Source organism: Lissotriton vulgaris, chromosome 5 (genome assembly GCF_964263255.1).
Source record: "Lissotriton vulgaris chromosome 5, aLisVul1.2, whole genome shotgun sequence".
Lineage (NCBI taxonomy): Eukaryota > Metazoa > Chordata > Amphibia > Caudata > Salamandridae > Lissotriton > Lissotriton vulgaris.
The window spans coordinates 556,100,307-556,172,395 of NC_141693.1; the positions used below are offsets into that span (position 1 = coordinate 556,100,307).

At 49.1% G+C, this 72,089-nt stretch overlaps 1 long non-coding RNA gene across 1 annotated transcript; it reads right to left on the bottom strand.

Moving 5' to 3' along the window:
* Positions 1 to 22,245: 22,245 nt before the first annotated feature.
* On the bottom strand, positions 22,246 to 39,202 carry LOC147711243 (uncharacterized). Its single transcript, XR_015295673.1, has 3 exons — positions 39,059 to 39,202; positions 34,401 to 34,457; positions 22,246 to 22,566 (listed from the first exon to the last, which is right to left on the bottom strand). It is a non-coding gene; the product is annotated as an uncharacterized LOC147711243 (long non-coding RNA).
* Between the last annotated feature and the right edge of the window lie 32,887 nt (positions 39,203 to 72,089).

A 72,089-nucleotide genomic window follows, 5' to 3' on the forward strand; every position in this document is an offset into this window, starting at 1 on the left:
CCACGTGCTGTCTCGGTGCAATGGGGCCGGTTCTAGGATGTTTGGGGCCCTGGAATGTGTGAGGCCCCTCTAAATTGCAGAGACATGCCGCATTCAGGGCTGTTTGCATTTGAATAGATACCCCTGCTCCTGAAGCGGCAGCCCCTCCCTCTCAGTCATCTCCAAGCACCTTTTAACAGCTCATCAAGGGCTGGAGGTGTGAGGGTTGCCATCCCACTGTGCCTCTCCAATGCTGCTGGGTATCCCAGCTTGCATCGGAGTCTGTTAAAAACCCGACCCCAACAGCATCAGAGTCAAGAAGGGAGGTGGGTGGTTAAAATTACGGACAAATGGCGTCCGTTAAAGAATCCTTCACGGACAACGGACAGACGGCTTAAATTACGGACTGTCCATGAAATTTACGGACGGTTGGTCACCCTATTTGGAATTGTGGGACCAGGTTCCTAATTTGGCGCCGGCGCAGAATCCTGTGATTTTAGTCAAATCATTTTTTCTCTCCTATTGTCTCAACAAATGATGTAACCATGTGTAACATAACTGGTGCCCCTGTAAACCATCTATTGTCCAGGTCACTACATTTGGACCGCTTTCTGACAGAAGAGAAAAACAGAAGTGGACGGCTAATTCCACCACCCAGATAAACCAACATCACTAATGTTGCACCGGTACGTCGTGCACTGGACTGTGCTTTCCCAAACCCGTGTGCTTTACTTTCGATAAGTTCATCTGACTGTCGGATGGACGCCGCGGCCAACGCCTGCCCAGCCGGGCACCGGGCACAGCCCTCCTCTCATCTCCGCTGCCTGTATTCTCTCTGCCCGCCTCTTTCTGGGTTCCCCTGGTGACGGGCATTCGGCGGGTCCTGTCGCGACGTTGGCGATGCCTCTGTGCTTTCTCTGAAAGGCCGCGGATGAGCCAGGTTGGAGCTCTCTCCTCCTGACCATCCTGATTCTACGGCCTTTGGGAGGGAGGAGGGGGGGGGGGTGGTGGGGGGCAAGCCAGACTGACAACTGTATTGTGTGTGTAAAAGGCCGCTTTATTGAAACAGGTGCAAATCACAAGCTTTAATTACCTGCTCCTCACCTTACAAAACTAAAACCTCTCTAAACATCGAGTTACCTGACCCCTGGGGTTTCTTCCCCCCGCCCCTACGATCCCAAACTCCCCAACTTTACGCTAACTACCAAAAAACTCCAGCCAAAATTGGCCAACTTCCGAAACCAACACCGCCAGCACCTGTTCCAAGCGACAACTACAATTCATAAGACCCCTGCGCACCTGTTCCAAAAAAGACCTTAAAAACCTAATCAAGCTCAATCAAAACCCCCAAAATAAAATCTCTGAAACCCAGGGAGGGTGGGTGGGGACAAAAACCTCTCCTCGAGCGCTCCTAGCCACCAGGTTACCAAACCTAAAATGGTGGCTGGGCAGGCACTTTTACCCCTACATCCCCTTGGGCTACTTTCTGAATTTGGGCTGCTTTTGGGCTATCCCCAAGCAGCCCAATCACCTAAAATGGCTGTCGCCATCTTCTAACCCCCCCACCCCCTCCCATCCGCCCGGGGGGGCAGACCTCAAGGCTCGGCTGCCCCCCAAAACCCCCTTGGGAGGGAGGAGGGGGGGCAAGCCAGACTGACAACTGCATTGTGTGTGTAAAAGGCCGCTTTATTGAAAGAAGTGCACATCACAAACTTTATTTACTGGCTCCTCGCCTCACAGAACTAAAACCTCTCTAAACATCGAGTTACCTGACCCCTGGGGTTTCTTCCCCCCGCCCCTACGATCCCCACATGATAAAACATCCCCCACCCTGTAAAAACACAATACATTAAATGCAAATACATTACATAAATACCATAATACCCAATCCTATGCCATAACCTTTGACCTTCTTGACCCCCAAACCTAACCTCCTATCCTTCTTCCTGCAACTGTAACTAATGACCCCCAATGTAAAACCTCCAACCTGTTTAAACATTTCCCCGATCCTGAAACCAACTCCCCAACTTTACGCTAACTACCAAAAAACTCCAGCCAAACTTGGCCAACTTCCAAAACCAACACCGCCACTCAGGAAAAGTTGGGAGGATAGGTGTCTACACCGCCTCCCTACTTATCCTGTGCCCCCACCCTCACCCCACCCCGCTCCCCCCAACACCTGACAGAAACCATCACGAACCTAACAAGCTACCAACACCCGAGCCAATACCTCGCGAAGCTCCAGCAGGTACAGATCCATGCCCATATGGGACAAATGTACCCCATACCCCCTAAACAGTCCTGGGGCGTCGTACCTTATGTCCTTATGCCATATCCTAGAGAAACCCAGGTGCCTACAGAACCTCACAATCTCAACATTGACCTTCCTCCGTGCCTTATCAATCGCCTGAGGATGCACCGCGCCCCTCCACACCCGACGTGGCACGAACTCTGTCTACACCACCATACATCCTGACCACCTCCTTTCAATCTCCCCAGGTCCCTCCTCATGGCCCTCATCAGCACCAGTCCAGTATCCCTCACCATGTCATTTTCCCCCAAGTGCAACACAAGGGCATCTGGACACCTACCCGCCACTACCATGGAATTGAGAGTGAATACCAGTTCCCGCCACAACATGCCCCCCTTTCCTTTCCAAACAATAGAAAACACATTCGGATTGAATCCCAAATTGTCTCTGAAATAACTGGATTGCGCCTGCACCTGGGCCCTCCTAACAAAAGAATGCCCCACGATCCAGCCCGCCATGTTTCTGGCGAGGGGACCCGCAACAGAACCTAAGAAAGAAACAAACAGTAAATACCATGTCCCCCATATTCACAGCGCGCTTCAAAAACTGTGCACTTCCCGAATGTACCGCCGATAGCAGTCCGACGACCAACTGCCCAGCAGTATGATGTCCCCTCGCCACAGCCCCTGCTTATGAACCTCAGACGCCGCCCCGATTCTGAAAGAATGGGTGCCAAAGCGCTTCCCATCCAGCCCCAGCTTCCTCAACGCCTTACGCAGAACCACCAAGAGCTGTGCGGCCGACACCCCACGACCGTCCGCGTGTCGAAAAATCACCCTGTCGGCCCCTCCTGCCGCTCTCAGGCGCAAGCTCCACCTCACCGGGCACCCCCCTTCCGATACGTTTGCCGACAGGGAAACCCAACGGCCTACACCCCTCTGATCTGTCTTCGCACCCCTCAACCACACACTGACCTCTCTCGTCCCGAACTACACCTCCGTCTATTGCAACCCCGCATCCTTCCTCACCCCCAGCAACTCAGAAACCCTAAAGGCTCCCTCAAACATCCATGACATCAGGGTCGCCGTAAACAAGCCTCCCCGTGGAGAAACACACAGCTGGCAAAGCCTCGATGACCTGGACCAGCAACCCCGGCGACAACGGCAGGTGGAACCCGCACCCCCTTCCGCATTCTCTGGCCCACCCTTCCAGCATGCGAGAACCGAGTTACCCCGTCGACGGCGCATACCCCCACAGCAATTTGTCCATGAAGGCTATCCCCGTCAGTTTGCCCGCAATGGTAAACCTGCGAGAGACCCTTGTCAATCAAATCCAAAATGAATTGTACCACATCCTTCTGCCTTTCCTTCATCACGTCCCGCCTCCGCGGCCCGGACGCCAAGAAATCCCCCCCCAGCAGTCAAGTACGCCACCTTCGTCGACACCGCCAAGGACCCTAGAACCAGCTGCAACATCCGGTGTTGCCTATGTACCACATCTGAGGGGGAATGCTGGTCAGCTCCCGGTCTGCATCCTTGGCTAAGCCACGGAATTTCACCTACTGCGAGCGAGACAAAGCATCCGCAATGTAATTGTCGACATCGGGCACATGCACCGCGTGGAAAGCCATGTCAAAGCGCAAGCACCCCAGCACAAACACACGCTGCAGCTTCAACACCTGTACATCTCTCGCCGACTGCCGATTGACCACCTCCACCACCGCCATGTTGTCCACGTGAAAAGTGATCCTCCTGTGCGCCAGCAATCCCCCCCACAACGCCACCGCCACCACTAAGGGAAAAAGCTTGAGGAAAGCGATACTCCTGCCCCCCCGCCCACTCCGGGGGCCACTTCTCCGCGCACCACCGCCCCTGCTAGTACAGTCTGAACCCGTTGCTACCCGCCGCGTCCGAGAAGATCTGCACGTCCCACACCAGTGACTCCTCCAACTGCATGGGAATTCCATTGAAATACTGCAAGAAAAAACGCCTCATCCGTAAATCCTCTTTGACTCCTGCCGGGAGCCGGACGTGGTGATGTGGCAGGTGCCGGCCGCCAAGGCCCTGGCCAGCCTCCTACAAAAAGTCCTCCCCACGTGCACCACTCGGCACGCGAAATTGAGGTGGCCCAGCAACACTTTAAGTTCCAAAATCGTCACCTTGCGTCGTGCCAACATCCCGTCCAGCAGCTCCAGCATGTGCTGCTTTTTATCCACTGGTAACCGGGCCTCCATTGCCACCGAGTGCAGTTCTATCCCTAAAAAGGACAGCGCCGCGATTGGCCCCACTGTTTTCTCCGGTGCCAGTGGCACCCCCAGTTCCCACATGAGCTCTTTGAACCTGTCCAGCACCTCCTGGCAGTCCACAGAACCGGGGGAGCCTACCAGAAAGAAGTCATTCAAGTAGTGTGTAACACCTTGGTGACCCGTCCGTTCCATAAACAGCCACTGCAGAAACATACTAAAGCATTCGAAAAGTGCGCATGACATCGAGCAGCCTATCGGCAATGCTTTGTCTACGTACCAGCGGCCATCAAACTGAATTCCCAGTAAGGCCCAATCGTCTGGATGGACCGGGAGCAGCCGGAAAGACGACTTGATGTCGCACTTTGCCATCCTTGCCGTTGCGCCCGCCGCATGGCCGCATCAACAGAGGAATGAAACCGTAGTCTCCCGCTCGACCGGTTTTTGGCATTTCAGTCGTCATCAGCCAGGCTAGCTTGAATCCAGTGGCAGAGTGAGCAAGGACTCACGTCTGAGCATCCCCTGCCAACTTAGGCCGAACAAAGCGATACAAAAGGGGATAGACAATATTTTGGTCGTCTGGCGAGGAGAAATAGCAGCAATTGACAGCTTCCTTGTTTGGCTTAATGGCAGAAACAATTTTCTGAGATTTACAGTTGAAATCAATAAGCAGAAGCTGGCATTTCTCGATTAGCTGATGTTAGCCTCCCCCCACTGGGTTAGAAACCTAGCTATACACTAGACCCATGGCAAGGAACTCATTATTGAGTTATGAGAGTCATCATTCAAGGGCATTGAAGGACAATCTCCCTTATGGCCCGTTTCTGCGGATTCACAGAAATTGTTCCACTAAGGATAGTTTTCAGAAATATGCGAAATATTTAACATCTCAGTTGGTAGAAAGGAAATACCCTCCCAAACTATTAAGACATTCAGCTAAGCGGACAACTAACAACAATAGAGTAGCCCTGCTTGAACAATCAGAATAAAAGAAGAAACATTGAGGTTAACGTTTGTCAACACTTACAGTACAGTGTCTAATGAAGTAAAAAAAGCTGTGCGAAAACACTGGAATACACTGAATATTTGGGGAGAGCTTATACCAGAACCACTTTTCGCTTTCAAAAGGAGTACCAATCTACGGGATAAACTTGTACATACTAGACCATAAATTTCCAAGACCCAGACAACAGATACCCTGTGGAGTTTACCGGCTGCACAAGGTAATTATCCTTGTGGCTCGTGTAAAGCATGTCCACAAACAATGAAATCTAAATCAGTGGACATTGGCACAAGTAAACCCCGGATGCAGAGGAAATTTACAAATTGTAACAGCGAGAGGGTTGTATACTTAATCACATGCTCATGTAAACTAAACTATGTGGGGATGACCACCCGCAAAGTAAAGCTTAGAATCATGGAGCACAGGAGCCCCGTGAGGTGTAAAAAGCAAGCCACAAAGTTGACAAGTCATTTTCTGGAGGTAAACCACCGTCCAGACAATTTTGTCTGGACAATTCTGGAGTAGCCATACATCCCAGAGCATGTGACTGATATATCTAAATTTCTTCTGCTCAAAGAACAGAAATGGGTATTTAGACATAAGAGTGACAGAGTGGGCCTGAACGACTCCATTCCCTGGGTTATGTTGTACAAAACAGTTGTACTATAATTCAAGACAACATGCTAGTTCTGATAATGACTACACAAGGAACTAGACCCAGAGATATTATTGTTTTGTCATATGCAGTGACCTCTATTGCTCTATCTTTGAGACATACCATAATGATATGCCAGACACATTACATAGTAACACTCATCAGCTAATGATTGGGAATATTGGAATTTATAGGTCAGATGTATTTGGTTATCCCTATTGAGAAACATATTATTTAAATCGCTCAGTTTGTTTTTTTCTGTACCTGGGACTATAAAGACCTATGAGTATATGACCGAGTCATGCTGTGTTTCACCCAACAGGGGCATTATTACTGCCCTCTAGTGCATTGCTAGTGAGTTTATTAGTGCCTTAATAAACCAAAAAGCATGTGGGATTGTTAGTTATAGACCCCTTATCAGTAGTGAAAGATGTAATTTATTGTAGATTGTGATGCTTACAAAATATCGGCGATTATTATCGACAAACTTGCAAGATTTGTATTTACACACATTTCCCAGAAGCATGGGGCGCGGTATGATTATGTCATCACGTCATTGCGCGCCATACATTTCTGAAACTAACAATCAACCCGAGAGATATAAGAGAATGCACCCCCCGTAGTTGGTACCTCCTCAACGGCTTGGATGACCGTCTTGAGGTACCGACGGACAGGTGAGGAGTTGCTGTTAGTAAACTCGCTTTTGGCAGTGTGCGAGTGCACACTCTAACCATTTCTGCCTGCCTTAGCTGTAAACTTCCAGTCTTTATCTCAATGAGAGAGAAATGGAGACAGGGGTCTATCGGCATAAAGGGGCACCCTGTGAAGGTTGTTTGTTTTAATATTAAGAACGCGCTGCACAAGGGTTATCCAATTACCACGAAAGGCAGTGATGGGAGAGTAAACGGAAGGTTGAGATTGATTGTGAGACAGTAAATAGCTCCAATTTTAGCACAAATGGAGAACGATGGTAAATATACCAACTAGTTAACTGCGCAGAATTTGTACCATATATACCGTTCAGCACAGGCCGAGTGAAGTACACATTATATATATTCTATGTAGAGCTGTTGGCGCATTCACTTATAGGTCTAACGGCTGTAAGAACATGTGATAATTATTAACCCCTTCGCTGCTAGGCCTTTTCCCCTCCTCAGCTAAGCCTTTTTTTGGCGACTTCGAGTAGTGCGCGCTTAGGCCCCTGCAACTTTTTGACCACATAAGGTATCCAGGCCAAATTTGCGTCCTTTTCTTCCAACATCATGTGGATTCTAAAGGTGCCCAGGGTTTGTGGATTGCCTTGGAGGGGTCCCAGAAATTAAGCAAAATACAGTGAAATATTTGTTTTTTTCAGAAAAATTGGAAAACGGGCTGCAAATGAAAGCCTCTGGGTTTTTCCCTGCAAATGTTATCAAAAAAGGGTTTGTGGGGCTGAAATCTCCATTTTCTAAGCTTTTAGGGAATGACAGTCTTTTGTCATAGAACCAACATTTTTCACACAGTTTTGGCATTTTTCTGGGACATAGCCTATTTTTGCTATTTTTAGAGCTTTCAACCTCCTTCCAGTTAATGGTAGAAATGAGTTTGAAAGCAATAATGGATCCTGGACAGCTATACATTTTCGAAAAGTAGACAAAATTCTAAAAGGGGTCGTTTGTCTAAATCCATGAAGGTTTCTTTATAGAAACTAACAGTTAAATATTGGAATAAGTGAACATTTGTTGAAAAAAACAGCCTTTTGTCTCAACTTTTTCACCTATAACTTCTTGTAATTTTGACAACTCTTGGAAAGCAATATACCGTTACATCTGTTTGACCTTCCTGGTTATGGGGATATATAGGACTTGTAGTTTCATCAAGAACCCGACGAACCGAGAGCCAAAAACTGAGCAGCAACTTGCAATGGTATTTTATTATTTACTGGGTATAGAGCACTTATTCTTGGAAAATGTATACATGGAAAAATCGGTATGAAAGACACCTATGTATTTCTGAATTGGGTACAAATTATAGAGGTTAGAAACAGTATATATTTGCACATTTTCAAAATTGGGAATACTCATACTAGCATGAGAATTATTGGTCATTTTTCAAAAATATTTTTTTTTACACACTGTCTTTCATTGGGAAGGGAGTAATGCATGAAAACTCAATAGATAATAACAGTTGATTTACAAATCTGAATTACCCTAAGTCTCCCGATAAAAACGGTACCTCACTTGTGTGGGTCGGCCTTGTGCCTGCAACAGGAAACGGCGCAAAATGCAACATGGTCACACCTCAATTTTGCAGTTAAAAATTGACCCTTTTATGGCAAATTGCCTAGCTGTAATTTTTGCACCCTAGCTCTGCCGGCACCTAAGGAAACCTAGCAAACCTATACATTTTAGAAAACTACACACCCAGGATGGGGTGACTCGACTGCCTCCCACCAGGTTCTGTTACCCAGAATCCCTTGCAAATCTAAAAAATTGACAAACAAAATGCATTTTCCTCACATTTCTGTGGTGGAAAGTTCTGGAATCTGCGTGGATCAACAAATTTCCACCCACCCAGCGTTCCCCCAGGTCACCCAAAAAAAATGGTACCTTACTTGTCTGGGTCTGCCTAGTGCCTGCGACAGGAAACAGCGCAAAACGCAACGTGGTTGCACCTCAATTTCGCAGTGAAAACGTGTCCTTTTTTGGCAAAGAGCCTACCTTTCATTTTTGAACCCTAGCTCTGCCGGCACCTAGGGAAACCTAGCAAACCTAAACATTTTTGAAAACTAGACACCCAGGGGAATTCAGGATGGGGTGACTCAACTGCCTCCCACCAGGTTCTGTTACCCAGAATCCCTAGCAAATCTAAAAAATTGACAAACAAAATGCATTTTCCTCACATTTCTGTGGTGGAAAGTTCTGGAATCTGCATGGATCAACAATTTTCCACCCACCCAGCGTTTCCCCAGGTCTCCTGAAAAAAATGTTACCTCACTTGCCTGGGTCTGCCTAGTTCCTGCGACAGGAAATAGCGCAAAACGCAACGTGGTCGCACCTCAATTTCGCAGTGAAAATGTGCCCTTTTTTGGCAAAGAGCCTACCTTTGGTTTTTGAACCCTAGCTCTGCCGCCGCCTAGGGAAACCTAGCAAACCTATACATTTTTGAAAACTACACACCCAGGGGAATACAGGATTGGGTGAATCGACTGCCTCCCACCAGGTTCTGTTACCCAGAATCCCTTGCAAAGCTAAATAATTGGCAAACAAAAAACGCATTTTCCTCACATTTCTGTGGTGGAAAGTTCTGGAATCTGCGTGGATCAACAAATTTCCACCCACCCAGCGTTCCTTCAGGTCTCCCGAAAAAAATGGTACCTCACTTGCCTGGGTCTGCCTAGTGCCTGGGACAGGAAACAGCGCAAAACGCAACGTGGTCGCACCTCAATTTTGCAGTGAAAATGTGCCCTTTTTTGGCAAAGAGCCTACCTATATTTTTTGAACCCTAGCTCTGCGGGCACCTAGGTAAACCTAGCAAACCTATACATTTTGACAACTACACACCCAGGAAAATTCAGAATGGGGTGACTCGACTGCCTACCACCAGGTTCTGTTACCCAGAATCCCTTGCAAAGCTAAAAAATTGACAAAAAAATGCCTTTTCCTCACATTTCTGTGGAGGAAAGTTCTGGAATCTGCGTGGATCAACTAACATCCACCCACCCAGCGTTCCCCCAGGTCTCCCGAAAACAATGGTACCTCACTTGCCTGGGTCTGCCTAGTGCCTGCGACAGGAAACAGCGCAAAACGCAACGTGGTCGCACCTCAATTTTGCAGTGAAAATGTGCCCTTTTTTGGCAAAGAGCCTACCTATATTTTTTTAACCCTAGCTCTGCGGGCACCTAGGGAAACCTAGCAAACCTATACATTTTGACAACTACACACCCAGGAAAATTCAGAATGGGGTGACTCGACTGCCTACCACCAGGTTCTGTTACCCAGAATCCCTTGCAAAGCTAAAAAATTGACAAAAAATGCATTTTCCTCACATTTCTGTGGAGGAAAGTTCTGGAATCTGCGAGGATCAACAAATTTCCACCCACCCAGTGTTCCCCTAGGTCTCCCGAAAAAAATGGTACCTCACTTGCCTGGGTCTGCCTAGTGCCTGCGACAGGAAACAGCGCAAAACGCAACGTGGTCGCACCTCAATTTTGCAGTGAAAATGTACCCTTATTTGGCAAAGAGCCTACCTTTATTTTTTGAACCCTAGCTCTGCGGGCACCTAGGGAAACCTAGCAAACCTATACATTTTTTTTTTTTTTTTTACATTTTTGAAAACCTTTATTGTGCAGATAGTAGCATACAAATACGGGCCTACAACCAATTAGGCCGGCCACGAAACAATCTGAAAAGCACGTAAATCAATAAGAGGGTTTCACGGCAGTCACCCAGTATATAGCAAGCAAGTAGTTCAATCATAGAGGAGCTGAGTGCGACAGCTGGATACAGGATCAAAGAAGGTTAATTTTATAATAGAATTATAGGAGGATCAGTAGCAGTTTAATCATCTAAGTTCCCATAGCGGGCCACGAATCAAGCATCAAAACATTAAGGCATCGATAAAAACAGTTATCAGCAATAGTCTGCAGCAATCAGAATATAGATGCCATAATTCCAAACAGTGCACATCGTAGCCCGTCACGTGCCCACCGACCACCAAATTATTATACTGGTACATAACTGAGGAACCAGAACGGCAACAGGAGTTACAGTCATTCTCTATACTGACCTAGAAGATAAGAAAAAGGAGGGAACACTAAAAAAGAAGAAAAGAAGGAACGCCGTGCTGCTGCACGTGCCCCCACAGCGATAAAGGCGAGCAAAGTGACTGAGGACCACGTTGTTGGGGGTGGGGCGCGCAAGTCAGGATATATGTGCAACCAATATCGTATAGAGTAAAAGTAGCTCACCCCCCATCCCCACAAGCAATCACACCATGGGAGACACGCACAGCCACGGCGTCCTAAGAAAGGGACACAAAAGAGCCGTAGAAACTAAAAAACGGTCAGAAAAAGACCCCAACCCACCCACCCCACCCTGCACCCCTGCAGAAGGCTACGGCCTACCCCCCGGCAGCATGCCTGTCGCCCTAAATAGGAGACCCGAACTATAGGAGAAGTTAGAGAGCAGGAAAGGAAACAAAAGAGACAAAAAGGGAATAGGAACCAGGGGGAGAGGAGACCATCAATCGAACCATTAGGCCCCTACCCCCCGCCTTAACGCACATTGATGCAACAACAAAACGAAATCGACATAGTCTCGGGTAACATAAACCTTCGAAGGAATCGTCCATATTATCGTGGTTGAGGGCACTCCTCGTCTCCATCCGCCAACCAGTAATCCTCCGGGTCCAGAACCGGCTCACCCCTGTCCTTTCCTAGCCATCGCTACCATGCATGGTAGAGTAGTGGGCAGCAAACAAATCAAAGTGGAGAGGCCGTATGGTCGAAACAGGACAGACCAAGGGTGCAAATCAGAGGACTCCGGCAACCAGCAGCCAAGCAAGAACTTTATGCGGCAGTCTAGACTTTTCAACAACGACAGCTGGAGCAACAAACAGTGTGGGTGCAGTCTCACCGCCCAGGAAAGTAGAGATGTCCCCACAGGATGACAATGGGACCTAGCTGAGGCAGTTCGAATTGGCAATCTACGTTGTTCCCTGATCATTCGAGCAGGAACGGGCCCCGGCACTGTGCCCACGCCCACGCCCACCACAATCAGGGCGACCCTGATATCCGGGGCCGCCGGTGTACAGTCTTGCCGATGCACTGCGGCAGCACCCCTCACAGCAACAGAGGGGGACGAAACAGCACACACTCGGAGCCAAGCCGCGTCCATGAGGGATGGCCCGACAGCAATGGCGGCTGTCCTTCTATCCAGCACAAGGGCGTCGAGGGCCTGGGTCGTGTGTAAAGTCTTTAAAGCGTCAAGAACATCACCAAGCGTGGGCTCACGCTCACACGACCACACTTCAGCGACACCAATTCGCCGCCCTGGTTCAGTCCATGACTCAGGGCGCCGGCCGCCATCTTGCATATCCAGCCGCGTCCCCGTGCGCCTCAACTTCCGGAGCGGGCTCTCAAGCAAGGCCACCGCGGGAGCCCCCTCGAGCCCCAGGAATGGCAATCTGGGTGCAGAAAGGAGAGCCACCAAAGGGGGGACCGCCAGCACCACCGCCCCGCGGGCGCCACACGCCGACTCCGGGCACAGGGCTTCAAGATGGCCGGACAAGGCAACAAAAAGGGGGATGTCTCTTACGCGGTCTTCCCCCGTCCATGGCGCTCCGCGCCGCACCACGAGGCCCTCCGGCCGCTGGACCGGGCCCGATCAGTTTCCACCGGCATAACCACACAACGGCTTCTCCCAGCCGACCTCTCCTCTCCACCAGGGGCCGCCGTCGACACCATCTCGCCGGCTGACCTCCACAGGCAAGGCCCCGGTCTCTACGCCGCGGAGGCCCCAGACCAAGCAGGGGTGTAACTTCGGATCCGCAGCTCGCAGGAGCCCCCAGGACAAATGGTGAGTACAAGCTTCCCTTCGTCTTTCCGTATCTTCCCGAGTATGTCGTCTCGGGGCAGGATGCGTGTCAGGATATGTGTGTTGGGCAGGAAGGCTAGCGGAGCCGAGCTACATTGCGGCCATCATAATCGCGAGCTTGGCTCCTCCCCCCTCAACCTATACATTTTTGACAACTACACACCCAGGGGAATTCAGAATGGGGTGACTCGACTGCCTGCCACCAGGTTCTGTTACCAAGAATCCCTTGCAAAGCTAAAAAATTGACAAAAAAATGCATTTTCCGCACATTTCTGTGGTGGAAAGTTCTGGAATCTGCGTGGATCAACCAATTTCCACCCACCCAGCCTTCCCCCAGGTCTCCCAGAAAAAATGGTACCTCACTTGCGTGGGTAGACATAGTGGCTGCAACAGGGAAAAGGCCCCAATCGTGTGGTGGAGAATTTAAAATAACCTATAGCAAAACTATCTTCTTTTTTTGGGGGGGGGCACCTGAGTTTTTTGCCCGGGGCTCGGCGAAAAACTTGTGAAACTACCAAACCCAAACAGTTCTGAAAACTAGACACCCGGGGGAGTCCAGGGAGGTATGGCATGTGTGGGTCCCCCAATGTTTTCCTACCCAGAACTCCTTGCAAACCTTAAATTTAGGTAAAAAAAATAACTTTTCCAAACTTTTTTGCATGGGATCTCCGTGCCGGCACAAATGTCGTACTGCCCAGCGATCCCATTGTTCTCCCGAGTAAAATGATACCTCATTTGTGTGGGTGGGCCAAAGGCCTGTGACTAAGGTGAGGTGCTTAATTTGTCAATCCCAACACTACAATTTTTTAAAATTCCTTTTTAGCCTGTTCTGCTTTGGGGCACCCACACAAGTGAGGTATCATTTTACTCGGGAGAACAAGGGGAACACTGGGCTGTAGAACATTTGTGCCGGCACGGAGATTCCACATAAAAATGTATGAAAACGTGTTTTTTTAACCTAATTTTAAGGTTTGCAGGGAATTCTGTGTAGGTAAACGTTGGAGGACCCACACACGCCATACCTCGCTGGACTCCCCCGGGTGTCTAGTTTCCAGAAATGTGTGGGTTAGGTAGGTTTCCCTAGATGGCCACCGAGCCCCGGGCCAAAAACTCATGGGAACCCCCTTGCAAAACCAGGTTGGTTAGTGATAGGTTATTTTGATGTCGCCTCCCTAGGTTTGGGGCCCTTGCCTGTCGCGGGTCCTTTAGCCACCTGCGCAAGTGAGGTACCATTTTTATCGGGAGACCCGGGGGAACGCTGGGTGGGAGGAAATGTGTGAGCCCCGTGATGCCACGCTTTCCCACACAAAAGTGTGAAAAATCTGATTTTTTCAGCTACAATCGTAGTTTGCAAGGGATTCTGGGTAAAGGAACGTTGGAGGATCCATGCAAGCCATACCTCCTTGGAAGCCCCCGGGTGTCTACTTTTCAGAAATGTGCGGGTTTGGTAGGTTTCCCTAGATGGCTGTCTAGCACGGGGCCAAAAACCCAGGTAACCCCTCTTACAAAAGCTGGTGGTTTTGACAATGTCAAAAAATCAGTTTTTTCACACTTTTTGTGTGGGAAAGCATGGCATCACTGGGCTCACACAAATTTCCTCCCACCCAGCGTTCCCCCAGGTCTCCTGATAAAAATGGTACCTCACTTGCGAAGGCCCAATTCGTACGGTGGACACTTAAAAATTACCTTTAGTAAAACTACCTTATTTTTTGGGGGGGTTACCTGAGCTTTTGGCCCGGGGCTCGGCGATCTTAAATGAATGAAGGTGTGGGTACATTTTCCTATTTACTGATTCTGTGGTCCTACTCCCCTCCTTCCCTCTTGGACCAAACCCCCCTTGTTTGCTATTAGGTTTCCCTATGTGGCAGCTGCGCTAGGGCCCAAATTCCACAGGTAGGCATATTGCTAAAAACAAATCTGTGCCTAGTCGGCTTTCTGCTGCCCTGGGGGAAGATTTCGGGGCTGGGGTTGCCCCGATATGCCCCCAGGGGGGGGGGGGGCAGAAACATTGTGGCTATATTTTTGGGGGGTGGGGGCATTGGTATGCCCATTCTGGGCAGCCCCCAACCCCACACATAAAAAAAGCCAGCGTAATCGTTGGCGTCAAGTAGGCTTTTTGCCCCCCAGGGGGGCAGATTCGGGGATACTGCCCCCATCCTCCCTCCAGGGGGGCAGAAAGGCTGTCATTGTTGCAGGTGGGGGCATTGGCATGCCCGTTTTGGGCAGCCCCCAACCTAAGAAAAATGTGCCCAAAAATCCTGTGTGTCTGGTGGGTTTTTTGCCCCCCCCCAGGGGGGGCAGATTGGAGCTACTGCCCCATCTGTCCCCGGGAGGGGCAGGAAGGCTGTAATTTTAGCGGGGGAGGAGGTGGGGCATGGGCATGGGCATGCCAGTTTTGGGCAGCCCCACCCTATTTCAAATTTGCCCCCCCGAAAAATCCCTGCCGTCTAGTGTGCTTTTTGCCCCCCCCGGCAGGGCAGATTAGGGGGTAATGCCCCATCTACCCCCAGGGGAGTCAGAAAGATTTTGGGGCAAATTTTGATTAGGGAGGGGTCTGCCCAAGACGGGCATGCCAATGCTCCCACCCTAATAAAAATGTGCCTAACAAAATCCCTGGTGTCTAGTGGGCTTTTTGCCCCACAAGGGGGGGGCAGATTGGAGGCTACTGCCCCCAACTGCCCCCCAGGGCGGGCAGAAAGTCCACTAGACGCCAGGGAGATTTTGGGGCAAATTTTGATTAGGGTGGGGTCTCCCTAAGACGGGCATGCCAATGCCTCCACCCTAATAAAAATTTGCCTAAAAAAATCCCTGGTGTCCAGTGGGCTTTTTGCCCCCCCCAGGGGGGGCAGATTGGAGGCTACTGCCCCATCAGCCCCCAGGAGGGGCAGGGAGGCTGTTATTTTTGTAGGGGAGGGGGTGGGGGCATGGGCATGCCCGTTTTGGGCAGCTACACACTATTTCATATTTGCCCCCTCAAAAAATCCCTGGCGTCTAGTGGGCTTTTTGCCCCCCCCCCTGGCAGGGCAGATTGGGGGCTAATGCCCCCAACTGCCCCCCTGGGCGGGCAGAAAGTCGACTTGACGCCAGGGAGTTTTTTGGGCAAATTTTAATTAGGGTGGGGACTGCCCAAATTGGGCATGATAATGCCCCCACCCTAATTAACCTTTGCCCAAAAAATCCCTGACCTCTACTGGCATTTTTGCCCCCCCCTGTGGGCAGATTGGGTGCTAATGCCCCCATCTGCCCCCTCGGGGGCAAAAATGCTGTAATTTTTGTGTGGGAGGGGTTGGGGCATTGGCATGCCCATTTTGGGCAGCCCCCACCCTAATTCAGATTTGCCCCAAAATATCCATGGCGTCTAGTGGGCTTTTTTCCCCTCTGAGGGTGCAAATTGGGGACTACTGTCTCCATCTGTCCCCCGGGGGCAGAAAGTCTGTAATGGTGTTGGGGGTTTGGGCATTGGCTTGCCCGTTTTGTGCAGGCCCCACCCTAAAGAAAGTGCACACAAAAAAATCCCTGTGCATAGTGGGCTTTCTGCCCCCCCGGGGGGGGGCAGATTGGGAGCTACTGCCCCCATCTGTCCCCCAGGGGGGGCAGAAAGTCTGTAATGGTGGTGGGGGGGGGCATTGGCGTGCCATTTTCGGGCAGCCCCCACCCTAAAAAAAAGTGAACAAAAAAAATTCCCAGGTGCATAGTGGGCTTTCTGTCCCCCGGGGGGGCAAATTGGGGGCTACTGCTCCCATTTGCCCCCCAGGGGGGGCAGAAAGGCTGTAATGGTGCCAGGCGGTGGGGGCATTGGCTCGCCCATTTTGGGCAGCCCCCACCCTATTGCCCCATCTGCCCCATCTGCCCCCCAGGGGGGGCAGAAAGACTAAATACTATAAATTTATTTATGGGGGAGTGAAGGCCCTTGCCCAAGGGGCCGCTCACCCCTCCCTGGTGTCTAGAGGATGGATCCCTGCTTGGGGATCGCCCTCCTGTGGCGACCCCCAAGCAGGGATCCACTTTCCAATGATACCTCTCCCGTCTTTCTACGTGCTCAGGGGGCTGAGATAGCCCACTGAGCATGTAGAAAGTGTAACTGAAATTAGCATAAAGGCTCATTTTAGTTTCGGTTTGTGTTCAATGATGACAGAGCGACGTGCGCGCTGATCGTCATTGAACAGGAACCAGGGAGGGGGCCTCGGGAGCTGGGGAAGCTCTTCCCCAGCTCCCAAGGCCAGAGGGGTGAAAAGGAAATCCCTCTGCTGTCTGCAGCAGAGGGATTTCGTGCCCTGGCCTCATGACTGAATGGTTCAGTCATCAGCACAGAAGCACCGATGCTCATGACGGAACCATTCTGTCATGAGCATGGAAGGGGTTAAAGTGACACGGCAGAGCAATATGGCAAGAATGAATTGATGCACATTTGACAACATCGTAAGAATAAAGTATGAGAAAGTATTAACCCATAGTGAGATGGGTGGGCACTTCAATGTAGATATGAATGGAAGGTCTGCGTGTGGACTGCAATTAGAATAATGAGCGACAAGATGTAAGGATAGGCAGAGCACCATGGAAAATGATGGGTTGTTCTGCTTTTTCCTTTTTTAGCCCGGTGCCTCCTTTACCCTGAGCTGTTGCCAGGTGGGGTGAGGTAGTTCCCTCAAATACTCGAGGTAAGAAAGAATGGTGTTTGCCCTAAGATGGAGTATACTAGCTGGCAATATATTGCCACTATTTTTTATAAGCATAGAGAACATGTATTCTTGATTTTTCAGTTTTCCCTTCTGTATATATATTTTTCCAAGATAGCTCAAGATACACGAGTATCACTGAGGAGGATTTGTACAAACCATTATTCAGGTGATCAGGTTGTATTGTTTCCAACCAGTTTAAGGGTATTGACACATTGTTATCTTTTACTTATTGCAGTAGCCAAATTAATTTGATAGATCCTGACAAAAGCACTGGGCAGACTCTTGCCCGTATGTGCTGAAACATGTTGACCACTTAATTATCATAGACAGCTATCTGTTGAAACTGTCATTTTGCACAGTTTTTAATTTGGGTTACGGTAGACAGGAATGGATGTATGACGTTACAACGCAGGCTATTACAACGCCTGCCTTTACAACGCGGTTTTTACATCGCATACCTTTACAACGCATAGCGCTTAGAGGTGCTGGATAGTGAAAAGTTTAATTTTCTATTCCAACTCCAGTCCCCGTGGACACTAGGGAAGGTGTTGGATAGAAAATTAAACTTATTCCCTATCCTAGAGCGCCCCCCCAGCGCAATGCGTTGTAATGGTTTGCGATGTAATGACCGCATTGTAATGGTAGTGCGTTGTAAAAGTTTCGTTGTAAAGGCTGTTTACCACAGGAATAAATATTGGGTCTACTTTGGTCCAATTTTGATCTCACATTTCACTATTGCACTGCATTTATTTCCCATACACTTCATTGATGTATTGCTCACATCTAGAAGATCAGAACAGATTGTTCTAAATAGTGATGAAAACATCCACGGGCTCCTCCATCATTATGATGGAGTTGTAGCCCTTGAAGTCACTAGGTTGACTATCAGAGGAGACCCAGATGATGAAGCATGTCACCTGTTTTGGTGGGTGATGGGAATCCGAAAATGTAATGAATATTGTTTTGGTTATTTATACGTTGTGGCAGTCCTTATCGGGAGAAAAACATAAGGCTCTCTATTATTGTGTAGACTCTGGGATATTTTTGTGTAAGCCAGGAAAATGCCATCTTTCTAAAAGTGCCATTTTAAAAATTGTAATTTAATTTAAATTCCAAAAACACCAAACATGAACTTTTAACTCCAATGTTATGCTATGGAAGAGGTAGTGCTTGCAGAAGTTAAAAACAAATGTTTTTAGTACCAGGACATGTAAAACATAAAATGACATGCCCCACTTTTTGAATACACTGCACTCTGCCCTTTGGACTGTTGAGGGCCCACCCTGGGGGTGTTCTATTTAAAGGAAAGGTTTGGGCCTGTGAAAAGATTTGTTTGCCAGGTCATAATGTCACAGACAGGTTGCAATGGCAGGCCTGAGATGTGTTTAAATGGGCTACTTAAGCGGGTGGCACAATCAGTGCTGCTGGCACACTAGTAACATTTAATTCCAGACATTCAGTACTTGTAGTACCACTTAACGAAGGACTTATAAGTAAACAAAAAAGCCACTTGGGGATAAGCAAATCTTACTGTGTTTTAACGCGTAAGCGCAAACACTTTAGCACTGGTTAGCAGCGGTTAAGTGCAAGAGGCATAAGGTCAGCAAAAATGAGATCAGCAAAAATGGAGGAAGGCAAAACATTTAGGGAAGGACTCCCTAAGCCTGATGGGTCTAACATTGCACATTTAAAAACTATATTGCTTTCCATCATACTCACATTTCATGCATTAGAGTGTACCATATGATGTTATATGAATGGTCGGTACACAATGAAAAACCATTATAAACTGCACCTCTGTCATTGTCTCTGGGTATCGAGCTCAACCAACAAATGCTATGTATTTCTATTACCAGAAGCTTCTGACATATGTAATGGTATATTACTTTTGCATATCGGCCACCAGGGCAAAATATTACAGATGAATACATCACCAATTGCTCATTTTGCTATCTATTTTCAATATTCTTTTTGTTTCAAGTATTGTTTGTTATGGAAAACCATGAACAATGTACACAAATGACCCATATCAGATATTTGGAATTTTGTCTAGTTTTCAGAAATGTATCGTTTCGTAGGTTCCGCCTTGGGTTTTATATCTGTTTCCACCTCAAACAACAACAAGGTTGAACACACAGAAATAGGAAAAATGGACTATCAATTACAAAATTAACATAGTGTGGAAGAACAGGATATGGCCATGGGTACCTGCTTTGCCCCCAATTATGCTAATTCGCATATGGGGTGGTGGGAGGAGCAGATGGGAGGGTGGGATGGCTGAGCATGGAACAGTGGGCAGAGAATATCACAATGTGGCTCAGATTTATTGACCATGTTTTCATACTGTGGCAGGGGACTGGGGTAGAGGCAGAACGTTTTATTCTAGACCGCGATGACAATGCATTCAATTTGAAAGTCACAGAAAAATGACTACTACATCTATCAAATTGTTAGACATTCAAATCTGGGTAGGTGAAGAAAAGCTAGAAGCAACTATCTTCAGGAAACCAACAGCGAGCAACACTATTTTGCACGCTCGCAGGTCACATTCTGCTTATTAATAAAAAGTATTCCTTTAGGGGAATTCAATCAAGCTAGGAGAGCATGCAGTACACTAGAGGAATACAGCAACATTGAGATTGAAATGACAGATCACTTCATACAGAGAGGCAACCCTCGCTAAATATTAGAAGCAACAACTAAACAAGTTAAAGCTATGGATAGAGAAGCTGCCCTCTTCAACCCCTTTATTATATCTGTTCCGTTGCCAACCAGCCAAACACCGCAGGAGTGAAGAACGTCCCAATCCCCTACCCTCGCCGTGACCCCTAGCACCCACAGATAAAATCCGGGTGTTGAAGAACACGACACCGGGAGAAGGTGGGTAAAGAAAACAAGGGAACCCAAGGTCTTGGGGAACACAGCTCGTCTCCTCTGGTTTCCTGGTAGCTGACTGCTTAACCCAGTTGAGACCGCTATAAAAGAAAAGGGGGACAAGATTAGACACACCCCATTAACAAAACCAGTGCCAAGTACACACACGAACCACCGACCTCCCTGCTTACCCCAGTAAACACACAGGAGTAGCTTGATACGAGACAGGAAATAATCCACTGCTTTCGTATTGGATCTTTCTGGTGTAACCCTAGACCAACCACGCCCCCTCGGGAAACACCGAGAATGGCAAAGGGGGTGGAATTAGCAAAAATATAACAAAAGAAAGGACAAAGAAGGGATAGGGGAAAAAAGGTGTCTACGGATATGAGACACCCAAAAAAACCCTGTCTTTAAAAGAACACAAAGGTAGCACAAAAAACGTCCGTTATTCAGCTCCTTCGTGAAACTACCCAAAGGATACACAACAAGACGGTTTGCGTACAAAAAAGAGAAATTAAACGGGACGCCAGTACTCAAAAGAAACGCAGCCGCGAATCCCGAAGCGCCCTCGAATACCAAAACAGGTCCCCACTAAGGGTTCAGAATTGCCCAAAGGTATTAGAAACAGGGTAATTAGGAAAAGGGAAGCCAAAAACCAGCCCTCCAAAGGTCCGCTGAAAAAGAGCACAATGGAGAGGGAACAAGGTAGAAAAACAGGAACTGGAAACACACGGCAAGGGACCATCAAAGAAGCCAAGCACCGGTTTCCTGCGGGCAAGCCCTTTTAAAGCGAGCCCGAGGGAGCGTCCATAAATTCGCATATGCACTTGGCACTACACGCTAAAACCAGTGACCGGGCAACTAGACAGAAGGCACCTGCCCCCCCCTGAACCCCAACAATATCTAGGAAGAAAGCACTTATCAAGAAAGGGCCCCATAGATTTATCACTATATATAACATAGAACATGCTAGAGTCCAGGAGATCTAATGTAAGCACTGGCACCTAGTAAAGCAGGACACTGTCATAGGTACTATTGTGACGAAACGGCCACAAATCACTTGCAGGAAATCCAAATCATTAAGGGATTACCTGGTCAAGAGTGACTTCACTTCTTAAAACACCAATAGAACATGGCTCACACCTAGAGACAGTTTCATAAAGTGTTTGAAATGTAGGGCGTGTAGGAATGGTGAAAATCTAACTACAGTGATCATGGCCTTTAATAAAACCATAAGAATAAGGGGAAGTTTGACATGCAAATCCAGTATTGTTGTGTATACACTGAAATTCCCCTGTGAAAAACTTTATGCTGGGAGCACAACATTACCGGTACACAAACGTGTGCTACAACATATCCGTGCCATCACAAACAATAATCGTAGCTAACCGTTAGCTAGGCAGTTTGAGAAGTGCCATCAAAGAGATCCCACTGATCTTAGCAATAGCTGCATCGCCCAAGTCCCCAGAAAAAAGAAAGGAGGGGATAGGGAGAAAGAACGTAGGAAGCTGGAAACATTCTATATTCTAGAATTGGACAGTTGTAACCAAATGGCTTTACTGTCGATGAAGAGTTATATACTTACCTACATTAGACCTGCTCCATAGCGCCCACCTCACACAAGTAAAAGCATGTCAACTAATTTTTTATATTAGGTCATTTATAAAGGGTAACCTAAGACACTTTAAACACATAAACACATAGAGCGCCTCACTGACACCTTTCAAAACGTTTACTACATTGGCTCAACCTATTTCCCTTGTTCTCTGTTATCCGTTGTTACTCTGCATTAGTAACTCCAGAAAGGAATTACAAGGAGGGTACCCCGGCCACTCTGAATGAAGCTCTAAGTATTTCTTCCATTTACAGCACTCAGCTAGCAGAAGAAAGCACTGATAATATATCAAATCTGGCGTAAAGAAAATAATACTGAGCAGGTGATTTGCATAAAGGATTAGGAACATGAAAAACGTGGAGGCATACATGAGCTGCATCAGTAAGTTTAATACATTAGAAACAGCTGCAGCACAATCATCAGTAGAATGGGTAATGAGGTACAGGTATAATGAGAGAACATAGAAGGCTAGAGTAAGATGTTTTCTTTTTCAGGAGGACAGCAGTGTAAAGTGATTTCTGAATCAGGTATCCACTTTTTCATTTACAGGCACCTGGAATGGCACGTGCAAGTGGGTGTGCTTAATGATGCAGCCATCCCAGTGCGGAGAGTCTCACTTCTTACACCCACCCACATGGTGAGAGGATCTACCATGGTCATGGTGTTGAGGAGGGCAGGGACAGCATGGATCTAAGAGGGAGATAAAAGAAACAGAGTGTTAAGTTGCATCTGCTTAGACATGATTTTGCAAACAATAAGGGCATTTAGTTAAGGTTTTTTTTTTTTTACAAATTTTTCACAACCCTATTTTTTCCTCGCCGTATGTCAAGTGAGTTTAAAGCACTTTCTTCTCCCGAGATTAAAAATAGCACACTTTGTAACAAAAGAAGGGCCTTTGAGCAGACGTATGTCCAGTCAACTCTCCCACCTGAGCAGCATGGATAAGAGAGTTGCCTGAAGTTACACAGAGAACAAAATAAACTTTAAATTAAATTTCATGTTAAATAATATTTCTGTGGCTCTCGGGTGATGTGGAATCTCTCCAAGCACTACTAAAATTAAAGGTGTGCTGTGTGAGCCAGCCAGGACATACTTCTGCTACTATTTGGAATGCATTGAACAGAATTGATTTTAAAAGAGAAAAATCAATATAAAGTGATACATTTTAGGAATAAAGACAGATGGGAAGTATGATAAAGTATCTCTCGCATATAGCACATCATAACAAGCAAGGAAGCTTTGAGTGGGTCATGATGCCCCTTCCCTTCCTCAATAATGGTAATAAATAACATAATACAATGCGCTTCTACACATATGATTTATGCAGTAGTGTTTTTTATGTGCATTTATATTTTAAAAAGCTATTTATCAAAAGCAGGATGTAAGGGGTTAAATTGGCGCAGTGGCGCCAAAATCACACAGAAGAGGCCTCATGCCAATTATCAGAGTTGTTTACATGTGTAAAGTCATTGTACCATGCAGTTTCTGCTGCAGCAACCTGTGATTTCTCATGTCAATTCTTCGGAACTAAGGTAATAACAATGAACTTGACTTTGCACTATAGAATTAAGGGGCAAACATACCTAATAGCCAAGCTTTGCGATTTGCTACTAGACAATCGTAAAAACATCTATGTACTCATGTGTCTTTGACACATTTAGCAATTCCTAATAGCATCGCAATTCTTCATTAATATTGGTGAGAGGAGTTGGCCTAATGGCTAGGGCGGCGGACCTTGAATCTAGGGAACCAGGTTCAAGTCTCAGCACTGACACTGAACATCCTGTGATTCTGGGCAAATCACTTATTCTCCCTGTGCGTAACAAAAATTAATGTGTGCTCATGTAACACAACTTGTGCTATGTAAAGCGCTCTGATACCGGGTACAGGGTCAAGTTCACACTATATAAAAGTCTGTAAAAACATATATATATTTGTGGGGTAGGTTGCAACTTGAAACCCATTGGGAATCACTAAAAACACAAGGATGATGGCCTGTTGGGGACAGCAGACCACCGTGTCTAGGTTTCTTTTTAAATAAGGCAATGTTTTTTTTAAAATGCAGCCTATTTTCCTGAAGAAAACTGGGTGCATTTCAAAAATACAAATGAAATGAATTCTTTTTATTTTTTAAGAGTAGAGTGGGACCACTGCCTGCTCTTAAAAAATATTTTGCAAACGTTCACAAATGGTAAGGGGTCCCCTGGGGACCCTAGCATTTGCAAATGGGTTACCACCAACTTTAAGTTTGTGGTAAAATGTGAATGTTTTGCAAACTCATTTTGGTCGCAAATCATTCTTATATACCACTGCAAGTCGCTATTAGGAAGGGATGCCCTTAACACATCCCTTCCTAATACCGAATCGCTAACCCACTTTGCGATTTGGTAATAGGGTACCAAATCACAAAATGGGCCTTTCTACATAGAAAAATACTTTATATAGGTCGGACACAGCCCGATTCGATGAACTGGGCCATTTGCGACATGAAAACATATACGTACATGTGGCCCTATATGTGTTAAATATGAGGTAATTAATATATTTGCTGTAAATAACCTTTTTACAGGGCCACATTTATCACATTTACTTTCACTGGTGTGGCATGAATTCTTAGTAGAAAGGGAAGTAGGTGGTGCACTGCGACTGTGAACAAAGTTTTTTGAAGTCTATTCAGCTTTGGGTGCTCTCGAGGGTAGTGTTTCCGTCAAAACACCAAAGAATCATGGAGGGCGGTGGTGTACGCAAAAAAATGCTGATACATCCCCTGGTGAGGCACTCCCTGGGTAATCATTAGAATGATTCACAAAGTTGTGGTCCAAATACTGTTTTTTATTCAGTAGTATTCATATTGATGTCTTTTGCGATGATATTAACAACATATCAATCCAATGTGTAATTTTAGTTCCTTTAAGAAGATAAATACGAACTCCTCCAATGCATTTCGGACGGGGTGCCCTTTGTCACGGAGTGCTGCAAGGAAGACGGGTAGGGAATGAGAAATGAGGTAACACAGGGTGTGTGGTATTATCAATTTAAGTGCCGATCAATGGGGGTGCATGGTGTATGGTTTGGTAAATGGTGAGGAATATCAGGAAATCCGGGATGTGAACTAAAGGAGTAGTGAGGGGTACTGGGGTCTGCGAGGATGTGTGAGGAAATTAGATCCCGTGAGGGTAATAGGCTACGCTGTTTAAACGCTAGCGGCGCATAAATCTACTCTAATCGTGACAGTGCACGAACTTACTTCATGTCAAACGTAGCGGGGACCGCTGCTCGACAGTTGCAGGACCGGAGTTCTACGCTGCTGCGGTGCCGGTGTGGGTGGGGTGGTGAGAAATGAAGAGTTACGGAAGGGGTAGGTATAGAAAGCGGACTGGAAGGCTGCAAAAATTAAAGAGGGACTAAGGACAAGGACTGGAGGGCCGTATTGGAAAGGTGAGGGAAAAAGTAAACAAACGATAGGGGAGGTTCGAACCACTTAAAACGAAAACATGAACTTAAGGAGGTGAAGCAATTGTGAGCAATGCAAAGCATTAATAATACAGTAACAAATTACAGATAACAACCATATTCGATTCGATCATTAAGACCATGTGGTTTCAAAGTCTGTAGGCGGTACATCCATTCAAGTTCTCTCTTGAGAAGTAATTTGCGACTGTCAGTTCCTTCTCTTTTGGTAATGATTTCCAAAACAATAAATTGGAGTTGTGCGATGGTGTGGCGAGATTCCGCGAAGTGCATGGCAATATTGGATTTCTCAAGTTTCAGGCGTATGTTTGATTTGTGTTTGTTCATGCGTGTCTTTATTTTGCGTTCCGTCTTGCCGACGTATAATTTCCCACAGGGACATTTCAAGGCATAAATCAGGTTCATGGAATCGCATGTGGCATCTACTTGTAATTTGATGGCGTGGCCTTTCATGGGGTGTCGGATGATATTACCCTTGATGATGCAATTGCAATGGTTGCAGTTTAAGCATTGTTGAGTTCCTCTGTGTTGTTTGATTGTGGGAGTGGGTTTAGAGAGGATTTCTTTGATGTTCTTACTCCTTGTGTAGGCGAATAGAGGAGGGTTCTGAAAAATGTCCCGGAAATCGGGTTCCATTTGTAGGATCGGCCAGTGTTTAAGTATAATTCTTTTGTAGATGGTGCTTGCCGTTGAAAATTTGGAAACTAAAACCATGCGCTGATCCACTTCTTTGGTTGTTTTGGAAAGGCTTTCTTGTCTGGTGATTTTTGCCACTCTAGTTTAAACCTCCTTTAGGATGTCTTCGAGGTAGCCTCTATCAAGGAAGCGATCATGCATTTCCTTGATGCGGGTGCCCAAGGTCGGTTTGTCTGAAACTATGCGTTTGACACGCAACATTTGAGAGAATGGCAAGTGTTTTTTGAGGGAACCCTGGTGAAAACTAGTGTAGTGCAAGGTATTATTGTGGTCGGGGCTTTTCCTGTGAAGGTCTGTGATTAATCCATTCTGGGTAATTTTGATGTTGACATCAAGAAATGTGATTTCTGTGTCACTGATTTGCCATGTTAACTTGATGCGTTCGTCCTTGGTGTTCAATTCATTTAATGCACTGCTTAGTGAATCTTTGGTGTCCGTCCACATTAAAAACAGGTCGTCAATGTATCTGACGTACATTATGATTTTGTCTTGAAACATGGGGCTTTTGTATATATGGAGGTTTTCAAAGTTTTCCATGTAGATGTTAGCATATGTGGGAGCAGCATAGTTTCCCATAGCCATTCCAGATAGCTGAAGGTACCATTTGTCGTCTTGTTGAAAGTAACTGTGGTATAAAGTGTATACCATAAGTTCCATAAGAAAGGATTGCATTTGCTCATCAATGTCACTATTGAGAAGGGCTTGTTCAATGGCTTCGATGCCCCCCTGATGGGGTATCGATGTGTATAGGGAGCTGACGTCGGCTGTACACAGTATAAGTGGATCTTTGTTGTTGGTTTGGATTCCAGATAGTTTCAGTAAAAAGTCTGTAGTGTCTTTAATGTAACTGTTGGTTTTGGTGACCAGGGGTTGGAGATATTTGTCAATGAATTTGCCGGTGGGTTCGTGTATTGATCCTTTCGTGGAAACGATAGGTCTGAAGGGAGGGTTTCGAAGGTCTTTATGAATTTTTGGACACATGTGTATGGTAGGGCTCCTGGGATGTTTTTGTAATAAATAGTTCTTAGTGCGGTCTTCAATGATGCCAGCTCGGTGTGCTGTGGTCACTATGTTGTGCAGGATGCTCTGAAACTCCCTAGTAGGGTTGTTGTCAAGTGGCATGTAGACCGTAGTGTCCTGTATGTGTTCATACAGTTGTTGTGTGTACATGGTGGTATTGAGGATTACAAGAGCGCCTCCCTTGTCGGCTTTGACACACTTGATTTGTGGATTGTTGGCCAAAGATTTAAGTGTATCACGATCCTTGGTAGTGAGGTTTTGGTGTCTAGGTGTCCTTTTCAAATTGATTTTAGACAGATCGTTGCGAACTAGGTTTTCGAATAAATCAATGCACTTGTGGCTGCTGGGGGCTTGGTACGTGCTGAGAGGTCGTAGACCTCGGAGGTCATCATGTTTGACTTTGATGGTAGGAGGTAGAGTATTGTCAAAAAAATGACGTAGTTTAAGCTTCCTGATGAACTTAAAGGTACTCACTTCTAGTTCTAGAAGATTAGTGTGTGCCATTGGGATAAATGATGTGCCTTTCTCAAGTAAATTAATTTGATGGAGGGAGATGACGATGTCGGAAATGTTGATCACTAGATGTTCTTTTTTGGTTTGAGATTCTTCTTGGCAACTGTGCTCCATGTGTTCGGAGGGCCTTTTTCCTTTTCTTTTGTTCTGGCTCCGCCGGAGTCTTCGATGGTGTCTGGGCCTGATTCTAAAAAATTTACTGCAGGTGTTTGTTCGTGGCTGGTTGCGGATGTGCTAGCTTGGTGTTCGTTTGGTGATTGTGTGGGAGCCGAGGATTTCCGTGGCGGACGGTATGTGGAGTCGCTTTCAGAGGATGATGTGTCAGTCTGTGTATTAGAGGGTCTGTTGCGGCGTCTTTGGGCATAGACGTCGGCCCACGAGTATACTTCATCCAGCTTGTAATCAACCGTGTCTCTTAGGAATTTTCAAATTTTCCGCTCATTTATTTCCTTTTGGTGTTTATCAAGGATGGTTTTGAGGTCCTCAAGGGTGGTGGTGAGTTCTTCAGGTGTCAGCATGTCTTTGAGTTTCTTGTCGATGTCTTGAATTTCTTGTTCAAGTTCTTTAAGTATGCCAGCAAGTTCTTCCACTATAAGTAGAATCAAGTCGAGACTGCATTTATTAAGTATCCCATTCCATTTGTCCTTAAATGTTTTGGAGTTCTTACAAAGGGAAGGCTTCAAAGCTATCCGTAACCCGCGAGGGATTCTGAGCGCTCGATGATATTTAAGTAATGTACTCGCATGGAGTTTCTGGTTAATGTGGCGTTTGTAGAGATATAGTAATTGCTTTATGCATTGCTCTTTGTTGCGGATGGTAGTGGTGGGACTGATGTCTTCCTCTATCAGCGAGTAAATTAGTTGCCGTTCATCTTCGTCATAGGCTAAAGAATGTGCTCTGGCTTCGGTGCTTTTACTGATTTCTTCAAATTGCATTGTAGGCGTGCTACCCACCCGTTGGCGGATGTGTAAACTGACTAAAAAGGGAAGTAGGTGGTGCACTGCGACTGTGAACAAAGTTTGTTGAAGTCTATTCAGCTTTGGGTGCTCTTGAGGGTAGTGTTTCTGTCAAAACACCAAAGAATCATGGAGGGCGGTGGTGTACGCAAAAAAATGCTGATACATCCCCTGGTGAGGCACTCCGTGGGTAATCATGAGAATGATTCACAAAGTTGTGGTCCAAATACTGTTTTTTATTCAGTAGTATTCATATTGATGTCTTTTGAGATGATATTAACAACATATAAATCCAATGTGTAATTTTAGTTCCTTTAAGAAGATAAATACGAACTCCTCCAATGCATTTCGGGCGGGGTGCCCTTTGTCACGGAGTGCTGCAAGGAAGACGGGTAGGGATGAGAAATGAGGTAACACAGGGTGTGTGATATTATCAATTTAAGTGTCGATCAATGGGGGTGCGTGGTGTATGGTTTGTTAAATGGTGAAGAATATCAGGAAATCCGGGATGTGAACTAAAGGAGTAGTGAGGGGTACTGGGGTCTGCGAGGACGTGTGAGGAAATTAGATCGCGTGAGGGTAATAGGCTATGCTGTTTAAACACTAGCGGCGCATAAATCTACTCTAATCGTGACAGTGCACGAACTTACTTCATGTCAAACGTAGCAGAGACCGCTGCTCGACAGTTGCAGGACCGGAGTTCTACGCTGCTGCGGTGCCGGTGTGGTTGGGGTGGTGAGAAATGAAGAGTTATGGAAGGGGTAGGTATAGAAAGCGGACTGGAAGGCTGCAAAAATTAAAGAGGGACTAAGAACAAGGACTGGAGGGCCATATTGGAAAGGTGAGGGAAAAAGTAAACAAACAATAGGGGAGGTTCGAACCACTTAAAACGAAAACATGAACTTAAGGAGGTGAAGCAATAGTGAGCAATGCAAAGCATTAATAATACAGTAACAAATAACAGATAACAACCATATTCGATCCGATCATTAAGACCATGTGGTTTCAAAGTCTGTAGGCGGTACATCCATTCAAGTTCTCTCTTGAGAAGTAATTTGCGATTGTCAGTTCCTTCTCTTTTGGTAATGATTTCCAAAACAATAAATTGGAGTTGTGCGATGGTGTGGCGAGATTCCGCGAAGTGCATGGCAATATTGGATTTCTCAAGTTTCAGGCGTATGTTTGATTTGTGTTCGTTCATGCGTGTCTTTATTTTGCGTTCCGTCTTGCCGACGTATAATTTCCCACAGGGACATTTCAAGGCATAAATCAGGTTCATGGAATCGCATGTGGCATCTACTTGTAATTTGATGGCGTGGCCTTTCATGGGGTGTCGGATGATATTACCCTTGATGATGCAATTGCAATGGTTGCAGTTTAAGCATGGTTGAAATCCTCTGTGTTGTTTGATTGTGGGAGTGGGTTTAGAGAGGATTTCTTTGATGTTCTTACTCCTTGTGTAGGCGAATAGAGGAGGGTTCAGAAAAATGTCCCGGAAATCGGGTTCCATTTGTAGGATCGGCCAGTGTTAAAGTATAATTCTTTTGTAGATGGTGCTTGCCGTTGAAAATTTGGAAACTAAAACCATGCGCTGATCCACTTCTTTGGTTGTTTTGGAAAGGCTTTCTTGTCTGATGATTTTTACCACTCTAGTTTGAGCCTCCTTTAGGATGTCTTCGGGGTAACCACAACTTTGTGAATCATTCTTATGATTACCCACGGAGTGCCTCACCAGGGGATGTATCAGCATTTTTTTGCGTACACCACCGCCCTCCATGAATTCTTAGTAGGACATAATGCACATAAACACAAATAGGTTTTCTGCAGCATTTTACACTAATCTATACACACAAACTAAACAGACTAAAGGTGAATAATTCAAGGATTAGACCATATTTGAAGGCATGTAGATCACATGATATCAGAAGGGACAAGCTGTGTAAAATATATTAGCACATGTTTAAGCAGAGGGAGCCTGCTTCAATTATGATTTATCTTCAGTACCAAAAATAACATTTTTATTGTAAATATTCTGTCAAATATAAAATCCCTTCCCCTCTATTATGCAGTGGAATAATTTACTGCATCTTAAACTGCACACGAGTGTTTAAATGGCAGTGGTGTAGAATGCAGACATGCTTTGTAATGATATCAAGGGAGTCAGTAATATGACTTTTTCCACTTGGAAGGAAGCATGCTTCTTCTTTAAAAACCAAATGATAGAAATGATAGAAAACACTGCCTCCATTTTGAAGGAGTTTTTATTGCCACGGAAGTAAAATGAATAATACGTCAGCAAACTCTCACTAAAATAAGTAAATGCTAAACCTGGACTGAATAAAGGGCATCATTTAAAGGTTGGCAGTACCAGGGCATCAGCACAAAATCAGCAGCTGCTTTTTCTGGTACGTTCTCGGAGCACCACGCTTTATTACCAGGTGATAGAACCACATCCTTTCTGATGGAAGAGTTCAGCTGGCTCACTGCGTCATCTGAGCCGGTGATTTCTGGTGGCTGGCACTGGCACATAAGTGTCAACACCAGCACTTATGACAGTCTGCCACATGGTGGCACTGTTTGTTTAATTTAGGCATCAGCACAACAACAGTAGTTCATGAATTCAATATACAATCAAATGACTACTACCTCTCCCCCAAGTTATTCTTATAGATTTGAGCTTTGAGGGCTCGGAATATTCTGAACTGTTGCACTTGTAGGTGTGTTATGGTTAGTAGTTGTGTTGGTACTGTCATTGGAAGTGGTGCAATTGACAGTGTCCCCTTGACAAGAGCCTTGTCACTTTTGTCATTAATGATTTCACTTGAGAACTGGCACTGGAGTGCTGTGGAAAGGACACTTTAAGAAACAAAGGCCCTTTGGAGCAGATTTTTTATATTAGGGGCAGCCGTGCCAAAAATACCAACCGAGTTATCATGAAAAAGTGGGGTGTCCGTTAATTCATTTTCAATGAAAGGATTCTGCGATGTCGGGGCTTCCAACATCCCAGCAATCAGGCAGCCTGTCCATCAAACTTTAAATGCAGCCATAAGCATGTTCAAATGCAAATTATCAATCCGACCCACTTCTAGGAAGTAGAGAGTTCTGGGGGTGCAACGTTTGGCACCTCTTATCCTGTCAGGAGCAGCTGTGCCAATAGCTGGGCTCTATCAACAGCTGAACACAGGCAGTCAGTTTCCAGTGAATAAATGGCAGTGGTGTAGAATGGAGACATGCTTTGTAATGATATCAAAGGAGTCAGCTGCCTTTTCTGCCAACTTTTCGGAGCACCGCGCTTTATTTACAGGTAATAGAATCACATAGTTTCTTATCGATGAGTTCAGCTGTCTCAGTGCTTAATCTGAGCCAATGATTTCTGGTGCCCGGCACTAGCACATAAGTGTGAATAGCAGCACTTATGACATTCTGCCACATAGTGGCACTGTTTGTCTAATTTAGAGATCAGCACAATAACAGTTGTTTATTAATTCATTATGCAATAAAATGGCTGGAGCCCACCGCCCAAGTTATTCCTATAGCTTTGAGGGCTTAGAATACTCTGAACAGTTGCACTTGCAGGTGTGTGATGGTTAGTAGTTGTGTTGGTACTGTCATTGACAGTGCTGGTAGGAGTAATGGGGGGTGCAAGTGGCAGTGACCCCTGACAAGGGCCTTGTCATTTATTTTTTTAACAAATTAAGTAATGATAGTGTCTCTACCTTCAGAAGCTCTCTGCCATAAATGATTTCACTTCAGGACTGGCATTTGAGTGATTTGGAAAGCAAACTTTAAGAAACAGAGGCCATCCAAAGCAGATGTTTCATGTATGTGGCAGCCATGCCAAATATGCCAACCGAGTTATCATGAAAAAGTGGGGCGTCCCTTAATTAATTTTCAACTAAAGTGTTCCTGCTGTGTCGGGGCTTCCACCATCCCAGCAATCAGTCAGCCTGCCCATCAAATGTTCAATGTGGCCATAAGCGTGTACGCATGCAAACTGTCAAGCAGAACCAGTGCTTAATTTGAGCCGGGGCTTTCCGGTGCTAAGCACCGGCACTTAATTTGTTTTCGGTGCTCCACACGGGGACCTAATTGTCAACTCCATTCTTAGAACAGCCCACCACATGGTGGCGCTGCTCATCTAATTTAGAGATGAGCAGAACAACGGTAGTTTAGGAATACAATATACATAAAAATTGCTAATACCTGCCTCCCCAGCCATTCCTTTAGATTTGGGGACCTGGAATAATCTGAACTGTCATATTTACATGCAAGAGAGATGATTAGTAGTTGTTTTGGCAGCGATGACAAGAGGGTGGGTGGTGCAGGCTGCAGTAGCCTCTTCGTCAGAGCCCTGGCACTTTGTATTTTACAAATTAAGCACTGACCAGAACATGGAACAGAATACCCGACCCACTTCTAGGAAATAGAAAGTTCTGGGGTGCAACCTTTGGCATCTCTTTCCTTATTAGGAGAGGCTATGCCAACAACTGGGCTCTACAAATAGCTGAACACAGGAGGTCGGCTAAGCTCTCCTCAGTTGGTTTGAGATTCACCTCCATGTACAGTCGAAGTGCATTAGAAAAGTATGGGCACTGTGATCCTCAGTGCAATGGGGGCAGGGTTAGAGGGTATGGGGATGGGGTCAAAGGCGTTGCTAAAAAGAACAAAATAGTCTGTAACTATTTTGTTGGTCTTTTACTTTCAGTTAGCTGCCATTAAAATAGCATCCAAAATGAATGAAAATAAATACAAGTAAACTAATGATTGGGAAAGGCACTACACTACTTTAAGAAACCTCTATTTGAAAATTTGATCACTGTAGATGTCTGTTTGTGGGGCCACAGAATGGAAGCTGGTTTGCGCAGTGGGGAATAGTGAAATGTATATTTTCAGTGCTACAAGGTCCCAGCTGGTGACCAAAAGCACTATGAATATGAAAATCATTATGTTAAACTTGCATTACACACAGTATGAGATAGCCTGCCACAAGACATGAAAAAAGATTTGGATTTCGGTTGAAAAAAGTGTTTCCAAAATATAGATTTTAGTAATATGCAGATTGTGCCTAGTGCAGACATTTTTCATAACTTTCCATTGAAAGCACACATGAGGTAGGTCAGCTGATAATATCCAACAATACCAATTAATAAGAGTAAACATTGGCAACACAAAGCTTCAAGTGACTTCATCATTTAAACCAATACAAACTTCCAAGCAACCCTTACATTTGCATATTAACCCGTAGCACACACATGTATTTCTTTCTGACAGAATGCACCCAGGCAAGAAGGAATGATTCTTGTTTTAGCTGGTTATTCCCCTCCTCAGCTTCACAGCACAAGAGACTCCCTTCCTTTCACTTAAGTTGAGGCTTCCTAACTCTCTGTTTTAAGTCCTGTGTCAGCTGTCTTGTAACTTAAAAATATGAAAACTGGATTTGTTGAAATAAAAAAGTATATGCACATTTTACCCCAAAGAACCCACTAACTTTGACTTATTTATTTCTCCATGGGAGTGAAGGGCTCAAAATGAATTCAAATTCTGTGAGTCTCATTCGCATACATGAAACTGGGGTTTTCCAGGAGCTGGTAGCCTTCGATGGACGACACCCAACTCTCTGATGTCACTGCTTGAACCAGCCACTCTGGAAATGTCCCTTACATGTAAATACAGCAGGTTAGGATGTTTTTATTTTATTTTTATTTAATGCGATTTTATATCGCGCGAACATTACCCGAAGGTGTCAGAGCGCTTTACATGGATTCCCCTTCTAGTATCAATAGTTTCTATTAGGAAAACCCCTTACGTACAGGCTGCACATGGGTGATATATAATTTACCGAGGTTACAATTTCTTCACATTGCATACCTGGTCTGTCACACTTGTAGCCGTAGGCTTGATAGTGGTATTGCCCTGGTCTGCATGCTGAAAAGAAAAAGATTAAAATGTGAAATCCGTCCTTTTATACATTACTCATTTTTAGTCACATCTCAATATCATGTTCCCAGTCCTCATTAATAACGCGATGTTTGCCTCACTAAAAATGATGATGTTGTGGGAGGAAATATATTTTCTTAAGCTGTCCCAGTATAAATGAAATCTGTGGTGCCAGCATTATGGAAAGTGGAAGGAGTGGGGTCTTCTCTCTGAACACAGACAGGCAACCACTATGCAGGAAACAACTCAGTGGACTGGAAGAAAGCAGCCCTCTTCTAAGCAGGAGTCTGGCAGTAATGGGCAGAGGAAAGAGATATTTCAGTTTTCACCTCAGGTTTTCTTCATGTTAACTTTGTTGGACTATTGTAATAACATGAGTTTGTGCAAACGAAATTAAAACGAGGAAACGCATACCAAGGTTAAAAAGTCTAATGAGAATTATCACTTTTTATATTAGATAATGATGTTAAGAATTAGGGTTGGAAATCACTTTTAATTAGGAGTAATAGGAATATGCGTATCAGGGGCCGATAAATTGTGGTGAAATGCTACATGCAGAAAATTAGCCCACGTAAAGAATTTTGCAGACGGAAATAATCTGTAATATCATCATGAATGTATTCTTCTGGGTAGATTTCACAGAATTTAAAAAGGTTTATGGAATTGTGGGACATTTTTCTCCACCCCTACACATGCGATACATAATTTGTAAACAAATAGGTTTCATGGCATAAGGTATATAACAGGGGCCACTCTTGCCTGCACTACATACTGTCCTTATCCGAGCCGGCAAATGTAGGTACAGTAGCTTTGTACAAAGCATCAAACTCCAACAAATATGAAAATATGGACTATTTCAATTACCCAAACCTGCAAGGACGGCCTTAACATGCTGACATTGTTTTTTTTAAGGTACACTGATTTATTAAATAATCTGCTGATGTGGTTTGCTCATAAATATAGACCATCAGTGCATCCATGTGGTGCCCGCCATAAAACAATTCAGGTGTTAAGAATTAAGGGGGTGATTATGATGGTGGGTGGATCGCCATCACAGCCTCATTTACCCCCGCAATATTACCATTGCGGGGGGTACCGCGGCGGACCGAAAGCCAGTCCGCTTTTACTGCCAGCCGGCAATCGTTACGATTACCGCCCAGGCAGAACTGGGACATAATATAGTTGTGGTGCCTGGAAGGCACTGCCATCCATATTATGATGCCTGGTGGTAAATGCCTTTCCATGGTGGCAATGTCACCATGGAAAGGCTGGCGGGATGTGCTTTGGGGACCCGTTGCGGGCCCCCAGGTAGGGTGGGGTGAGGGGTGCACTAGGGGTACCCCCCTTCATTGCCATGCACAAGGTGGCAGCTAACGCGCGGTGCCTGCCATGTTGTGCATGGCAATGCACAACATGTCTCTTTGGCATTGCGGTGGGAGCAGCACCCGCTGCAATGTTAAAGATGTGGAATGCGACCGCCAGGGTAGCAGTTGCATCCTTATTGGCAGTGCGGGACCGCCTCACCACTGGCGGCTGGTCCTAGCACCGCTAGGGCAGTGGAAGGACTAAAGTCCGCCCGCCATCCTAATGGGCCCCTTAGAGCCTGTGCCAAGCATCACATGTTCTGGCGCCAATTACGCAATTCCCCATCCAAACCAGAGAAAAACAGTGAACCACCACGAACCATGAACGGTGAAATTTGCTGTAGTGGAAAAACAGTTCATTGCATTTTTCCACTTCCGTGTTTTGGCAAAAACATTGCCCAGACCTAAATAGGGTATTATTGTAGACTGGGTTGCTGCTAGGCACATCAATTCATTTATATCTCATGATTCTTTCTTTATTTTTGTCAAACAATTGTAAAGGAAGTTTTGATCATAAAGGGCTTGTCCATATGGGTTTCTTCATTGTAGTATTTCTTCATTACTGCAATCTTTGTTTTCAGATAGCTCTTGTGTATTGACCGTTCTTTTCAATGTCGGTCAAATAAGGCCAAAGGAATCTCCTTCCCAGGCCTAGTCCTGAGGGGTGAAACGTATGTCTTTAAAAAGAGCATTGGGTAGACACTGATCCTTAGCATAGGCTGAAGTGTAAAATTGATTTCATGGGCAAGGCACTAGTTGAGGCAAATTGTGATATTGATAAAGACAGGGCCATCACAAGGGGCGGGGTACAGGGGTCATTGTTCCACAAAACCCACTCTCTAGAGCCCCACACTCCTTAGGCAAAATTTACAAAATATTGTATTCAATGCCTACCTGACCCCTTTATTTATAAAAAAAAAAGACATATTTCTTATACATGACACTGGAGGCAGTCAGAGGCCATTTTTTCTCTTCTTTCGGGTTTGTTTTATTTTTGTAACCTAGAAACATGCTCATGGCACCTTGTAAATACAGAAGTGTCCAGAGGACCCTGCAGTAAATTATTGCCCACCCCCTGCAACATCTTCTGACAAGCTTGGTTAAAGGGAAGGAGAAAATTAGATCCACAGAGCATGTACAGACTGAAGAATGTGAAAGTGACAATATCTGATTGGGAGGGCCACACTCAGCACTTCTCATTTCCAGGAGGATTATCTGAACTGGGAGATGGACTCTATCTTAGAAGGGCTTTGGCTGACAGGCTGCAGACAAGCTGGAATGGTTCCGTCTTTGAATAATAAAATTCCAAGTATTGATTGGTGAATTTCTATGTAACATTAATTAGACTCTCAATCACTATGCAGGCAAATGAGTATGTTTAGATTTTAGAGCTATGTACATGCCATGGTGGAAATCCTGGCCTCATGCAATTGACTGAACTGAACAAACCACTTTAGCTCCCAGTGCCACAGTTCCCTTAATTGTTGGATCTGATTTACTGTTGTGTGGACACTAACATGTTATTGTATTACTGTACTGTAGTTGATACTTCATACAACCCTGTAACTCAAATATCAAGACTAACATCTCGCTCTATTTCAAAGTTCCTTTTTATTAAAATTAAACTTCTGGAGGAATGGTCCTATGATAACAAAGAGTCTTTGGAGTCTGAAGACAAACATCTATTGAGCATGATTTTACTCTGTGTTATCACATGATGAGCTAGACAGGTGGGCCTATTGTCAGTTATGAGCAGTACATTAATTATGTGGCATTTAGGAGGGTTCCTATGTGGTTTTACCGTATCCCACCTATTGTCCATGAAATGTGAGTAATGCATCCGGGCTTAGACAAGTAGATGTGGTCTTGTGGCCAAACTAATGTTGGAACAAGGCAACACAGGTTCAGTTTTGCTACCTTGCGACACCAAATTGTTCGATACTGGACAGATAATTTCCTAACCCTATAACTCAGTTCCTTTATATCCCAAACATTATCCTTGCCGAGAGATGTAAGTTCACAATCTATGCTTTATTCTAAAAAAATGCATTCCTTTACACAATGTGCTGACAAATATACAATAATGAGACCTATAGAAGTGTACAGATTGGTGGAGCTTATGAAAAAACACCACATTGCAATGTGTTTGGGAGTTTTGTACATCCCTACAATATCATGCGATAGTAAATGGACCCAAGCTGGAGACAGACTGTTGTTGCTTCAACAGACTCTGGTATTGCCGCATGAAATCAAATCATTTACCACAGACCTGCAGCACAGCAAGAATGCCACTAAGGAGCTAAGAGCGATCACATGAGACAAATGGTGTAGAGTTAATGCAACATAGCACCCCAAGCCCAAGAGAGGATTCTCACTTATGTACCAAAAAAGATACAGGTAAGAATAAAGATGCACATGTAATAAATGTTGGTACACTTTTGCTGCATTTCAGATCTGAGCAATTCTCAGATTCACAAAAATGTATTCCATTGTCAATACCTTCCTCACTCAAGGCATCTTCCTAGAAGCTCTGACGACTAGCCAGATCCTCCCACTCCTTGGGAAACCTACACTAGACCCTAAATACCTTGGCAACAACTGGCCAGTCACTTACCTACAATTTATCATCAAGATTATTGAAAAAGTGGTCTATATTAAACTTCAAGATCACATTAATGCTAACCACCTTCTGCACCACCACAAGTCTGGCTTGACATTAGGCTAAATCATGGAGACTGCCACCTTACACATCGTAGACAATGTCCTCCTGACCACAGATGTACATGACTCCCACCTCCTGATGATGAAAGTCCTCTCTGCTGCCTTCAACACAGTAAACCATTTTTTATTTTTTTCTATTTTTATTGTAGCCATTGGTAAGATGTGTTACCTAAATATGTGTGCATATTAAATGTGACGTGTATATATTAAATGTGTGACCATTTACTGCGCTAGGGCTGTGGCAGCAAAAGTTCCAACAATACAAGTTCTCATCATGTTTGCTACACAAAATTACAAACAATACCAAGAGAAAGTACTGACTCTCCATGATTGCAGGCCAGGATACATACTACTGACGTAAGAGAAGGTCAGTTATCGCAAACGCCCTCTAAAACGTTTTCTGACACGATTATAATTTTAAGAGCGTCAACTGGGCCGTAGATGGCACAATGAGCGCTATATAAATGAAAGCAAACCAGTAAAATAAATAGACGGGACACTTACGGTCATAACAAGGCTGGTACGGCCTGTCGCAGGGGTCCTGGCTGCAGTAGGTACCTTGGTGGTGGTGGTGGCGGTGGTGTCCTTGGTGCGACATTGCTGCCTCGGTGAAGCGCTGATGACGGTATCCAAAGGCCGGTCACAGAAGTTTCCTGGTCCCGTTTGCGGTATCGGAACTCCGGCAGGGCTTTATAATCGAGCAGGGACCGGCCCTGTGCTGATTGGGCCCCAGTAGCCTGCGTCCACCCAATCAGATTTTAGAACAGGGTAATTCCTCCAGACTCAGTCATTTGTTTATTGCCTCGCTCACTGTCATTTGTTTGTTTTTATTATTTTTATTGTTTTGCGTGTTCGTGGACCCTGCCTGGGCGGCTCTCTACACTACTCAATAAATAGGAATGGGTTTCAGATTTTATTGTCTTGGTGACGAGTGTGGCAAGCCATTTTTACCTTTGTGGATGACAGTTTGAAAGCGGCATGCCGTCTGTAAAATTGTGGGCTTGTGACACAGTGTTTGCGCATCTCTAACTCATTCACAGGTATGAAAGCAGATGGGCAAAATACTAAACAAAATATGTATAACTAAGTACTCCGTTACAATCGTAAATAAACGATAGAAACCATCCTCAGTTTAAAATACAAAGTGATATCTATAAACATAATCCATATCCAAAGAAAAAATTGAAAAAACAAGTGTTCTCTTCAAGTAATTTATGAAGCTTTTTGGAAATCTGCCTGAAGGCAAAAAGTAGTTTAATTAATTTTTCTATTAATTTTTCAATTTCTTTTGCTCTCCTATTCTCAATTTACCTATTATAAAATATCGTGTTGCATACTACATAGGAGAAACACAAATTTCCGTTTAGTGCTGCTGACTTACACACACAGAAATTAACGGTGATCAATACATCGACTTCGATAAAATGAATGGCTGAGACACACATTTAGGTTCCATATTGCCATTAAATAGCACTCACATAGAATAACTTTAAGCAGGTGCAGTGTCCATGCTTTTTGCGCATGCTTTTTATGTGGTGAAATGCAGTCCAATAAGGGGCGTAGCTTTGAGGCTCAGGGTTTTGGACTGGGGCACCCCCAAATACATGCTTTCTTTGCGTCGTAGTTGGGTCTAAGGACCCTGAGTCAATTTGCTACGTCTGTGTTGTTTTTTCTGGTTGTCTTGATTTCACTAAGAGGTTTTGATTAGTTCATTTTTTGAATCAAGAACTTAAATATATATATAGTGAATGGTTTACCAATTAAGTATTGCAAATGCCAACAGGCCTGGCTTTAAATGAATGGTGTATGCTAATGTGAAGCATTTTAAGTAGATAACATGGAAATAGACATGTATTTGTTTTGAAGCAAAGAAATGTAGAATACATTTGGTATAGGGTAAATGGCCAGGTAACAGTTGCAATGTCAAGGAAACTGGGTTTCATTACTTCAGATTAAATCAGAAGTTTCCCAAAAGTAGGGGTGGGCGTCACTGGCATGATTCTTTCTAGCTTAATTACTCATAATTACTTCAAAATGACTCATAATTATGGGAGAAGTATAATCTAGTATTTAGTGCATTTTGCACTTGGAAAATAGCACTTAATGCTACAGGACATGAACAGCAGTAGCCAGCATCCGCTCACACTCTCGTTGTTCTTTTTGCTGTGCTCCTGCTGTAGACGTTTTTCCCCAAATTGTTCTTACTTACACAAGTTAATGTAATAGCCTAATTTCTGTCATTTCGCATCACAAGAGTAATGCGTAATAACAGAAATTATTCTGATTACTATGGCGTAATTAAAATTTCACCCAAGCCTACCCAAAGTAGCCCTATTACTTTAATCTCTCGGCTGCAGAGTTGCAGAAAAAGCAGTAGCTTAGCTGAAGTAGTGTGGCTCACTGGTTAGAGGCGACAGACCCGAGAGCAGAGGAGGGCCCGAGACCAGGGTTCGATTCCCGGCGCGGCAGGTTTCTGTACCAGGGTCAGCGGACTCGATAATTCTCTCGCCTCGGTGCCCACTCTGATCAGCGATCACACTCGGCAACTCTGGGCATTAGCTTGCCTCATCTTCACTAACGGCCCCACCAGACCGCCGGGGATGCCTGGTCTCACCCTGGAGATACCCATTAAGGGACCATCTCTCAGGGAAGCCAGGAAGGGTTTCGCAGCGGTCGAAGCGCCTTGGGACCCTCCGGGTAAGTAGTGCGCTATATAAATGCCTATACATTTACATTTACATTTATCTTACAGTATAAAAGAGTAGGATTGGAAAGTATGGAGCTGGCGTGCAATATTAATTTGGGTTGGCATCTTTTTTTGATAAATAATTTGATTGATTTTCAGACATGAGAAAAAATTCAACAATAGAGCACATTACAAGAGGGTCACAACTGCCCACTCAATTGTATGATTAATCTTGCTTCGCACAACCCCTTAAAGCTCAAGGATACAGAAATTTGGTATGGTGCATATTTTAAGCCACAGTACCCAACCATTTGCCCCACATCCTCTGGTATTTCTTTGGGCACCCCCGCACCTCATACATAGGATTCTCCTCTGTGGCACATCAATCCAGCCCCTCTCGCCATGTCCTGATGTTAGGTGGAGAAGGACGTTTTCAGGCGGTAGCTATGTCTTGTTTGGCTACCACGATTGCTGCGTTAAAAAAGTTTCTCATTTCTAGACCCATCCAAATCGTCCGTGATACCCAGGAGTGTGTGTCTTGGGTCATGGGGCACCTCCCATCCTAGGATTTCGGTGAGTTCTTCTTCAGTGCCCTGCCAGAAGCGCGCTATGTGTGGACATGCCCAGACCATATGAAAGAAATCTGCCTGATCTTAGCCTCAGTGCATGCAGGAGGGGGACAGGCATAGGCCTGCCCTGTGGAGGCGTGCCGGGGATAAATAGGCTGCGTGTAAATAGTACAGTTAGATCAGGTGAAGTCTGGCCGCTGCAGTAGCCAGCTTAGGCGCCATCAGTGCATCCCTCAGGGACCACTGTGCCGTCTGATATATGCGAGTAAAGGGTGTGACGCAATTGTAGATATTTGTAGAATTGCAACAGGTGCAGGGTATTGTTGTAAATCTTGGAAGGAGCGTATGTGACCGCTGGACCACACATCTCCGAGCTGGGAGATCCCTATAAGATCGCAAGACCAAAAGCCCTTCTACCCACTAACTTCAGCCAATAAATTGCTGTGCCACAGTGGTGTGTGCTGGGTCACCTTTTGTGTTCATTGGGTGTGGTGCAATAATGCTCGCCAGCCAAAAGCGCCGTGCGTGTCACCTTGGGAAAGGTGCTTGGTGTGGATCCTCCATACATCATGGCTTGAATACGGGGGGGGCGTGGCTTGGATGCCGAGGAGGTAGGCAGCGTGAGCTCGGAGCTCCGCGCCCGATCCCGGAAAATATCCTGAAAATTCATTTGAACCCCGAGATAAAGGACACTATCCGGTACTGGACGGTACTGCGGAGGGTCCGGGACCCACGGAGGACGACACCGAGCCTCCCCACAGCAGTAACTCAACTTTGAAAGCTGAACTCGGCCGAGAAGTCGCGGACCCCAAAATGGCGGCGAGGGCATGGGATAGTTTGTGACGGAGACATCTGCCCGGAGACCCACTGAAGACCACTCCCGGACACGCTAGAGGTGTTGGCGGCCGAGTCGCGCCTCTCCCCAGGTGCCGGATGGACTTTTGGCGCGCCCTTGGGCGGTGGTTGAGGACCGTCTCCTGATTGGGGCAACAGCGGTGCGACAGTGACCCGGAGACGAGGACCCCAGACCTCTGGCGCAACTGGCGCTGGCCGGGCCACGACCGCTCGGTGCTTCCTGCTTTTTGGTGACATTTCTAGGCCTGAGAACCCGGCCGGAGGACGGTGCCCGGCGACGCTCGGAGGGCGACCAAGCACACACTTGAGGACCGCCGCCCACCCCGGCCCAGATGGGGAAGCCGAAGGGGAAGGGAGATGGCGCGACCGACACTGAGGCGGCGGAAGGAGCGGAGAGAGACCAAGCGACGTTACAGCGGATGCAGGATCGTATCCTGGAAGCCATCGCCACCACAAAGGATGCCCTGCAGCAAGATATAGCTCAGGTGGCAACGGGCTTGGGCCTCCTGAAGGCCGACCACGACAAACTTAAGGACAGGGTGAAATCCGTGGAGTCCACGGTTAAGGACTTAGCCCCGGCCCAGGCAACGGTGAAGGCCCAGATGGCCGACGTGATGGACCGTCTGAAGGTGCTGGAAAGGAGGGCCGAGGATGCAGAAAACAGGAACAGGCGCAACAACGTACGCCTAGTGGGCCTGCCGGAGAAAATTGAAGGCGACGACATGGTGGGCTATTTGGATAACTGGCTGCGGACGGAGGTAGCACCAGAAGGTCTGTCCCCCTTCTTCTCCCTGGAGCGGGCACATAGAGTTCCGGCGCGTCCGCCAGCCTTGGGCCTTCCTCCTCGCCCGGTGGTGTTCAAGTTGCTCCATTACCGGGACAGAGACTGGCTTTTGCAGAGGGCGAGAGAGGCAGGGCCCTTTCAAGTGGAAAACAACAGAGTCACCATGTTCCCGGACTACACGTTTGAGACTCAGCGACTCCGGGCAAACTTCCTGTCCCTCAAACGGGAGCTCCGCCAGGAAGGCATCAAGTACTCCCTGTTGTTTCCTGCCAAGCTAAGAGTGGTGGTGGATGAGAAGTCTTTATTCTTCACGACTTCCGCGGACGCATGGGACTGGTGGGACACTTATAAGGCAGGAACGGACGGTGCTAAGGCCAGGGAGGAAGAGGCTAAGGTGGAAAAGCCGATCAGGCAGTCCCAACGGATCAGAAGGAACCGCAAGAGGACCGGGAAACCTTCGATGTCGCAGACGGAGGCGGAGAGGCAGGCAGCCCTACAGGCGGTGGTGGACTTATCTAGAGCCGCCAGGACTCAGTCTGGGAAGGGTACGGATTCGGAGGCCCCGGGCACGGGCTCAGAGACAGGACAATCGGAATTTGGTGGGGCCCGGGGCCCTATTGTGACGCCGCAGACCTCGGGAGAGATACTGGAGGCGTGATGATCTGGTATGGCGGAATGGACTCGCTGGTTGGACGCCGGGGCGATGGACCCGCAGCAGTGGAAAGATATTGTTTGAGGTTTTGGGGAACTGTAATGTGGGGATTGTGGGGTGGTGCGCGCGGGGCTGATTTGTTGGAGGTCTTATAGCATTGAGCCGCGCCTTACTGGCCCCTAAGGTCATCGCAGTGGGGACTGCGAATATTACCACCTTTCCTTGAGGGGTGGTCGGGTGTGTTGGTTTGGATGGGGGTACTTCCAGTTGCGGGGGGGCCTGTCCTGGGGGGGTGGGAGTTGCGAGCAGTTGGGGTTGCTCAGGGGGTTGTAGTTGTTGGGGGGGTTTGGCTTCCTGTTTGGAGAGGGTGGGGGGGGGCCCGTGGTCGCGGGACTTATACGAACACTGTTCTTTGCTGTGGGGTCCGGTTGTGTAGGGGGGAATGGCTAGTACTGGAGCGTTGAAATGTGTGACCTGGAACGTGCGGGGTATGCAATCCATGACGCGCAGACATAAGGTTCAGGCGTACCTCAAGCGTAGGGGGGTTCACATAGCGTTTTTGCAGGAGACGCACCTCAATAAGCAGGAAGGGGCGGCTCTACAAAGGTGCTGGAGGGGGCAATTATTCTATACGACATTTTCAGCATTCGCGAGGGGGACATTGATTTGGATACGGGCGGGGGTCCCCTTCCAGGTCTCGAAGTCGTCGATAGACCCAGAGGGCAGATATGTGGCGGTGGAAGGAAGGCTGAGAGGCAGGATGATTTCTCTCTGTAATGTATATGCTCCTAATGTAGATCTGCCCGCTTTCTTGTCTAACATCTCGGGCAAATTGGCGGGTTATTTGGCAGGGCCGGTCCTCTTGGGAGGGGACTTCAACTCAGTTGAGGATGTGCTACTAGATAGGTCCCATCCCCCGCTGCGCGCGTCCCCAGCACATAGGATCGCCAAGCGTAGATCAGAATGGCAGGAGAGCTGGGCCCTCACGGATGCATGGAGGGCGTTGCACCCCACCGCTAGGGACTACTCCTTTCACTCGCACCTGCATGATTTACATGTGAGGCTGGATGCGTTTCTTTGTTCGGAATGTGTGCTCCCCGCGGTGGGAGGGGCGGAATACTTGGCCAGGACGATATCGGACCACAACCCCTTGTTGATGTCTCTGGAATGGATGGTGACTGTTAACTGCGTGCCAACATGGCGCCTGCAACCTGACACCCTGGACGACTTGTTGTTCAGGGAGGCCCTGAGTGAACGTATTGAGAGGTATTTTGAGGAGAACAGTGGCTCGGCTTCCACGAGGGCGGTTGAATGGGATGCTTTCAAGGTGGTGGTGCGGGGACACTGTATTGGGCACACGGCAGGGGCGCGGAAGACACTGTTGGATGACTTGGACAAGGCTGAGACTCTGCTGAGGGATCTTGAGAAGAGGCGCCCGAATCACCCTGAACTGCAGGAGGGGCTTAGCGGGGCGCGGGAGGGGCTGGCGGTGGAGCTGGAGCGGCTGCGTAGCTTCGACCACAAGGCGTACGTGACGAGGGCGCATGCGGAAGGTGATAAGGCGGGGGCGATGTTGGCTTGGCTTGCTAACCCTATCCGGGGGGGAGGGCCGATTATGAGGATCCAGGAGCCAGGAGAGGAGCCTTGCCTCTCCCAACCCGGGATCCTGAATAAGTTCCGAGCTTATTATGAAGGGCTCTATCTGAGTGGTGACACGGGAGGGACGGAGGAGCTTGAGGAGTTCTTGGACGGGCTAGAGTTGCCGCGAGTGGAGGACTCGGAGGCAGAGGAGTTAGGGCGGCCCATCTCCCTAGGAGAAATAGGTTGTGCTATAAAACAGATGGCTAGAAACAAGACCCCGGGCCTTGACGGTCTACCGATCGAATTTTATGGCAAATACCTAGAACATCTTGCTCCGCGGCTGCGCGAGGTATACAATGAGGCGCAGGAGAAGGGCCGACTCCCGGGCTCTATGTGCGAGGCCCTTATGATCCCACTTTTGAAGCCGGGCGGGGAGGGTGCGGCGCTGACCTCGTATCGCCCGTTGTCTATGTTGACGACGGACTACAAGATCCTCAGTAAAATTCTGGCCAACAGATTACTAGTGCACATGACGGGCCTGGTTCATGGTGACCAGTGCGGTTTCATACCGACGCGCAATACCACTCATAACATCCGTAGACTTACGAGACTGATGGGTGCGGACTGGCCAGACACCGTCTCCCCATTTGTCCTGTCCATCGACATTGAGAAGGCATTTGACAGCCTCGAATGGGGATACCTATATGAGGTGATGCGTCGCTTCGGGTTGGGAGACGGATATATACAGTGGACCAAGGTCCTCTATACTGAGGCGGTAGCAAGGGTCCGGGTGGGCGCAATGATCTCAAGACAATACCCGATTAGGCGTGGCACTAGACAGGGTTGTTCCCTATCTCCGCTACTGTTTGCGTTGGCAATGGAACCCTTCGCTGCGGTAGCCAGACTGGGCCGCCACTACGCAGGCTTGCCTTTTAGGGGGAGGCCACACCTCATCTCCCTATATGCGGATGACTTGTTGATGTTTTTGGCCGATGCCGGCGCCGAACTTCAGGGGGCGCGGAGGCTACTGGAGCAGTTCGGTAGGTTATCGGGCCTGAGGGTCAACTGGCCTAAATCCTGTCTGTTTCCCCTGAGGCCGGGAGAGCCGTGCCCACTCACTGCTCAGGAACTCCGGTGGGAGCCGCGCTGCCTACACTATCTAGGGGTTTATGTTTACCACGCCTCGTCCGACCTGCTGGATGGCAACATAATTCGCTGTATTAACGCCCTGCGTGGATCTATGGACTTCTGGGCGACTCTACCGCTCTCCCTGGCTGGTAGAATTTCCCTGCTTAAAATGATAGCTCTGCCCAGGCTTTTGTATTATTTTAGGACACTGCCGGTATGGATCCCGAGTTCGGTTTTCAAACGCCTGAGGTCACTGATTATAGCGTTCCTGTGGGGCACGGGTAGGAGACGCATAGCGCTCGACACGCTGTTACGCCCCAAAGATGAGGGAGGTATGGCAGTGCCGGACTTCGAAGGATATTACCTCGCCGCGCAGCTGCAGACTTTTACTCAGGAGGTGGCGAGAGTTTATAGAGGTCCCGAGGACGCGAGAGCCGAAGGCACCCCGCGACACGTTCTGGCTTATATTACGATGCACCAGAAACTCCGAGTGGGAGACCTGACGGTCGAGGAACAGACTTTCCGGTTATGTTGGGACCGGGCCCGTAAGCGGGCGGGTGTCCGCCTTATGTATGCCCCGGAAATACCGCTAGGAATGGTCACTGCCCTCCCACATGGAGGTGATTGGTCACGCTTGCTAGGGTGGGAGGAGGCGGGAGTGCACGTGCTGGGTGACCTCTACGAAGATGGGGTGCTGCTGCCGTTTCGGGACCTGCAGGAGAGATTTGACCTACCGAGGGGTGACTACCTGCTGCACGCGGCAGTCACGGGCGCCATGCGAGCCCACTGGGGGGAAGGGCTGCAGGAACCAGGCACCTCGATGGCTTGCCAGTACGCCATGATGGCGGCGGGAACCTTTAAGGCCGTCACGTGCCTGTACTCGAGGATGCAGCGGGAGGCCTTGCAACCTTTGGCAGCCCTGAAGGCCAAGTGGGAGCTGGACCTCCAGGTGGAGATACCAGACACGACCTGGGGCCAACTGCTGAGGAGGGCGCGGAAGAGCTCGAGGAATGCCAGGTTCCAATTGATCCACTTTTATGTTATCCACAGGGCATACCTCACGCCCGGGAAAATCCAACAGTACTTTGGGGCGACCGACGCTGCTTGTCCCAGATGTAATACGGCGGGGGCGGATCTATGTCATATGCTGTGGGATTGCCCCTCTTTAGGCGACTATTGGCAGGAAGTTGGGCGGGCCCTTAACGGCGCGACGGACAGGGATATCCAGTATACTAAAGCAGTTGGCATCCTTCACTGGTTCCCACATACACCTAGAAATACGATGTCAAGTAAATTTATAGATTTAGGGCTTATCTTGGCCAAGCGGGAGATCACACGAAATTGGAAGTCCAGAGTGGGGCCCACGTATAAAAGATGGTATGGGGAGTGTCTGAGATGGGCAGCGTGTGATAGTACCCTACGGTACCAGATGGCTTGGAGGTTGAATGACGAGAAAGCACTGGAAAGGGCGACTGCATGGGAGGTGATGGTGCAGGCGCTCAGGGAAGTGGACGATGAGGGGCAGGAAGGCGAGAGCGAACTAGCTGGAGCAGACCCCAACACTATACAGGAGAACACACCTTAGCGATTGTCAGCTTCCTCCTACAACACACCGGGCACTAATACATGGTTACTAAAGCGCAGCGCGACCACGGGGGAGGGCGGGTGGGAAGCTGGTTTGGAGGGATGTTGGGGTACCGAAATTGGGGGAGGGGGAGGGGCGTAAATCACAAAAGCATTCCAGGGTTCTGTGCAAAATAAAGAGGTCAGACAATGTAAGAAGTACGGGACCAGAACGGACATGAAGCCATCCGCGTCAAGAGCGGGGTGATCCCTCCGGATGAAGATCGAATGTCTTCAATCGAATCGGTTCATGTCGTACGATTTTATTTTTTGTTAAATTTCTTGTCTGTACATTTATATTGGTGATGCAATAAAAATGATGTAAAAAAAAAAATCATGGCTTGAATACGAGGTAGACCCATTTCACTCAGCTTCAACCTGTAGGCCGGGTCGGACCATCCCACATTGAACCAATCGTGCAGAGTAAGAAGGCGGGTGGATAAGTAGTACAAATATAGATTGGTCATCCCCATGCCTCCATCAAAGGGCGGGATCCGGCAGCAGGTTAGAGCTATGCAGGGTCTCTGTCCCCCCCCCCCGGGAGAAGCTTGGTAGTCATGCCGCCCAGCTCCCGGAACCAGGACCGCGGGAAGCAGAAAGGGGTATTTTGAAAGACATAGAGGAATCTGGAGAGGATCATCATTTTAAATAGTGCGACCCTCCCCAGGGGGTTTAGGGGTAGCACCTGCCATCTACTAAGGTCCTCCTTCGCTTTTGTCACTACTGGGGTGATGTGAGTGACCAGGCAAGGTCAGGGAGCAGGGCAACCAAACCTAGATCCCCCTATACTTGAATGATTCGCGCCTGAGGAGTATCGTGGATTGCCAGTCATAGCTATCCCTTGCTAAGTGCAGGGGGACCAGACCAGACTAACTGGGATTGAGCCAAAGGCCAGAGGCTTTCCCAAAGGACTGCAACACCCGTAGACAGTGAGGGCAAGACAGAGCCGGCTCCACAAGGAAAATTAAGATGTCGTCGGTGTACAGTGCTATTTTGTCTGTGTCCGAGTTCGGCTACTTCCACCCTTGCATGCTGTCTTCCGAGCGAACCAGAGTTGCCAGGGGCTCTATCGCCAAGGCAAAGAGGAGGGGCGAGAGGGGGCATCCCTGCCTCAAACCTCTGTGAATGGGGAATGCCTCTTATAGCGTCCTGTTAACTAGTATACTGTCATGACTCTCGATCTTGCTCTGAGTTCTCATACACCCCTCTGAACCCTTGTATTTCTATTGGGACTGTACATCATGTCTAATACAGCATTGCATGCATGACGTCACCCATTTACATTACCCATGAGCAGCTAAAAACTGTTCCCCTTTTGAAACTCTTCCCTGTTCCGTGCCAACCAGCACTCCATATGTATATGTGAATGTGTGTTTGTGCTTAGGTGTATAACTGTATTTGGTAGTGCTCATTGTGTTTTTGCTATCTCTTGCATGTAGCATTGCTTGTTTAATTCCCTGTTTTTATTTTGACACAGAGTATTTCTTCTACAAGTACGTTTTTGTCATCATTTCCCTTGCCTTTTGAACTGGTGTCAGGTTTACTCCGTTTCAGCATTTGAGTAGAACTAGAACAAGCACTAGCGCTGAGCAGTCTTTACTCTGCTTTCAGCGCTGGCAATGGGGTTTTGGGGGGCGGCCGACCAATGTGAGGCCTGCCACCCCCAGGCCTATTTGGGGCCTGGAGGGAGGGGGGGGGGGGGCGACCATGGGGACTCGGCTAGTTGGGCTCCTTGGGCTGGTGGCGGGTGCGTATGGCTCTTTTTGGGCTGGGGCTTGGGCTGGTTGGGCTGGGGGGGTACTTTACCGGCCATTTTGCGTCACTGACCACCATTTCGGTGGCAGTGACACAGCAGCCGGAGGGGGCCTGGTCTTGTGGTTTTTTGTCACATGGTGGTTTAGAGGTATCGCAGTGGGCAGGGTCGCTGGTGGCGGTGTGAAGGGTCTGGCGAGCGGTACCTTTAGGCGGTGGTGCTTGGCAGCTTGCGGCGTTTCTGGAGAGGAATGGCGAGGCTGACGGATCCAAGAGTCGTGGAAGCTCTGCGGCTGCTGGGCGACGCGGGTCGGCTTGATATTTTGAGGCCGGAGGTCCAGGTGAGGCCACCGCGGCGCGCTGCAGATGGCGCCACGGCAGCAGTGATTGCGTGCGAGCCCCCGCGTTCTCGGCCGCTGAGGGCTCGCGGTGATGGTGGGAGGGGCGGAAGTGTTCAAGAGGGCGGGTGGCGCGGGCGGGCGGCACAGGAGACTGGAGTGGGAAGGATGAGGGCTGGAGGGAGAAGGGGTGCGAGAGGTCGGAAGGCCCTGGAGTTTGCGGGCGGTGCTGGGGGGTGGGGGGGAGGGAGGAGAGAGTTGTGGCGGCAGACGTGCAGATGAGGCCCAGGGAGGAAGGACAGGGGGGAAAGGTGCTGCCCCAGGATGCAGGCTGTGGGGGAGACGGGCCAGGGACAGGAAATGGTGAGCAGGTGGCAGTGGAGCATGTAGGGGGGAGCCAGGGGGCGGGGGGGTGGAGTCCCAAGTGCTCATTGAGGAGTCAGACCTGGAGGGGGAAGGGGAGGGGGTGGGAGGAGGGACGGTGCAGAGACTGGGGGTGCAGAGAATGACCTGGAGCTGGACTGGGGATAGTCTTCTGTGGTGAGGGGGAGATGGTGGGCCTCAGCAGGGCGCCGTCCCCGACGGGGGTGCAGGGGGAGCGGAGGTGGGAAAATGGGGGGAGGGGTGTTGGGAGGGTGGGGGGAAGGGGCGTTGGGGGAGGTGCTGAGGGGGCGGGGGAGGGGGTGGGACTGCCGGGGGAGGGGTCAGGGAGGGGATGGGGGCTGGGGGGTCAAGGTAACATGGGGTGGGGCCAGGGGGGCGTGGGGGGACCGAGTTGGGGGGCATGGGTTGGGGGAGGGTGAGTCACGGCAGGCTGAGTGGGAGTTTGGGGTGAGGTGGGGTTGGCAGGGCCGGGGGGCATTTGGCAGGAACGGCTGGCGAAGAGAGGGGGACACTCCGCAGGTTGGGGACGGTTGCGGCTCCAGTCCACTGAGTGGATGGGCCGGCTCTGTCTTGTACGGGCGGTCGTGCTCCACCGAGGGACTCAGCCGGAGAGCACGAGAGACAGTGGGCGATGTGCCTACCCCGAAGGGTCAAAACGGCCGCCGGGGGTACGGGACAGCACGGCAAGATGGACACTATAGCTTGTGGGTCAGGTGTTGCGAGTGTGGATTTGGGTGCATTGATGAGGGTGTGTAGGGAGAAGGCGAGGTTGAGTCGACTGGTAGTCTCGGGGGACTAGCAGGAGCAGCTGGTTTTGCATGTGGAAGGGGATGGAGAGTCTGAGGAGGAGGGGAGATCAGGGAGGTGGGGGACAATAATGCTGTTGGAAGTATGTTGCAGGTACGACCGTGGCTGGACGCGCCCAGAGTGACGGCCCCCTCAGCTTCACTGGTTAGGCGGCGGGATCCAGTGCAGACGCTGGCCTTTACACCAGGTAAGGTTGGGGACAGAGCGGGGAGTGGTTTAGGCAGGAAAGCGCAGCATGCAGGTGTCGGTGGGGACAGATACATGGGGGGAGGACTTGGTACGGCTGGTGAAAGGACGATATGTGACAGACGCGGGGTGGGCACTGATGTGGCGGTGCCAGCAGGGGGGGGTAGCGTCGACGATCGCCGGGGTGGACGGCGGGGGCAGTGCAGCGGCGGAAAGTGCGAATTTGGATGAGGGTGCCGCCGGGGGGGAAGGAGAGCTGCGTGGTGCCGGTGCGGAAGCTACCATATATGGGGTTGACAAAACCACTGGGGGCACACCTCTCGCTGGCGACAAAGGAGAAAATATGGAAAGGGGAGTACGTTGACATCTTGAAGCTCCTGCACAGGGAGCTAACGTCTAAGGAGGGGTCCAAGGAGGAGGTGCAGGAGTTGGCCAGACGCCCCAAAGTGCAGCTGACGATTGATAATTGGTCGGCGGCATTTCTCATATACGCTAGTGTGTATTGCAAGAAGTATCCGAACAGGGCCATTGCTTTGTTTAAATACATGGATGTGGTGCGGAGGGCCCAGGTGACGTGTGGCGGTTAAGCCTGGTCACATTATGATGAGGAGTTCCGGGCACGGATGGCGTCGGACGCAAAGTGGGGGGAACTGGACTTGGACTTGTACCAGCAGACAATGGGTGGGGCGAAGTTCGGGCGCACCAGCTATACGGCCAGCAGGCTGCCCCTCACGCCAAGCCCCTTTTCAGCTCGCCCCACCCGTGGGGGGGTAGGGCAGGGGGAGAACGCAGGGCAGATCACGGTGGGGGCTTGTTGGGATTTCAACAAGGGCACGTGTGGCTGGCAATTGTGCCGTTTTCGGCACAAATGCTCAAAGTGCGGAAAACGACACTCAGTGGTGCACTGCTGGGGAGTCGGAGGTACATTGGGACAACAGCCCGCGGCGTCGAGAAACCAGGATGGAGGGAGGGGGTGAAGAGGGGGAGCGGGGGCCCTGGGAAAAGGCTGGTGCACCAGTTAGGCTGGACTGGCTGGAGCCATTGCTGGCAGCCTATCCGCGGGCGGACGATGCGGCCGTTTTGCACCGGGGCTTACGGGAGGGTTTTTCGGTTGGGGTACGAGGGGACGCGGATTGCGCGCTGGGCGGATAACTTGAAGCCGGTGCACGCGCGGAAGGGGGTGGTGTGAGAGAAACTGTTCAAAGAAGTGAGGGAGGGCTGCATGGTAGGCATCTTCGTGGAGCCTCCATGGCCAAACCTGATTATCTCCCCGATTGGGGTGGTGCCCAAGAAGGAGCCGGGGCAGTTCAGGTTGATACAGCACTTATCGTGGCCGGAGGGGTCGTCGGTGAATTATTTCATATCGGCGGACCTCGCGTCGGTGTCCTACTCGTCGGTGGATGTGGCGCGGAAGATCGTGGCGGCGTCAGGGCAGGGGGCAACTGATGGCAAAGTGCGACATTAAGTCGGCTTTCAGGTTGCTTCCGGTGCACCCGGAGGATCACCAGTTGTTGGGAATCCAATTTGATGGGGGCATTTGTGTGGACAAGGCGCTGCCGATGGGATGCTCGATCTCCTGCGCGTTGTTTTAGCTTTTCAGCTCCTTCCTGCAGTTGGCTTTTTCCTGGCGCACATGCTCTGAGACGGTGACACACTATCTGGATGACTTCTTTCTGGTGGGACGGCCTGGTTCGACAGATTTTCAGTGGCAGCTGGACAATTTTCAGGACCTAATGGGTTACTTGGAAGTTCCCCTGGCGCCAGAGAAGATGCACGGTCCCAGTTTGGTGATGTCCTTTCTCGGTATAGAGCTAGACTCGGCTGCCATGGAAGCACACCTACCGGAAGACAAGAAGGCGGCGATGGTGGCATTGGTGGCTGGCATGTTGGACAAGCGGAAGGTCACGGTGCGGGACGTGCAAGTGTTTCTGGGGCACCTGAATTTTGCATGACGAGTAGTGCGGGTGGGGCTTTCGTTCTGTCGTCGCCTAGGTTTGGCGCTGCCGGGGCTGACGTTGCCACATCATCACGTGCGATTGTCGGCGGGGACGAAGGAGGATTTGCGGATTTGGCTGACGTTCCAATGACAGTTCAATGGGGTGCCCATGGCGCCACCGGAAGACTGGGAGTGGGATGTCACGTTGTTTTCGAATGCTGCCGGTGTTGGTGGTTTAGGTTTGTACTGGGCGGGTCAGTGGTGTACGGAGCAGTGGCCGCCACATTGGCAAGCAGGGGGCCGCAGCATTATGTTTCTGGAATGGTTCCCGCTGGTGGTGGCGGTCTCGGTGTGGGCCCGGGATTTGGCGCACAAGAGGGTCCTCTTCCGGGTGGATAATAAGTCCGTGGTACAGGTGGTCAACAGGCAGTCGGTTCGGGACTCGCAGGTGCTGAAGTTGATGAGGGTTTTCGTGCTTTGCTGCCTCGAGCATGACATCTTTTTTCAGGCCCGGCATGTGCCTGGGGTGGACAATGACATTGCGGATGCTTTGTGTCGTTCACAGTGGTAGAGGGTCCATGGGCTAGCCATAGAGGCGGAGGAGATCACAACGCCGGTGCCGATGGAGCTGTGGTCGGTGGGAGACTCCGGGTCGTTCAGCTGGTGAGGGCGTCGGTGGCAGCGTCCACTTTTAAGGCGTACGTGCAGGCTTGGGAGGAGTTTCAGCAGTCTTGCCCGGTAAGGCAGGGGGACAAGTGGAGGCAGGAGGAGCAGGTGGTGCGGTTCAAGTTGGCCTTGAGGGATAGAGGTTTGTCGAGGGTGACGATTGCGGGCAAGTTGCCGGAGGTGGCATTCATGGGGAAGCTGTGGAGGGGGTATCCTCCGTCCGTGGGGGAGTTGGGGGCGAGGCCGCTGGAAGGTTGGGCACGGGAGAGAGGCGCGAGGGTGTTTCAGCGGAGACCTATATCTGAGGATATGCTGGGACGCCTGTTGGCGACGTTGCCAGCGGTTTGTCGAGACGGGAGGGAGTTGTGTTGTTCTCCACACTCATGTCATGGTTGTTCTTTGGGGCGTTTCGGGTCTCTGAGTTGGTAGGTCTGCAAAGGGGGCCGGGGGTATTGTGGGAAGAAGTGGAGCGGGAGGTGGCGGTACGCTTACGGCGCTCGAAAACGGACCAGCGTGGAGTGGGGACATGGGTGGTGATGGGGCCGGGGAGGTAGGTTGGTCAGTGTGTGTCCTGCGGCGTGGGGGCGGTGTTTGGCGGCCGAGCAGGGGAAGTCAGGAGGGGAAATGTTTGGTAGAGGAGGGGATGGCAAGGTGACAGTGGTGCAGGTGTTGTGAGTCCTGCGGCACGCCCTGCGGTTGATGGGTGAGGACCCAAAGGCGTTCGGGACGCATTCCTTTAGAATAGGGGCGGCGACGGACGCAGCAGCTGGGGGAAGGACGACATCAAGCGACCTGGTGCTGTGCAAGGGACTGGCTCTGATGAAGCAAATGAAGCGGGACTTGTTAGAGATCAGGAAACAGTGGGCGGGATGTCATGTCATTTGGTCAAAATTTATTCCCCGGAGGGTCTGGCGGGGGGCGGAGCGCCCAGGGGCTATTGACAGGGCACGGAGGAAAATCAATAGGGAAATGAAGGACTTTTGTGCAAAGGAAGGGGTAGGGCGCATGGAGCACCCTGATCTGAGATACAGGGCTGTGACGGAGTACACTTGTCTAGGTATGGGATGGAGCTATACATTGTGCAGTTGAAAGAGGCCCTGGATCTAGCTTTGGGGGTGTGCAGATATCCAAGGAGGGAGGTTCCTATGGGGGGTCGAAAGCCATTAGGTGGCTTTTGAGTGGCACTTTTCCTAGAAGAAAGGGGGTAAGGGAAGGAGGCCTGAGTTTGTTTCACATGGAGTTGTGCAGAAGTCAAGGGAGGTGTTGGTCGGTAAGGAGGTATGTTGCAGTTGGGATGTTCTGGTTATGTTGTGATTATGCTGATAATGGAGGGAAATCATTAAGGGGAGGGGGGAGTCGGTAGGTACTTCTTATTTAGCGAGGTTTAGTTTTGGTCGGCACAGGCCAAGGTTTTGTGATTTAGGATGCACCTGTTTTCAATAAAGCGGCCTTTGTCACACCTTAACACTGTGTCTGTGGTCGGTCTCTTCCCCCCCGCCCTCCTCGTGGGCCCAAATTAAAGACCCGACCCGGTTCTTTACCTGGGGTCGGAAATCAAGGCGCGTCACGTTACGTGCAATGTAACAGCCATTTTGGGTGTGGCATGAATATATAATGCCACACCCAACGCAGCACATCGCTTAGCCTTCCAGCTTCGATCGTGGAAAGCTGGTATCTCACCTAATTCTCAGCGATGATTCTTCTCTTCTTCTGGAAACCACTAGATGGCAGCCCAGCATTGCAGAAACACCTAAAAAAAGAAAAGAAGTAGAAAGAAAGCTAAGTGAACGCTTCTTTTTTTGGCGCCCATCGCAAGACAGCACAGATTTTGAAAGATAATCTTTAATAATTTAAAGGAACAATTTTTGGAACATTTGCTTACAACCAAAGCTTTGAAGAAACTAAGGAGAATTTAAGAACTTAATGCTTTTAAGTAATTTTTATGTGCAATATGTTGCATGATATTTGTTTTATTTTAGAGTAACTTGATGGTATAAAGACATAGGAGAATCAGAAGGAAGTAAGTAAAGATGGTAGTGAAGTTCTAGTGTTTAAAATAGAACAGTTAGAGCAATTAGTAACTTATTCATGTGTTTTCATGTTCTAGAGAATAAGCAATCATCATCCTGACTACACCTACTGCTGACACGACTTCTGAACTGTATCTTCGCCATCACAAGACTACTGGACGTCACTCCCAATTCCTAAAGATCGCGGGTAGGAAGGTTTTCTTTAGAATTTCAGAACAAAGGGTCAGAGGGTCTTAAACTGTTAGTTTAAAAGAAAACTCTAAGCAGTATTCCTATAAATATAACTTATTGGCTCGCAGGTCGACAACAGGACTTCGCCAGCATCCAGTACCCGACCCACCTCCCGGGGTTCTATTGTGTAGCCTAGTGTAATTAAAAAACATAGATTATTTAGTAGAGCTCTGGGATGTTGGATAATAGTGTCTCTGCGAGACACCTTCAAATACCCTACAGGTAAGAGTGTTTGAGTGTCCTTACAGTATCCATGCTTGGGGCCGGCATAGAGAACCCTCACCAGCCTGTGAAATTGAGGGCCGAAACCCATGTCTACCAACACATCTTCCAGGCATTGCCAGTCCACAGAGTCAAGTGCCTTCTCGAAATCGACGAGAAGAAGCGCCAGATAGCAAAAAATGTAACCTCAGTGTTGATAAGAGAAATTGGGCGGTAATCCGCACAGCGGGGTGATGGGGGTTGCGTTTTGGGGAGAATGATAATAGTGGCCAAGTCTGTCTCTGGCGGGAAGGAGCCTTTTTTCTAGAGCCTCTCTGAAGAGGTTCGTGACGTGGGGGACAAGAGTGTTGCAGTACGCTGCATAAAATTCCTGCGGGAGCCCGTCTGGACCTGGGGTCTTGCCCGAGGAGGTGCACATAATCGCTTCCTTAATTTCCTCTTGGGTAATAGGAAGGTCCAGGTCGGCTGACTCGTTGGCACCAAGGCGAGGGAGGCTGATTTGGCCTCGCCAAGCAAATCAAATAGTGAGATTTCGATCCTTTGGGCCGAGTACATCATGTGATAGTAGGAGGCAAATGCTCGGGCCATTGCCAAGGGGGACCGGTGTGTTAGACCGTCCAGGTCCACAATTTTGGGAATAATGGGGTTGACACTTGGGTAGGTGGCCAGCCTGTGGAAGATCTTCCTATTTTTGTCTCTCCATCCATATACCTGGGCTAAAGAGGATCTCCAAAGGAGCTTGTCCGTGTCCATGGAGAGCTGTTTGATTTCAGTCCGGAGACATGTGAGTTGCCTCTCGTGGTTGGCATCATGGTCCACGGGAGGAGACTGCTCGAGGAGCAACACCTGAGCTTTCTGCAGAGTGATCTATTGTGTTTGTATTTGTTGCTGGATTTTGAGCTGACCCTTGACTAAACCTCGGATGGTGGATTTGCCAGCTTCCCAAAGGGTGCCAGGAGAGGGAACTGAGCCTATGTTGGAGAGGAAGTATTGTTCCTGTTCTGTCCCAACTGCTGTTTTAAACTCGTTGTATTGTAGGAACCAGGCGTTCATCCACCACGTTGGACGTGCCGAGGGAGGAGGATACCCAGTACTGAGAAGTATTGGCGAGGGATCGGATATACTCCGGGGTAGTATACAGATGTCTTTAATCATCTGGCAGTCAGTGGAAGGGGCAAATATGGCATTTATATGCACGTGAGTGAGGTGTGCTGCCGACGTGTGAGTGAATTGCCGGCCTCAAGGGCGCCAGAGTCTCCCTGCATCGCATAGGCCCAGGGAACTTGCCCAATCGGTTAGTTGCTTGGGGTGGATAATTCTGGAGGAGAATGGAGTGCCGGTGGTGTCAATGTGGGGGTTGGGGATCACATTAAAGTCGCCTACAACTATCGTGGCACCCAGAGACAGGGAGAGAAGGTGGTCAGAGTTGTGCTCCAGAGTCAGTGTGAGCATCGAAGGGGGAGAGTAGATGGACAAGAGGTTGAGGCGGAACCCGCCAAATGTCCCGCACAGAACCACATACCTACCCTGGTGATCGTAAGTAGTCCAAGTGGGTACAAATAGAAGGTTAAGCTTTAAAAGGATGGCCATCCCCGGGAACCCCGGGAGGACCCTGAGCCACACGCCATCATACCCATACCGTGCCAGAAAGGGGCAGTGGATCCCACCAGATGGGTCTCCTGCAGCAGGAGTATGTCAACTGCTAGGCATTGAGCATAGCGCAGGACAGCCGTTCACTTAACCCTGTCTAGGAGCCCATTAACAATCCAGGACAATATACGGAGGGAAGTGTTGAGACAAGTGGTAGTGGTCATGGCGGTCGTTGGAGGGAGCGGAAGTCTATCGCACCACTGTCTTCAATGGGAGCATATGGGGTCAGGCGCGGGTGTGGGACAGTGGTTGTAATTGCACTTTGCAGGCGGTGTGAAGGATTATCATAGTGTGCAGTGAAAAGGTCATAGTGTGCATCAAGAAGGCTGGTGAAACAAGACATAAAAAAAACAGTAACACTGGAACAAAGGTCCCATGCCTTTCGCCTCCCCACCCTATACTTCGAGAACGGAAGCATCTGTCATCCCAAATGCATCAAAAATAGGAACCAAACTAAAACGTTTGGGTTCTGTAACGTGGATGACCCCTGCTTTTAGACGGATAAACAATGTACCAGTAGAGAGACAAATGGAATGGAGAAAGAACTCTGCCGTGGCGTCTTACCCTTAATCCGTGAGGATATGTCCCTGGGTATGATCATGGAGGCTAAGGTTCATCAGGGTGCTTCCGGACAGGTCTCTGGAAGTTTCTGTAACAGTTTCGTGTGGCTTGAGGAGACGTATCATTACAGGGAGCGGGTTTCATCCCAGGGCGCGGTGTCTCGCAACACGGCTGAGGTCTCCGCCCGCAGCAGCAACAGGAGGCACCCATCCCGACCCCCCTCCACCAGACGCGTCCCACCAATCTGCATCAAACTGAAAGGCACCACCAACCCTCCAGAACAAGGTCTCTTCTCCGTGGGCACTCAAATGACTGGAGTACGGGACAAGTCAGAGTCAGGGCTGCCAATTCCGGCGGACTTTGTGGGAGAGGCTCCCCGGCAGAGCTGTTGGCCGAATGGTGTCTGCAGCAAGATGGGGAGCCCAAAGGGCTCGGGGAACCCTCGGCCCTGTTGGCTGCTAGACTTGAAGATCTAGGTGCGCCTTTGTGGGACTGGCACCTCCTGCGGGACTGCGGGCGCCTCCGGTGCTGCTGCTTCTGGAATTGAGGCTGTGTGGGCTGGAGGCCCAGATATGCAGGAGACAAAGACCACCACAGGGATCCAAGGGGACGCTCCTTTGTCAACCAAGTCCAGTGGGCCTGGGGTGTTTCAAAAAATTGTGTTTTTCCGTGAAAGAAGATGCGGAGGTGAGACGGAAAGAGGAGGCAGTATTGCAGGCCAAGGGTCCGCAGTTTCTTCTTGACTTCGGTGTAAGAAAGGTACTGACCCTGGACCTCCCTGGTGTAATCGGGGAATATTATAATGGGTTGTGTTTGGAATTTTAGGGGTCCCAGGGAGCGTGCCTCATGCAGGATTGCATCCCGATCCTTAAAGTTGAGGATTCAGGCTATGATGGGGTGATGTGGGGCCGCAGGTGCAGGCTTGGGTGCCATTGAACGATGGGCTCTCTCCACCGTGAACCACGTGGAGAGGGCGTCTTTAGGCATCCATGAGGCAAACCAGGTTTTGATTAAGTTGGACACCTGTGTTGTCTCAGCCCCATCAGGGAAGCCCACCAGGCGGAGGTTGTTGCGACGTGAGCAGTTTTTGACATCCTCTGTCCATCGGTGAAGTTCTTTGGTGTGAGACTGCATGTGGACTACTTGTTAATTAATGGATGTTGTCCTCCGTTGTGGAGAGGCGAGATTCAGCCTCCATGATGCGGGCTGTGGCGTTTTGGAGGTTCTGCCAGAGAAGGGACATGTCCACCTTGACTTACCCAATCTTACCCTCCACCGAGGCCTGTGACGCGCCGAATGCCTGCAGGATAGCTCCCAACCTACCCTGAAGATGGAGGCCGCCTTCACCTTGCCCCGTGTGCTCGTGATCAGCCGTGGTGAATTGGTTCATCTTGGTTTGGGTATGAGAAGCCGTGGGTTTGGGGTGTCGATCTTTCCCCAAGGCGGCCTATGAGCAGGTTGACTGCGGAGGTTCAAGGTCAGAGCGGGGCTGATAGGGGTCCAGCAGGCGCAGACCGGATATGCACCCCAGGTGAGGAATCCAAAGGTTGTTGGTGTCAGAGGTCACTGCCCCAGTGTTGGGTGTGGCTGGGATGTCGTGACTGGTCACCCACCAGGCACGGGCGTCTCCATGGGCCAGCGCGAGAGAGCCGTTTCAAGACCGGGAGAGGGAGGGCTCCATGTCAGGGCAAGGTTCCAAACTGAATCAGTTCACACAGGCAGGCCAAGACTCCCGCCGCCCGGCCAGAAAACCAATCCACCCCTCTGCAGGATTTGCCCAACCAGCAGGCCACCAGGATGTGCAGGTATCCTATCAATCAATCAATCATATCATTTGTAAAGTGCACTACTCACCCTTGAGGGTCTCAAGGCGCTGGGGTGGGGAATACTGCTACTGTTCAAAAATCCAGGTCTTGATGAGTTTTCTGAAGGTTAGCATGTCTTGGGTCTGCCGTAGGTGGATGGGGAGAGAGTTCCAGGTCTTGGCGGTGAGGTGGGAGAACGATCAGCCATGGGAGGTCGCTCTTCGGGAGCGGGGGACTGTGGCGAGGTCGGCAGAGCTGAGCTGGCGGGTGGGGGTGTAGAAGCTGAGTCATCCATTGAGGTACGTTAGTCCGGTGTTGTGGAGTGCCTTGTGTGCGTGGGTGAGGAGCTTGAAGGGTATCCTCTTGTTGACTGTTGACTGGGAGCCAGTGCAGGTCTCTCAGGTGGGGTTTGATGTGGCTCTGGCGAGGGATGTTGAGGATCAGGCATGCAGAGGTGTTCTGGATGCGTTGGAGCCTTCTTAGGAGTTTGGACAAGGCTCCTGCGTAGAGAGCATTTCCATAGTCCAACCTGCTGCTGATGAGGGCCTGGGTGACCGTTCTTCTCGTTTCAGTGGGGATCCACTTGTAGATCCTGCAGAACATGCAGAGGGTGTTGAAGCAGGAGGAGGAGACGGCTTTGACCTGTTTAGTCATGGAGAGGGTGGAGTCGAGGATGACCCCTGAGTTGCGTGCGTGGTCGGTGGGTGTTGGGGCGGTTCTTAGTGCGGTCGGCCACCACGAGTCGTCCCAGGCTGAAGGGGTGGATCTGAGGATGAGGTTCTCCATCTTGTCCGAGTTCAGCTTCAGTCGGCTGTTCCTCATCCATTCAGCGACGGCCTTCATTCCTTTGTGAAGGTTGGTTTTGGCGGTGTGGGGGTCCTTGGTGAGGGAGAGGATCAGCTGGCTGTCATCGGCGTAGGAGATGATGTTGAGGTCGTGCCGACGGGCGACGTGGGCGACCGGTGCCATGTAGATGGTAAACAGAGTTGGGCTGTGGGATGAACTCTGGGGTACGCCGCAGATGATCTCAGTGGCTTCGGAGCGGAAGGGGGAAGGCGGACGCTCTGTGTTCTGCCAGAGAGGAAGGAGTTGGTCCAGTCCAGGGCCTTCTCTTGGATCCCGGCGTTGTGGAGGCGTGTTCGTAGTGTGTGGTGGTAGACCGTGTCGAAGGCGACTGACAGGTCCAGGAGGATAGGGCTGCCATTTCTCTGTTTTCCAGCAGGGACTTGATTTCATCGGTGGCGGCGATGAGGGCAGTATCCGTGCTGTGGTTGCTGTGGAGCCTGGACTGGGATGGGTCCAAGATGTTTTTCTCGTTGAGGTAGCGGGTCAGTTGTTCATTGACGGTCTTCTTGATGACCTTTGCCGGGAACGGGAGCAGGGAGATGGGCCAGAAGTTCTTGAGGTCCTTGGGGTCCGCCTGGGGTTTCTTGAGTAAGTCGTTGGTCTCGGCGTGCTTCCAGCTCTCCGGGAAGGTTGCTGTCTCGAAGGAGGTATTGATGACTTTTCAGAGATGGGGAGCGATGGCTGTGCTGGCTTTGTTGAAGATGTGGTGTAGGCATGGGTCTGAAGGAGGTCCGGAGTGGATGGTGTTCATGATCTTGATGGTGTCGTCGTCGTTGATGTTGGTCTAGGAGAGCAGGCGGTTGGTACGGATGGTGCTCGTGGGGGTGGAGGTCTCAGTGGTTCCCGGGGCAGTCGTGGCATTGAAGCTGTCATGGATGCCTGAGATCTTGCGGTGGAAGAAGGTAGCCAGCGAGTCGCACAGGTCTTGCGAGGGTGGGACCTTGTTGGTGTTGGAGCTGGGGTTGGAGAGTTCCTTCACGATGTTAAAGAGCTCTTTGCTGTTGTGGGTGTTATTGTCTAGGTGGTCTTTGAGGGAAGCCCTTTCGGTTGATCTGATGAGGTGATGGTGGCTGCGGGTGGCGTTCTTGTGGGCTGCGTGGCTGTCCGGTGTTTGTTCAGGAGTCAGATCTCCAGCTTTCGGCAGGTTTGCTTGGAGGCCCGGAGGTCTTCAGTGAACCAGCTGGCTTTCTTGTTGGTGTGACTGCTGGAGGGTTTCTTGATCGGGGGGAGGGTGTTGGCGCAGTTGTTGCTCCACTGTCTGAGGTTGCGGGTGGCGGTGTTGGGTTGTTGGGGTCGGCGGGTGGGTTCTGGGTGAGGGTGGTGGTTAGCTGGTCTTCAGTGACTTTTCTCCAGCAGCGGCGAGGCATCTGATGGGTGTGGTGGTGCGTGGTGGGTTTCTTGAAGGTGAAGGGGATGCAGGGATGGTTGGTCCAGTGGAGTTTGGTGGTGTGGTTGAAGGAGACGTGGGGGGTTGCAGAGAAGATGGGGTCATGCGTGTGACCGGTGGAGCGGGTGGGTGTTGTGATGAGGTGTCTGAGTCTGAGGTTGGCTAGCTTGCCGATCAGGGTGGTGGAGTTGATGTCGTTGTTGTTCTCGAGGTGGAAGTTCAGGTCCTCGAGGAGTATGTAGTCTTTGGAGGCGAGGGCGAGCGTGCTGACGAAGTCGGCAATAGAGTCGCTGAACTGTGGTCGGGGTCTGTAGATGAGGATTCCTCTGTTGGTGGTGTTGGGGTCGGTGTGGATCTGGAAGTGCAGGTGTTCGGCGGTGTTGGTCGAGACTCTGAGAGTGTTCCTGTGTATGATGGTGATTCCTCCTCCTGCTCCATTGGTGCGGTCTCTGCAGGTGACCTTGTATCCTTCCGGGACGGCTATGGCTATGTGTGGTGCCAAGGCGGGGTTCAGCCTGGTCTCCGTCAGGAAGGCAACATCTGGGGAGGTTGAGGCGAGTAGGTCTCAGAGTTCAACTGCATGTTTGCGGGTGGAGCGGGTGTTGAGAAGGATGCATCTGAGGTGGTTGGGTTCTTTCCTGGTCTGCAGCATGGTGGGGCGGATGCTTGTGAAGCTGCAGTTCAGGCAGGTGAAAGCTCCATGGGTGCGCTTCAGGGCGGCCAGGAAGCAGGTGTGTGATTGTCAGGTGTTGAGTGCGTGGAGGCTTCTGGCCTCGTAGCGGTGTCTGTTGTCGTGGCGTTCACGGGGTCCAGGGGTCCTGGTGGTGGGTGCGGTCCAGGCGCGGTCAGGCGCAGACAGGCTTGCCTTAGGCACGCCTTTGGCACGCCTTTGGCAGGCCCGCTGCGCGTATCCGCTGCGCGGCCTCCATATGAGGGGATGTCGGAGGGAGGAGCAACTGGGAGGTGGGAGCGGGGCAGCGAATGGGATTGCAGGGGGCAGGGCCGCAGCTGCGGGAAAAACAAGCAGCGACTGCGGGAGAACTGGGCACAGGAAGGAAAAACAATTTTAGGCAAGAAAACAAGTACAGGTACAGAGGAATAAAAACAAGTCTGGCACAGAGGAATAATACAAGTTTTAGACAAAAACAATGCAGGCAGAGCCGTACAGCAGTGTGGGGAGCGACCTGCCAGGGTTAGAGATCGGTCCTATGAGACAGACGCAGGTCCGGTGGACCCCAGCATTCATCAGGGCGCGGATGACAATGCTACGGGTATCACTTTAGGCGTCCTCAGGGTCCTGGGGCCCACTCGCCACCACCGTCCAGGACCGGCGCACCCCCAGGAATGGACAGGCAATCAGCAGAGGGGGAGAGAGAACCCTCGGCTTGCAGGTATTCCAGCTGCCCGATGCGGCAGCTGGTCCCCTAATTCACCACCTATAGTAGGCGTGCAAGGCTGGTAGGCCCCTTGGTCAGCAGCGTAGCCCAGGCCACAGGAAGCCCTGGCAGAGAGTGTCCCACAGGACAGCAGCAGCGAGCCCCTCGCGCCGCCCAACCAGAAGCCCTACGAGGCCTGGGGTGGTCAAACGCCCAGAATGACAGGGCAGACAGGAGGGAGAACCAAACGCCAGTCTCCCTGTTGCCCGAGATGGCAGCCGACCCCTGTGTTTCAGGTGTGAGCACCCGTCATCACCGCTGGGACCCAGAAGCACCACTCCTCTCAGCACCAGATAGCAGGCAGAGGGAGGAGGAGATGAGCCCCAGAGTTGCAGCTTCCCCCTGCTGCCCGACACGGCAGCCGATCCCCCTCATGTACTACCCACAATCACCCCACAAGGCCTAGTAGGCGACCAGTGCAGGCCCAGTGGTCTACGGCATGGCCCCACCCGGGTGCAGCAGGAGATGCCGGGGTAGGCAGCCCAAAGGAACAGGTCCCCCTCATTAGTTCAGGGCCAGCAGGGATCACAGGAGGATGGGGGACAGGGAGGAGAACAAGGTCCCGGCTCCCCTGCTGCCTAACACAGCAGTCCGTCCCTGTATACCCATACCCAGCCGGGGCCAGGCGCGGTCTCAGCGGGTCAGCTCCCCATGCAGCCAGGCACCTGCAACCAAGGAGGGAGGCCTCCCCACAGGCCATCACGGATACAGGGGTGACCTAGGGCAGCACAGCGATGGGGGGGAAGGTCCACACCACAGGCCTCACTTCTGGACCCTCAACGGCAGCTAAACACCATGGTACCGGCCCCGCTCACTGGAATCACAGACCCTGGTCGGCGGGAGCCACCATTTTGTAGTCTGCAGTCTTGGGAGCTCCAGAGGCAAGACAGGCCCAGACGCAGCAGGTCAGTGCTCTCTCAGAACCAGCTCCGGCCACTCGGGGCCTCACTGATATCAGGGCTACACCACTGGCAGGTAGGCAGTTATAGGGCCTACTAAAGTCACGGGCTCCTGCAAGTTGAGGCCGCCATTATGTAGTCAAAGGCCCCCGAAGGATCCCGGGGCAGAGCAGGAACCAGGCTCAGCAGGGCAGTAGCTCGCACTGCCACTACACTGCACTCACCGCCGGAGATGCCAACAGGCAGATTTAAGGCAAGGATGGCAAACTAAGGGCAATAGGATTAAAAGCGGATGACGGAGAGGTCCGGAGCACTCTTGGAATGCGACTGCCATCTTGAAGCTTCAGGCCTGGGTTGGCATCTTTATAGATATTTGCTGAAGTTGTTGTCCTCATCTATTAATTATTCTGTATTGACAGCTGAGTGAAGAAGCAATACTGAGTTCAAATATTGTGACATAATCCTTTCTTTGATTCAATTTGGAGAGATAAGATATTCACCATGCTTTGTGCCATTGTGCTGTCATCTTGGTGAATTCACTTATATATCTAGAAAATTAACTCTGATTTACATAGAATTCACCAAAAAATTGAAGAACTAACTCCAAAATGTAGCTACATTAACAAACATATCTGGAAAGTTCACTCTCCACGTTGACTGGATTCACAGTGATATGTGCATATGTATAGCTTTGTGAATAAGTTACACATAGACTTGGCAGTCACTGTGTACAAGATACCTTTCAGAATGACTACATGTCACTCTTCTACTCACCTGGCTATTTCTAAAATCACATATTGCCTCCAACTGACCCTAAGTTTCAAAGGAGCTAGTGGATCACAGTTCTGGTCACATACTCAGAGAAAGGGCCCAACTACAGCAAAGAATACCTGAATGAAAATACACAGCCATGTAACGGGAAAATCCATTACAATGAAGCCATTGCAACACATGCTATTAGATAGCATGCCATTCCAACAAAAGTGCCATTACAACACAATGCCACCACAACACATGCCACTACAACACATATGTCTTTACCAGGCATGCTTTTACAACAAATTTCGCTGTAAAGGCATGAATGGTAAAGGTATATGAGTTTTACATGTTAGTATAAGGTAAGTATATAGGCTTCCGGGTGGGTATGGGTTTTGGGGTGGCAAGGGTTATTTTAGGGTTTAGGGTGGGTATGGGTTTTAGAGTAGCAAGGGTAATTTTGTGGTTCAGGGTGGGTATGGGTTTTGGTGTGGCAAGGGTAATTTTAGGGTTCAGGGTGGGTATGGGTTTTGGGGTGGCAAGGGTAATTTTAAGGTTCAGGGTGGGTAGGGATTTTAGGGTGGCAAGCATAATAGGGTTCATGGTGGGTATGGGTTTTGGGGTGGAAAGGGTAATTTAAGGGTTCAGGTGGTATGTTTTTTGATGGCAAGAGCAATTTTAGGGTTTATGGTGGGTAGATGTTTTGGTGTGGCAATGGTAATTTTAAGGTTTAGGGTGGGTGTGGGTTTTGGGCTGACAAGGGTAATTTTAGGGTTCAGGGTGGGTATGGGTTTTGGGTTGGCAAGGGTCATTTTAGGGTTTAGGATGATATGGGTTTTGGAGTGGCAAGAGTAATTTTAGGGTTCAGGGTTGGTATTCTTTTTGGAGTGGCAAGGGTAATTTTAGAGTTCAGGGTGGGTATGGGTTTTGGGGTAGTAAGGATAATTTTAGGGTTCAGGGGGGTATGGGTTTTGGGGTGGCAATGGTGATTTTAGGGTTCCGGCTGGGTATGGGTTTTGGGGTGGCAAGAGTAGTTTTAGGGTTCAGGGTAGGTATGGGTTTTGGGGTGGAAAGGGTAATTTAAGGGTTCAGGGTGGCTATGGGTTTGTGATGGCAAGGCAATTTTAGGGTTTATTGGGGTAGGTGTTTTGGGGTGGCATGGGTAATTTTAAGGTTTAGGGAGGGTATGGGTTCTGGGCTGGCAAAGGTAATTTTAGGTTTTAGGGTGAGTAAGGGTTTTGTGATCGTAAGGGGAATTTTAGGTTTCAGGGTGGGTTAGAGTTTTGTGGTGGCAAGAGTAATTTTAGGTTTTAGGGTGGGTAGGGGTTTTGGGGTAGCAAGTGTAATGTTAGGTTTTAAGGTGGGTAGGGGTTTTGGGGTGGGAAGGGGGTTTAGTGTGTGTGTGTGGGTTGATAGGTTGAGGGATTTTGAAAAGTCCAAGGAAATTAGGTAGATTGTACCCTTTCTGGGGCCCACTGGAGGGCTGTTTTAATTTATCCTGAATTATGGCATGGGGACTTGACCCACCGGAGGGTTAGGAATGCCTAAATAAACTACATCCCCCAGCATGCAGTGTCAAAATGAAATGCAATATCATGAGCCCACCTGAGGCTACTTGAAATCAATTAAGCATTGCAGAAGAACTCTTTCCCCATCTCAGCCTCTGAAGAGATGCACAAAAGCATGTATATATATATATACATTACCTACTGGCGGCTGCCAGTAAGTAGTTCTAGTTAGGACCTTGTTTGTATTCATAACGCTTTTTTCTTTTGCCAATATCTTTGGCGCCGTTTGATGAATCTTCGCAAAACTTTCCAAACTAATGACCAACTGAGGTCATCTCCTGTCTTGAAAGTTTTGGGGTGATTCGGGTGATTTGGGGTGATTCGTCAAGCAGGGGCCGAGAAAAAAGGGGGTCCCAAAATGCATTTTCCACCACAAATTTGGCAAAAGAGGTAGCTCTTGGTTCAGAATTCGCCCTACATTTTTAAATGGTGTAAATTCGGTCAGTAGTTTCTAACAAATTTAAAATATATATATTTATATATCTAAGCACCAAGGAGGAGCCACGAATCCTCCTGAGCACGAGCTTGATTCTGATTGACTACCAACACTCCAAGCCAAAATGTTTTGGCAGCCATCTTGTGACTTAGTAATTGAGTCATAAGAAAACAGTAAAACAAAGATATAAAACGAGAAAAGGGGGCAGGGTAGAAACACCCTGACCCCAAAAGCCTGCTCAGGGGGTCCCACAAGGTCCCGCAGTGCCACAAAAAACAATTTTTGTACAAAGAAATTGGCAGAATTCACAGTAGGTGCGCGAATCTGCCCCCCCCCCAAAAAAAATGAAACGCGGACTCCCGCAATTTGTTATCCTTCAGCCTACAGGTAGGCCAGGTCCGGGGGCAATGCCAAATTATGTAGCAGGGGCCCTGGGGCTTCATCCATAATGTGCGGGGGCACACAGCCCCCTACACCCTGAGGACCGCCATCTCCCCGGGGCTCTGATTTAAAAAAAATAAAATTGTGTGGGGCTTGAGCCCCCCCACACGCCCCGGGGACCACCACCTCCCCAGGACTTAAACAAGTGAATTGCGGGGGTCCGGTTGCGGACCCCCGGGGCCCACCACCTCCCCTGGGCTTTAAAGACTTGAGAGGGAGCTGCATGGCCTCCTTCCTGGAGCCCTCCTTGTCCCTGGGGACCCCCACCCCCCCGGGCCAGCTCATACTATGTCCCGGGGTGCCCACCCCGGGACATTGCTGTTTGCTATGGCAGGGCGGGAGCACGGCTCCTGCCCTGCTATAGCAAACACGGCTTTGATTCATTGAAGCGAGAGCAAGAAACCTGCTCTTGCTTCAACGAAGCAAAGCAGCATTGCTTTTGGGCAAGGGAGCTGCATGTTAGCACCTTCCCTTGCCCAAAAGCATGCCAGCTCCCACAGGAGGCTGAGAGCCGGCAGGGACAGTGGGGGCATTGGGGCTCCCCCCACGGTCCTCAACTTGAGTGCCCGCCCTATGGGATGGGTTCCCCAGGGCCAGAAGTGGCCTGAGATGGGGGCCACTTCCCGGGGCCATAATTTGCCTTAGGAGAGGGGCCATGTGCCCCCCACCATAAAAATTCCAGACTAGACAGGTCCCGGGAGATGGGGTCCCTGAGGCAAGAAGTGGCCCACGGGAGGGGGGCCACTTGGCTTCCTCCCGGCAACATTTTTAAAAAAATGAGGACAGGCGCCGAGAATGGGGTCCCTGGGGCCAGAAATGCCCCAGGGGATGGGGCCACGTGCCGCCCCCAGCAAAAATTAATTTAAAAACTAAGCCAGACCCCGGGGAATGGGGTCCCTTGGGCCAATCGTGGCCATGGGAAGGAGGGCCATGTGCCCCCCTTCCAGTTAATGCTCCGGCCCTGAAGGGTGGGGTCCCAAGGGCCCAAAAACTTTTAAGAGAAGGGGGCCACACAGCCGCCGACTAACAAAAGAAAAAAAGATAGAAGCAGGCATCTTGCCGGGGGCCCCGCCCCCTACCTGCACCACTCTGCAAATACGCAGCATGGATCGTTTTTGGTCGGGGGGAGGAAGTCCCCTAGAATCTTATGGGTCATTAGGGGCCAACTAGCCCACCAGGTACCTCCAGTAAGACCCACACAGTGGGATTGCTGAGCGGTGGTCCGAGACCACACCCCTTTTTACACAACACTGCAAACGTGCCTCTTGACGCATTGCTGGTGGGGCGATGAGGTCCTCTTGTGTCCTGAGGACCTCAGGACTAAAGTGAACTTCATCCCTGAGCAGCAGTGCACCAGGTGTCGCGTTTGCAGAGTGGTGTAAAAAGGAGGAGTGGCCTTTGAGCACTCTCAACAATCTAGCTGTATGGGGCTTACGGAAGGAAACAGGAGGGCTAGTTGGCCCTCGGGTACCCTCAGAAGGAAAGAGGACTTCACCTCCCAACCAAAGCACGCCAGGAGATGCTTTTGCAGAGTGGTGGAGAAAGGGGGTGTGGCCTGTGTCCACCTTCCAGCAATACCACTGTGTGGGGCTTACTGGAGGTAAGAGGTAGGCTATTCCCTAAGGACCCCCAGCAGTGAGCGCACCAGGGAGCGCCTATGCAGCGTGGTAGGCAAAGGGGGCAAGGCCTCCTATGAGAACTTAGCAATCCTGCTGTGTGGGACTTACTGGAGGTAACAGGTGAGGTAGTTGGCCCCCAAAGATGTCCTTGGGGGCCAACTACCCCTCATGTTACCTCCAGTAAGTCCCACACAGTGGGATTACTAAAACGTCTTTGGAGGCCATGCCCCACTTTCTGGACCACTCTGCAAACACAACTACTGGCAGACTACTAAACCTCATGTTGCCATCCACCAAGCCAAGATTCTCACTAGGTGGAGGACAAGGCTGAAAGCAAACAGCCACTTTGAATTATACTGAAAACACTGACCATATAATAGGGATAGCCCGAACTGTCATCGTAATTAATCACCTTTGCTTTTTTAACACGAATACGTTTTTATTGAAGTGGCACTTTTAAAAATGTTATTATTGTACTGGCACTTTACTATATTACCCCTCGGCAGGCAACAAGGATGAACTTACTGCACATCTTATCATGACAAATAGGCTGTCTAACTGAAATCATACTTTATTTTAACTTTGATGCTGCTGTCTTAGTATGTTTTTGACTGAAGGAATTATTGTGTTCATACGTATGAATTTGACTTATGTTTTATTAATTGAACTTTTTTTGTACATTGTAAAGGTTTTAAATAACCATGTACAATAAAGTATTACTCCTGGCAGACTACGAGATGGGGTATGAAGTCCACTTTACTCCTGAGGGACTTTGGGGGCCAAGAAGCCCTCCTGGTACCTCCTGCAAGTCCTTTGCAGCCATGGGCATCCACAGGAGGCTAGGGGGTGGGGGGGGGGGGTTTATGTTAGCACACTTCGGCCACTAGCTAATTTAATTAAGAGTGACTGCATCCTCCTGTTTCACATGGAGCGCTTCCACATACAAAGAAATATCATTCTGTTCCATGGACTACTACGGCAATGCATGCTTTTAGAGACCAAAAAAGATTTTGCTTTTAGCTAATATTTTTTTAATATATATTTTCAAGGGACCACTAACTTTACTAACAATCTAGTTGTACAAAAAGCACAAGAAAATAACATGCATTGAAAAAAAACGCTTGCTACCAGCTCATGTTTTCCCCCCATTTTCCCCAACAAAAAACATGCAGCTAAATTGATGAACAAAATGTTGTGAGTTATGTTTTTATTGTTCTCTACCCAAAATGGTGATTGCAAAGTTAAAAACGAAGATTGGGGGTTAATCATTGTACGGGGATGCCTATCTTCTGTGTGAGATTTTAAGACAACGTGAATGGTTGCAAAGGCCCTTTGGAAAGGTTGCTGGTCACCTTTCTTGAAAACACTGAAATAAGCCTACACCCACCTGGTTTCCAAAGATATATATCAATTACAGGGAAAACAAAAACTAATTGAATTTAACCTGGTATTTTTATTTATACCTGTATCTTTCAAATATTTTCTGAACTTTTTTTTAAAGAATTTTTACAAAAAAGGAAAACACTGTACATTCGACACATTTGTATCCCAATATCTGACTGTTTACAAACGAATTATTTACAATACATATATACAATTCTCATACATTCCAAAAAAGACAAAATGCATAACAACACGAAATTGGAAATGTCAATAAAGTTAATCAGAATTCATAAAAGAAGAAGAGACAAAGTCAAAGGA